The 60,948-nt window shown below is 39.9% G+C and overlaps 1 protein-coding gene and 1 pseudogene across 2 annotated transcripts; both read left to right on the forward strand.

The window, feature by feature from the left end:
* The first annotated feature begins 25,673 nt into the window (after positions 1-25,673).
* Positions 25,674-59,626, forward strand: CCDC197 (coiled-coil domain containing 197). Of its 2 annotated transcripts, none has more exons than XM_021000246.1 (8): positions 25,674-25,731; positions 30,896-31,207; positions 33,908-34,056; positions 37,633-37,715; positions 47,356-47,528; positions 50,940-51,050; positions 57,217-57,324; positions 59,204-59,626. In XM_021000246.1, exons 1-8 carry the CDS (start codon positions 25,702-25,704, stop codon positions 59,462-59,464), a joined length of 1,227 nt encoding a protein of 408 aa, XP_020855905.1. In that variant the 5' UTR covers positions 25,674-25,701; the 3' UTR covers positions 59,465-59,626. The 2 variants fall into 2 exon arrangements, with proteins under 2 accessions (XP_020855905.1, XP_020855909.1); XM_021000250.1 differs by lacking the exon at positions 25,674-25,731 and adding an exon at positions 27,359-27,451.
* LOC110217733 (ubiquitin-conjugating enzyme E2 A pseudogene) lies at positions 43,926-44,452 on the forward strand (annotated as a pseudogene).
* Positions 59,627-60,948: the final 1,322 nt, after the last annotated feature.

The raw sequence follows: 60,948 nt of genomic DNA on the forward strand, positions 1-60,948 counted from the left end.
AAATGATATGGAGAAGGAAATGGCAAACCATTAGAGTATCTTTACCAAGAAAATCCCAAATGGGGTTACAAAGAGTAAGACACAACTGAAAAACAAAACAGAATACAGTTTGATAGTCTCTGCAGGTTGACAGAGAAAAATCTCAAGGTTAACACACCAAAAACTGATGTTGTTAAACTTCTGAGCTTTAGGATTAATATTATAGATATTATAGACAACAAAGAGAATGGCCTTCAATTATCAAAGAAGAACAGTATGTTGTTGTTTTTTCAAATGGGGAGAAAAGGAGAAGTGGTTGAAATCTATAATTTCATTCTTAGGACAACTGGACAAAAGAGAAAGGAAGCTTCTGGCTTCAAGAACCCCTACTTTGTATGGGTGACACCAAGAAAAGAAAGAAAAACCGCGTACGTATAAAGCCAATGAATGGAAAAACAGATTTCAGAATAGCCTAGAAGGGGAAATGAATGAGGAAGGGAGAGCAGTAAAGTAGCATTTCTCAGAAAGGGGTACCACAAATGAGTTTTACTCAAGTTAAGAGAATAGATGAGGATAAGGTAGGGAGGAGGCTGGGGAAATGATGAAACATATTTTTATCTGGGCTTGTAAAAGGAAGGCTTAAAAAAAAAGAAAATCAAAGAGAGACCAATTAATAAAGTAAACTTAAGGAACCTAGGTTAAGGTGGAGTAATAGTGCTGATTGGGGTAGAGTCTCTAAGAGGAGAATGGGATCCAGTCAGTTTGCCCAGTTAGTTGTTTACAAACAACAAAATGAATTGTAGGGACCAAGTGCTAACTTAAAGGAAGAAAAAAGAGAAAAAATAATTCATAAATGTAACATGGTTGCTCTGGTCTCGTTCACTAAGGGCCAGGCCTATTACAATTTTCCCATCTATAGGGCTCTCCAGTACCCTCAAGGACTTGGAAAGTCTCTCTGCTATTGGCTTGAGCCTCCACCAACTGTGTTCCCTCCATTTTGGGGGGCCCAATGACTAGCACCCCAGGCCCATGTAACTACTTAACATTAGATTAGCTTTTACAAAGGGGCATTTTATTTCAAACATGTAGCAAAAACAAACATGCAAACATTCCCCCCTCAACACTTTGGGGGCACAATTCTCCCTGATTTAGCCTTAGTCCCACTAAGTTCAAGTCCAAAGTCATCAATGCTTGTGAGTTCACAGACCCACCCCTGCGCTTCTCAAGGCTTTGCTGCTGAGCTGGCTGCAACGTCTAGGCCGGCTATCCTAAGGCTCCATGGTGCCCGCTCTACTCCCTGAACTCATAATAGAAAAGAACAATGAAAAAGGTCAAAGCTTCAGGCCTATTTCTCAGGACCACATGGTCTCTAAAAGAATGGGGAATGGGGGATGGGAAGGAGGTAGCCCTTAGGCCCACCATCCCTTTTCTAAATGGCGTACCTGGCTGTGACGAAGGCATCTTCACCCAAAGATGTGAATGAAGGAGAAAGATCCAACTGTACTTACTTTAAAGATGCAGACAGTTCTGGCCACACAGCCAATGGAAAAGGGCTATTCCTAACCTCACAGAAGGCCTAGTGTCTTCAGTGTGGGTAGTGTGGGCAATGCCATCGTAGGATTTAGGCATGAGTCAACCCCCCATTAGAGAAATAGAGGAACACAGATGGCACATTCATTATTCATGTTTGGACTGTGCTAATAAAATAATAAAATAAAAATGACACTAATTAACTTACAGATTAGTACTTTACTAATCAAGTCACCAAGTTACTTTGAGGAACTAGACAAAATAATGACAAAATTTGTTTAGAGGAATAAATAGTATAGAGTATAAAGGAAAATACTGAAAAAAAGAGGCATGAAGGGGTCCGAACATTACCAGGGCAGCTAAGTGGTGAAGCAGATAGAGCATCAGGCCTGAAGTCAAGAAAACCTGAGCTCAAATCTGGCCTCAGACACGTGTTAGTTGGGTGACCCTAGACAAATCACTTAACTCAGTTTCCTCATCTATAAAATGAGCTAGAAAAGAACATGACAAACCACTCCAGCGTCTTTGCCAAGAAGACCCCAAATGGAATCATGAAGAGTCAGACATGGCTGAAATGACTAAACACAACCAAAACTAAGGGTCATGCTTTAAATGGCTTACCAAGATTACTTGGAAATTTTTCCTTTAAAATTGTGTGTTATTGACCTGAGTTCAAATACAGCCTCAGACACTTGACACTTACTAGATGTGTGACCCTAGGCAAGTCACTTAACCCCATTGCCTAGCCAAAACAAAACCATGTGTTATTCTACTCGTCGTTATTGAATGTCTTATAATGCGTATCCAGTCTGAGTCACTGCCATAGGAGGAAATTACTAGGCAGTGATGCTATACCTGTGTGGAGTTAGACAAGCCAATTAACCTAGTGGGCTTTCATTTCCTGATCTGTAAAATGGATCTGATGACCTTTCAGGTTGCTCCCAGCTCTAGAGGTATGGTCCTGTGGTTGTGAAAGAAAGAACGCTATCAAGAAGCTCACCTTGGACTACTGGTAATGAGCAACCTTGTTCTTGGAGAATAAAGGATGCAACAACCATGATTTCCTCCTCTCAGTAAAGATGTGGGAAAGATTATGGGTGTGGCCTGTCAAATACTGGTGCCTCGGCATTGTTTGATTTTCATTATCTATTTTTCATTGTTATAAGGGAGGATTCAACCTTAGATTAGAGATGGGGAGAGCGGAATATATAGTGAACTGATTGGCGTAAAAAACATCTTTCAGTTCGCCGTCCACTAAAGTATAACCTGCTCTAAGTATAGTCAGCTGGAGACAGCTGGGTGGTACAGTGGAGAGAGTGCTGGCCTGGAGTCAGGAAGACCTGAGTGCAAATTCAGCCTCAGATATTTCCCAGCTGTGTGACCCTGGACAAGTTATTTAACCTCTGCTTGCTTTAATCCATTGGAGAAGGAAATGGCAAACCACTCCAATATCTTTAAAAAAAAAAACAACCAAAAACCCATAGACATTATGGTCCACTGGATCACAAAAAGTCAGACACAACTGAACAACAACAACACAGGCAGCTAGGTGCCCCAGTGGACAGAGCACTGGACCTGAGGTCAGGAAGATCTGAGTTCAAATCCATCCACAAGACACTTACTAGTCATTTTACCTTTGCCTCAGTTTCATCATCTGTAAAATGGGGATAATAGTAACATCTACCTCCCAGGACAGGATAAAATGAAATAATATTTGTAAAGTGCTTTGTCAGTCTTAAAGAGCTATATAAATGCCAGGGAGAGGGTGAGGGAGGGAGAGGGGTGGGAAGCCAATCAAAGCCTAATACATCCTAAAGGTATTTGCATTGTCAAAGGGGACTTCTGAAGTCATAAAATTCTCTAAGACCTGAAGTATAATGGCAGCTAGGTGGCACAGTGGATAGAGTGCTGGGATGGAGTCAGGAAGACTAATTTTCCTGAGTTCAAATCTGACTTCAGGCGTAAGTGTCATGTCTAGCTGGGTGACCCCTAGGCAAGTCACTTAATCCTGCTTGCCTCAGCTTCCTCATCTGTCAAATGAGCTGGAGAAGGAAGTGGTAAACTGCTCCAGTATCTTTGCCAAGAAAATCCCAAGTGGGTTCACAAAGAGTCAGACACGACTCAAACAAATGAACAACAACAGGTCACAAAGTGGCTAGAACACTGGGCCTGGAGTCAGGAAGACCTGAGTTCAAATCCAGCCCCAGACACTAGCTACGTGACCCTGGGTAAATCACTTAACCTCTGTTCACCTGTTTCCTCAACTGTCAAATGAGGATAATTACAGCACCTACCTCTCAGAGTTGTCACGGGGATCAAATGAGGTATTTATAAAGCCCTTAGCATGGTGCCCAGCATGTGCCTAATAAACACATCTCCCCTCTTTTACCTCCCTACCTATAATGGTGGAATGATAGGGGGGAAGAAAACCAGAGCTAGAGTCAGAAGATAGGAGTTTGAATCACAGCTGTTAGGCCTGTGGTACTTTGGGAAAGTCACTCAACCCCTCCGTGCTACTGCAAAATGAGAGGATTGAACTAAGTGTCCTTAGCTCTCTAAGAAACCTAAGTTCTCTCATAATTCCTTAGTCTAAGGTTCCTTCCCCAGGCAGAAGATGCAGCAGTTAAGAAAAGAGATCATCCTGGATGCAGACCAGAATGTTCCATGTCAATGACCCAAGCTCAGATTTCACAACCCCACAAAGTTGGCATCACTGATATAAATGGAGATCAAGGTCAACAGTGGACCTTGGAATGAATGCCTAATGTGACATGGTAGCATTGTATAAGAGCAGATCATTGGCACAGTGGATAGAGCGCCAGGACTGGAGTCAGGAAGACTCATCTTCCCGAGTTCAAATCTGGCCTCAGACACTAGACAAGTCACTTAACCCTGTTTGCCTCAGTTTCCTCATCTGTAAAATGAGAAGGGAATGGCAAACCACTCTAGTTCTCTGCCAAAAAAAAAAAAACCAAACAGGGTCACAACTGAAGAAGATTCAACAATAACAACTTTCTGATTCCTAATCTAGCACTACAAAAACAAGAGCTAACATTTATATGGTACTTAACAACATGGCAGTCACCATGCAAAATGCTTTACAATTATTATTTCATTTGATCCCCTCAAAAGCCCCAGGAGATTGATACTATTGTTATCCCCATTTGACAGATGTGGAAACTGAGGCACATAGAAGTTAAGTGACTTGCACAAGGTCGCACAGCGAGTAAGCATCTGAGGCTGGATTTGAACTCAGATCTTTCTGTCTCCAGGCCTGGCACTCTGCCCACTGCTGCCTAGATGCCTCTATCTCAGGGTTTTGACTAGATCAGGGGTGAGGAACCTGTGGTCTTGAGGTCACATGTGGCCCTCAAGTGCGGCCCTTTGACTGAATCCAAACTTCACAGAGCAAGTCCCCTTAATGAAAGAATTTGTCCTGTAAAACTTGGACTCAGGTTCCCCACCCCTGGACTAGATGAATTTAAAGGTCCCTTCTGTCCCTCAGTCTATAATCCTAATGCTCTGTTGTTCTTAACATTCTATATTAGAAGTTAGTTCTTAACATTTTTGTGTGTCATGGACCCCTTTGGCAGTCTGATGAATCCCTTGACCCCTTCCTTAACTTAATGTTTGCTGCCCACAGTCATAATTGCAAGAAATGCTCAATGTCAGGTAGAGGTTACTGCAAATCAAGAAGTCTTTTTTTCTCATTGAAGTTCACGGATGCCTGAAATCTATCTATGGACTTTTTGGGTGTCTCTGGACCTCAGGTTGAGAACCCCTACTCCATATCGTCCAATGTGGCAAACCTTTATTGATATCATCTGCTGAATTCCAGGTCCTTTCACCTCCTTTCCTCAAGGAGTTCAGAGCCCAACTTCACAGACTTTCCCTGCAAACCAAACCCTGCCCACACATTCATGGACTTCCGCTATGCCCATTAATTTCTTTCCAATGACCTGATCCGACAGTTTTTTAGTTCATCAAGCAAAGTAACTCCCATGACCTACAACTAATTTACTCTGACTCATCTACCCCAGGGATGGTTATTCTTAAACTATCACCCATAACTCTGCCATTTAGAGCATTCTGAATTCTGAAACTCTGCTTTCTGACCATTATCTCCTGTACTTCTATCACTCCCTCTGTCTCACTCCTAAACCTACATCTTTGTCCTCATCCTCACCCTCAGTCCCTCAGTCCTTTGGCATTTTCCCCCTGGACCATTATTTCCTGCTCTGGCCTCACAGTCTTTTCATCTGTGTCCACCCTGTACTTCAACTATATACTTACACCTACACTCTTGACTCATTGGCTCCCTTATCTTTTTTTTTTCAATCATTTTTCAGTCGTGTCTGACTCTTCATGACCCCATTTGGGGTTTTCTTGGCAGAGACACTGGAGTGGTTTGCCATTTCCTTCTCCAGTTCATTTGACAGATGAGGAAACTAAGACCAACAGGGTTAAGTGACTTGCCCAGAGTTACACAACTAGTAAGTATCTGACGGAGGATTTAATCTCAGGTTTTCCTGACTCCAGTCCCAGAACTCTATCCGCTGCACCATCTAGTTGTCTTTTAAAATGCCTAGATGATCACTAAGGTCCCTTTGGTTTCAAATTTCTGTAAGTACATGAGTCTTTAAAAATAATTCACAACACCCAGTATTGTCCACAGTACTTGACCTCAACGCTCTGAGAATCCCTAGACTAGTATCTAGAATTAGCCACTGTGTCAAAACTGTTTGGCGCACACCCAGCCCAGAGGGCAAACTGAGAGTGGGCCCCTTACACTTTAGGTCTGTGTCCCTTGGCATGTCCCCTCCTTAGACAGTGACGCTTTCTCCAGGGCATAGTTAGGCCTCACGCTGATAAAGTGTCCTGTAGTCTTCAGGGTGATGACAGATGTGGGTGACACTCAGAAAAATATACTCAGCCCCGGGCTTATATCTTATCATTCCTGGGGAGACAGTGCTATAAGTAGAGGCCCCAGAATAGGATTTGGGCCGAGGATATTGGGATACTCAGGCCTGGTCTTTGGTTGGTTTTCCAGCCTGAGTGGTGACTTTCTCCTCCTTACCAGTAATAAAGAAGAATGAAGGGAGATAAGAAAGGATAGCAAAAAGCAGTCAAAAAAAGAGAGATCTGAAGTCAAGAGATGTACATTGAAGTCCTGATTCTTCTACTGCTTAGGTAACTCTGAGCAGGTCATAAGAATTAGAGCTTGGAGAGAACATGTAGTCCAACCTCTTGACTTTATAGAAAAAGGAGACTACAGCAGACTGACTTGTCTAAGGTCTTATAGGAAGTAAGTGGCAGAGCTGGAATTTGAACCCAGTTCTTCTGCTTCCATATTGAATGTTTCTTCTACTATTTTTTTTTAAGGCAAAAAGGGTTAAGTGACTTGCACAGGCTCACACAGCTAGGAAGCATCTGAAGTCATATTTGAACTCAAGACTCCAGGAGCTGACTCCATTGCACCACCTAGGGGCTCCCACCTTCCACTATTAATAGCTAGCATTTACATAGTGCTTTAAGGTTCACAAAACACTTTACATTTACATTTGATCCTCACAATAACCCTGGGGTGTAGGTGCTACTATTGGCTCCCCTTTTACAGATAAGGAAATGGAGGCCGAGAGAGGTTAGGTGACTTGACCAGGATCACACAGCTAGTAAAGTATTGGAGGCAGAATTTGAACTCAGGCCTTTCTAAATCCAGGACCTAATCCACTATGCCACTAGCTGTCTAATATGGCCTCAGTTTCCTCTTCCCTCACATGAATCGTTTGAAGTAAATGGTCTTTAAGGTCCCACAAAGCTCTAGATAGAAGATCTCCACTTGCCATTGGGACGTGATTATCTTAACTCAACAGCAGAGGATAAGCAAGAACCATGTGGCTACCAGCTCCCAAGCTTAGCGAAGGAACAACTGTGGGAGGTTGGGATTCCTACAAGGACGTACGAAGGCCTGATGAGAACTCAAGAGATTTAAAGTTGCTTTCTCATGTAACAGTTCCAACAGTGCCACAATTTTGGGCTAGGACGTGCAAGGGAGTGAGCTGCTAGTCCTAGGCAGAGGAAAAGGAGCAAACTCAAGTCCCAAATCCCACCTGGAACAAACTGTTCTTTTCTAGCTTTTTCCTGTAACCTTGAAAATGCTGGCTGGCACCACACTCCTTCCAAACCTCTTGGGAAAAGACTCCATTTTCCAGCATCCCTGCCCCCATAGAGGCCCCTCTTCCCTTCTTAGACCCAAGCCAGAAATGAGTTTCATAAGAACTTACCAGCAATTTAAGTGAAGGGGTAAACATGAAAATTATAGATTGCTTCAGAAACAGAAAGGGACAGAACCCAGTGAAAACTGTTCTAGCTGACTTTGCAGCCCAGTGTAAGCTTATGTGAGGAGAAGTTGCATCATATAGAAAGAGCACTACACAGTTTTAGAAGCCCTGATTCTACCGTTTGATAGCTATGTGATCTTGAGTAAACATCCTTTCACTTTTCTGAGACCTTAACAAAATTGTGCTTTGAGAAATTGTCTCAAGAGGCTTCCAGCCTTCCTGTCTTCATTTTCTTTTCTTTTCTTTTCTTTTTTTTTTTTTTGCTTCATTCCCCTCAAGCTTTCATGGTCTCCTTTACCCCATTTCCCCATCCATACCAGCATGCCAACATGTTTTCAGAAAAGGCTTGGTATCATTAATATTGACACTACTTGTTTCTCTGAGAGCATTTATGGAGCCAAAAACTAGGAATTTTTGTACTTAGGGTAAGTATTACAAACTATACCCTGGAAACTAGCAGCAAGAAACATAAGGGCAGTAGGCTAGGTCAGGAAATCACCCAAATGCAAGCCTTAGAAACTACAAGACACCTTGCAAGGACGCTACCCAGAAGTCCCTGGGATTGTGGCAGGTGACAAACTCACTGCGGTCCAATACCTAGTAGTTTCCTATTTTTACTGATTATTTTTTATAAGTAGGTGCTAAGCTCTATTGTTTCTACACTGTGAAAATATTGGTTAGTTGTTGTTCTGCATTTTGGAAGAGGACCAAAATGACATCACTATGTTGCAGTCAAGGTACAGTGTGTCTGACTGACTGATCAGACCAGCACAAGCTCAGAAGGATCTACCACGGATCACGCACAAATAGCTTATATGAACATTTGGAGTGGAGATGTCTCTAAATCTTTTCACGTTTCACATTACGCACCTCACACCACAGGTATTAGTCTTTCCCGAACACCCTACACCCCAGATAAAACATTACAAGTACTCTGAAACCCTGTCAATTTGATGGTCTTACCCTAGTTACAGTACTGGCTATGTGAACAAAGAGGATAATATTTTCACTATCTATTTCATGATGTTGGTGTTTACAGAACCATAATTATGTAGATTTAGAGCCTTGGAGGTCATATAGTTCAACCTCCTCATTTCACAGATGAGAAAACTCAGTCTAGAGAGATTAAGCACTAAGGATTTAAATCCTGATTCTCTGACACTGAGGTCAGTAAACTTTATACTATACCACCTTGCAAAAAAGCTCTTTTTAAACCTTAAAGCACTATAGAAATGAGAGTTGTTATTAGTGCTATTTACATTTTAAGCCTCAACTCTGCGGAATGAAAAGTTTTATCACCTGGTAAAGGGATTTCAAGGAGGATCTAGGAAAGGTATTTGGATAGGAAGAGGGGAACAGAGAAAGAGGGGAAAAGTAAATCTGCTTGATGTTCACAGAATCATAACTTTGGTTATTCACTCTGTCCCCATATGGTAGGGCTAGCTTCCCTTTGGGAAGGGCAAGGACAAGGACAAGTTAAAAACAGAGCTGCTTTTTTGCCATAAAACTGGCTAGAAATACTGTTTTGCACGATTTCCCTGTTTATTCTCTATCCCAGTCATATGACTGTCTCATTACAGCTCAGATCTTGGGGTGAGACTCAGGATTGGTTTTCCTATTACCTTGGTATCAAGAAAAGAAAACTTCTTCCCCAGGATTTACTTGGCAACATGGTGGAATGGGAGGGAAAAAAAGAAAGGTCAGTCAACTGGCATTTATTAAATGCCTACTGTGTGCCAGGCATCATGCCAAGTGCTAGAGATACAAAGAAAGGCAAAAAAAAAGAAAGATAACCAAGAGACCTAGGTTCCATTCTGGAAATTGTTGCTCCCCCTTGAACAGTTATCTTCTCTGGGCCTCAGTTTCCTCACCTGCAAAAGGAGAGAATTAGAACAAACTACCTCAGGGCAGCTAAGTGGCACAATGGATAGAGCACCAGCCCCGGATTCAGGAGGACCTGAGCTCAAATGTGACCTCAGACACATAACACTTACTAGCTGTGTGACCCTGGGCAAGTCACTTAACCCCACTGCCTAGCCAAAAAAAAAGAACAAATTACCTCTTGGTTCCTCCCAGTTCTGCATTCTAATCTATATTTACTCCACATGGGTCTCTTATTTTGTCAGAGTGGGCACTCTCTCTGCGGATATAAATCCCATCTCTTCTATTTCTTTCAAAAGCTGCTGAAGCCAAAGAAACATCATTACCTGTAGCCACGCTTCTGATAACCTTTTCCACACTTAGCTAGACTGCTCCTAAAACACATACAATTGGCTTCCAGGATTGTCCTTAGAGCCTTCCCAGCACATTGGGACCTTCCAGAATTTATTAGTATAGCTCTCAAGATCCGGGGTCATCTCCATGGCATGATGGGGTATCAGAAGAGAACTGTGACAGAGGTGCATTGTATGTCTTTTATTTTGGAGGGGGGAGGGACACAGCAAGGGTCCAGACCTGGGATTTCATTGGTGTAGAGAATTCCAGGTATGGAGACCCCTTTCCCCATGCACTGCCACATATTGATTAGAACATTCTTATAGAACTGCCTAGGTCAGGACATTGAGAGGTTAAGTGACTTGTTCCCACAAATAATATGTGTCAAAGCCAGGACTTGAATACTTTGGTGTTCATAGGGTAGTCATTTTACTGCTGTAGGGAAGTCCTTGGTGAGGAAACTCCTTCTCCAGTGCATGTCAGCGCCTTCTCTGAAACTAATAATCTCAGCGAGTAGCCTAGAGCAGAAGAGCAAAGGCACAGCCTGCAGGCTGCATGAAGCCCAAAGCAGGCTCACCACATTCCTAAGTGCAACCTGAACCAAATTAAAATGTAACTGGGAAATATTTAACCAAATAAATAAATAAAACACAGATAATGTTAATATGTGGTTTTCTAAGCTAATACACAACCCACAAGACTCTTTATGTAGTTTCATGGCCCCTGTGTCTACTTGAGTTTGACATCATGGGCCTAGAGAACTGAGAGGTTAATTGATACACCTAGAGTCACACAGCAGATATGTGTCAAAAGTCAGACTACAACCTAGGTGTTCCTGACTCTGAGGCCAGCTCTCTATCTATTATAGCATGCAGTCTCTCTTTCATTGAACATAGTAGGTGCTTAATATGGTTGTTCATTTTTTAAATCTAATCCAATCCTACAAATATTTATAAATACTACAGCAATATTTTTCTCTCTTCCCAAACCTATGCTGGGCTCTTGGCTCCTCCCAACAGTAAATCTGCCCATTCTGTGAACCTACTGCCTTTTTCCTGCCATGTTAGTGTACCATGCAGGCATAAGACTGGTGATTGTTTATTGTGAGAAAGAATGCATGCGGACTCAGGAGGGATGAAGTTAAAAGCTGGGTTTATCATGCAGTTGCAACTATGGGTGTCCTATGGAGGAGGACGCATTGTACCAAAGTAGGAGTTAACTATTCATCTCTGATCCCGGCCGCAAAGTCCCTCCTCTGTTTCCACATTGGCCACTTACTCCAGAGTGTACAACTTTCCCATATGCCTATTGCACATCTACTCCTTGACATGTTATTTCTCCTTCTTCATACATTCCATGTTCAGAAAATGGTGTCTTAGCCCCTCCTGCAGGTGAAGCTAATATTGATAAACCTATTAAGCATGTGCACTCTAAGCAAAGCTTAACCTTTGTCCTACTTACTAACGTCTATCAGCAAAACAGGATAAGACCGGCTTTATCCTATTTTACCTAGTTACTTTTAGCAATTGTTTCAATTTTATGGAATCTTTTGTTCTGATTAACTGACTTCTATCAGCAAAACAAGAGACCTACTCTATCCTGTTTTATTTAGTTACTTCTTAGCTGTTTGTTCCAAATTTATGGGAACAAACATATTCTTTATATCTCTCATTTCTGTTGCTGCATTGAGTGCAGTTGGCCAGCCAAATAATTATCATTGCCCTCTCCTCCCTACCCACTTTTTCTCTAGGGACTTAACCAGCCATACTCAGTTATAAAAATTAGCTTTTTTTTTTTTAGCCTAGAGGCAATATAGGGACCCTCTGGGTCCACCTGGTCCTCTACTGCTTTATGGAGTTTATAAAATGAAAAGTTAGCATTACAGCCATTATAGCTCAGCACCTGCACTTAGTAAAACTACTAATATTTTAGGCAGAGATTTGGCTCTCTGTCATAATTTGAATTTATGTTTCCGTCTAAGTAACCTCTTCATGTTTGAAGTAAAAATTCAGGTTACCGTAAACATTGAGGTAAAGAAACAAATAATGGGTGTTTCAGTGTTTGTTAAAGGATAGGCAATGGGAGAGAAATCTAAGGGAGGGGAAGGATTTTTCTTAGGACTTCTTCTAGTCCTTGAAGAAGTGGGTAAAATTGAAAGCTTTAGCCTGAGTCTTCTGTTCCTAGATTCCTGTAGAGGCCTATGGTCCTCCTGAATTTTTCCCTTCTCTATTGTACATCCACCTTACTCTTTCTTTCCTCTCTTACCTTTGCTGCCAGTTCTTTCGATCTTAGCCCTTCATGTCTCCTTTCTGCCTCTCAATCTGTCTCTCAGACATTATGTATGTGGGAGGTGGGGGTGGAGTGTGTGTGTGTGTGTGTGTGTGTGTGTGTGTGTGTGTGTGTGTGTGTGTGTGTGAGAGAGAGAGAGAGAGAGAGAGCATGCACATTCAACTTTTTAAGAACTCCGAAGTGTAAACTTTGGAACTCAAAAATTTAAATAAATGTTAAAATTTGTCTTTATACATAATTAGAAAAATTATAATATTATTAAAAAAGAACTCCAGAGTGTGATTCAATTCTGCCTTCTACCTAAAAAAAAAAAATCTTGATTGTCCCGAATCACTCTCAAGGCTGAGAAAGAAATGCTTGCCCTTTTGAACCACAAATACAAAGATGCCAATCTGTTCTCAAATCCCTATGACACAAGGCACTAGTATCTTTAACATATTTTTTAAAGCACTGGCATTTTTTTAAGTGTTTACTTTATCAAAGGCACTATGATAGGTGCTAGAGGTACAAAGACAAAAGAAAATTAGTCCTTGTCTTCAAAGAGTTCATATGTAATTAGAGGTAGGTATGGAAGATTCAACTAGGTGGCATAATGGACTCAAGGCCTGGAATCAAGGAAACTCATCTTCCTGAGTTCAGGCCTGGCACTCTATCCATTGTACCACCTACCTGCCTTAAAGATGCTGGACTGGTTTGCCATTTCATTCTCCAGTGGATTAAAGCAAACAGAGGTTAAGTGACTTGCCCAGGGTCATACACCTAGTAAGAAGAAGACCTGAATTCAAATCCTGCCTGAGACTGTTACTAGCTGTGTGACCGTGGGCAAGTCACTTAACCCTGTTTGCCTCAGTTTCCTCATCTGTCAAATGAGCTGGAGAACGAAATGGCAAATCACTCCAGTATCTTTGCCAAGAAAACCCCAAATGGGGTCACAGAGTCATTGAAATGACTGAACAACAAAAATGGAGGGTTCAATGTGGGAAAAAAATAAATGTATACACTAAGATATAAGAGTAGGTTAATATTAGACCTTTTCATGAGGGTAGATCTTGCTATAGATAGGGCAGGCAGGAATCAGGGCCATAGTGCAGAAAGAAAAGTGCTAAAGACAAACTCCTTTCGTTTTTCTCTCTGGAAGGAGGTTTCTACTCCATTAACCATGTGCTGGTTAGCTAAATTGTCAATGCTCTGAACCATTGAGCAGCCTGGAAGATTCTGAAGCTAAGTGGGCCTTGTCCAAATGGCATGCCTGAGGCCCTGGTCTCTGAGTCCCATCTTACCCCAGGGAAACAGAGACTCTTTTTGTCAGGCTAAGTATCCAGCCTTCAGTATTGACTGGAGTTTTCTAAATAACTACACCCAGGAAGAGGAAAGAATGGGAGGAAGGGAGAGCAGACACTTACAGCTTCCCAATTTTCCAATGTTATGTGAAGAGAGCAGAAAAATAAGACCCAGAAATTACCATTTCTCCTTTGAAAGTTTTGCTGATAGGGTTTTATTTTATATCATATCTTTTTTATGTTATATCTATATTTTATAGCTTGTATCTTTATTTTAAATCTTCATTTCTGAATATATCTCCCCCTTGCCTTACCCAACCCAAATCAAGCCATCCCTTGTACCAAAGATTTGAAGAAAAAAAAAAACAGTTGAACAGAATTATCCAACACGCAGAGCCTAACAATATAGGCCAAGTTCCACATCTGCACTTTCCAGCTTTCCAAAGAAGATGCTTTTCCTCATCTCTTTTCCAGGGCCACGTTTAGTCAGTATCTTTACACTGAGTTCAGTTTCCTTTACGCTTTGTAGTCATTGTGTATAGGGTTTTCCTCATTTTGCTTAATTTATTCTGCATCTGTTCATAAGTCTTTCCATGCTTCTCCGAGCTGTCCGCATTTATGGCATTTGAGAGCCCAGGAATACTCCACTATATTCATGGATCACAATTAACTTAGCCATTCACCAATCAATTTGTCCCATCTCCTTAATTGTCCCTTCTTCTTGCCTTTCACACAGACCAGCTCAGTGAGTTATCTATGTACTAAGTAAAGCGCATTAGGCTAAGAATAAAATCCTTACAGAAAGCAAATACTTTTCCACTGCCTTCCTCTTTTATGTGACTATTTTGGATCATGTTCTCAGTAGAGACTATGGCTTTGCTAGAGCTGAGTTTCTGAAGTTTCTTATACAATGTAAGACATCTCAAGAAGACTTTTCGTCTAACTCCCTGACAGTAAGCAGCATAATGTAGTGGAAAGACCACAAGGCCAATAAGTATACCTGCTTCTAATTCTGGCTCTTCCACTGGTTCTGCACTTTGGAGTAAGTCTCTTCCCCTCCCCTACGCTTCAGTTTCCTCATTTGTGATCAGGCTAAGAAATTGGGCTCCCTGGTCTCTCACTCCCACCTCTAAAAGTATGTGTCCTAAAATGCCCTCTGGCCCCATGTTTCTATAGGCAGGTTAGGTGTTGTCATGCCCATATTTCAGCTTGTCAGAAGTGACATGAGCAGTTGTTGCTCATTCTTCGTTCTTGAAGAGACCCAATGACATCAGGAAGGTGATGTCATGACTTGCCAGCGAATTGGATTTAAGTGAGGCAGAGCTGCACAAAGTCATCAGCCTCACTCTCTCCTCCAGAGTCATCCAACTCCAGTGGCAAGACAGAAGTCAAAACGACTGGCAAGCAACGGCCCAGCTACCTGACTACTTAATCATGGCAGGAAGGTCTAGGACCAGGTCACCGCTCAAGGCAGAGTGTACTTTATGCTATCCCATGCTCCGTTTCATGAACAGTCGGCTTGACCACAGTCTGAGTGTTTTATCTCTTTCATCCCATTGCATCCATCCAGGTTGGCTTGAGGAACTTGACCTCTAAGAGGTAAATGGTCACAGCCAAATGACAGGGTCACCATGGACTATTTTAGGAGGATTGATTGGGAAGAGAGGACAAGAAAAGGCCTGTTTTTAATCTTCAGTACAGGGCCCCAAGTATCAGGAATAGAATATAAGCAACGGCTTATATTAGGTCAAGAACTGTCTTTTTATCCTGAGTTCTTAGCATAATTGCTAGAAAATAGTGAGCACTTGATGTTTGATGAATGAATGAATGAATGAATGAATGAATGAATGAATGAATGGTACCCAAACCCTCTTAGGCCTTAGAGAGTATTGCTTCATCTCCCCCAACATACCTCTAACTATAGCACTTGCCAGAGCCCTCTTGAACATTCTATATTTATTTGTGAAGTAAGAATCATCGTGTACTAGTGAGAAAAGCATTAGACTCTGGGTCAGAAGACCTGAGTCCAAGCTCTAGTTCTCATACTAACTTACTATGTGACTGTGGCCCAGTCACTAATCTATGCCTTATTTTCCTCATCTGAAAAATGGAAATAATAATATTTGTACCATTTGTCTCAGAAGTGAGGAAAGGACCTTGTAAGCTATAAAAGCCCTTCTATGAGCTTCTATTAGTTATTATTTTTCTTCTAACCTCCTACTCCAATGTCCCACCAAGGCCTGGAAATGAATATGAGTGTTCAAGATGCTATGCCAACAGAACTCAAGCTCTAGTAAGTGTGGTACTGTGGGAGGAAAAGCACTGTCTCTGGAGTCAAAGAATCTGGGTTCAAACACTGCCTCTGATGTTTACTGCCTGTGTAACCTTGGGTCAGTCACTTAATCTCCTAGGGTTTCATTTTCCTTATCTGAAAAATGAGAGGATTTAACTAGATGGCCTCTTTCAATTTTAGATCCACAGTTCTAAATTTATTTTGAAATTGCAAATGTATTTGATTTCTAGGTGCTCTGTTTTAGGAAAGCTACTGATAAACTGAAGAACATCCAGAGGAAGGTAGCCCGGGTGGCAAAGGTCAGGTGAAATAATTAGGAATGTTGAATCTAAAGAAGAGAAGACTTAAATGGGGCAATGATAGCTCTTATCAAATATCTGAGGGTCTGTTATATGGCACAGAGGTCAGACTCATTCTGCTTAATTCCAGAAAGCAGAACTAAGATTATTTGGAAGTTACAGAAAGGTAAATTTGTCCTAGAGAGAAGGAAAAATTCCTAATGTTGATTTACCCAAAGGTGAAATGTGCTATGACAGAAAGTAGTTTCCCCTCCCAAAAGGCCTTCTATCAAAGACTAGATGACCACTTGTTGAGGATACTGGGGAGAGGATTCTCATTCAAGCAAGGCTTCAATTAGATGACCAGGGAGATGCTTTCCAATTCTGAAATTTTACCTTTCTAAGTATTGGTCCAGCAAAAGGTTGTATGTCTGTCATACAAGTATCTGCCTATGGAGAGCTTCATCATCCAACTTTGACTACCAGGTGATAACATTTTTGACCATAGCAACCCATTCAACTATCTACAAAGGAGTGTAGGGCTGAGGATTTCTGTCCATGGAGGAAGTGTCTACTTCAATGCAAGCAAAGATTTTTTAAAGTTCTGAAATATTACTCTGGGAGCCCTCTGGTATTTCCCTCCCAATTTAATTCAATTTAACAAACATCTATTAAGCACCTTATATTGTTCCTTTTTTAAGGCATTTTGAAACAGAACATCTGCCTTCATGGAGTTTACATTCAAATGAGACCAAATGAGATAATACACAAAAGTACTTTGTGAACATTAAAACATTATGTGTAGGATGTGTGCATGTTGTGGGTGCTATGTTTTGCCCATATGAATCCACATAGATATGGCTATGGCCATCTATGGCTAGATATGGCTTTCTGGGAGACAAGAATAGATATCTGTAAGGTTTCCTCCCCACATCCTTCTCCAAGGGAGACTTTGATTCCTGCCAGGAGGGGAAGCAGGAGGATGGGGCCAGAGGCTGGCCACTCTGCTCTCCTCAGAGAGGGGGAGTACCAGGGTAGAATTATATGAATCTGCTTCCTTAAATATTGTTAGTTAGAAATATTTTAGGGGTGCAAACTGGGCTTCTTGTCACTGTCCCTTAATAGAGAAGAGGGCTCCAAGTTATATATCCAAGGTTTGGTTCCCTTCCCACTTGATGCCAGTTTTACACAGAGCAAATAATCACATTTATCCAAACAGATAGCAGAGAGAAATCAAAGAAATATACATATGAGAATATATACCAGAAAATAAATACCCAAGGGAATGAGTTCTCCCACTAGGAGCAAGATAACTCAGCTCAACCAAGAATGTCTCATATCTCACCCATGGGGAAATTTTCCAAGGTCATTAGTGTAATCGAATGGAGATAGGGACATGATTAAGGTCACTGACTCCTCTTTGTGTCACCTTCTTTCTAGAGTCTCTCTCTCTCCATTCAGGGACCTGAAGAGAGATTAGAACCATGTGTATTCTCTCACGAATCTGGAACCCAGAGGACCAGAATCTCTCTTCTCTTCCAAGCTCTCACCAACTCCGCTCTCACCCAGTCATGGAACTTATCTCCACCAGTAAGGAAAGTCTTATGCAAATGACCTTTGAGCCATGGGTTACACATATAAATGCTAGATATTACATTCAATGTGAGAGAAGACAGAGAGATGGAGAGAAAGAGGCAGAGACAGAGAACACTAACAAAGAGTGGGGAGGGGAGAGATCAGAAAAGGTGGTGACATCTGAGCTCAACCTTAAGAGAAGCTATGGAATCTAACAGGCAGAGAGGAATAAAGCATTCATTCCAAGCATGGAAGAACAGCCTGTGCAAAGGAGCAGGAAAGGGAGATGGCATTCTGAGTCCCAAGAAGAGTCAATAGGCCAGTTTGATTGAAACACCGATTGTGTGAAAGAGAGTGACATGAAATATCGGGAAAGAAGGGAGGGAGCCAGATTATAGTGAATTTAAATTGACAAGCCAGGGAGTTTGGATTTTATCTTATAAATAATTGAAAAGTTTCTGAAGATTTCTGAGCAGGATTAAAACAATTATTAGAAGCTATTTGGCCCAACTACATACCAATAAATCTGCCAGTCTAAGTGAAATGGATGAATATTCACAAAAATATAAATTGCCCAGATTAGCAGAAGAGGGGATAGAATACTTAAATAAACTTGTATTAGAAAAAGTAATTGAACAAGCCATCAATGAATTCTGTAAGAAAAAATCCCCAGGGCCAGATGGATTCACAAGTGAATTCTACCAAATATTTAAAGAACATTGAATTCTAATACTATATAAACTATTTGGAAAAAAAGGAGCAAAGAAGGAATCCTACCAAATTCCTTTTATGACACAAATATAGTGTTGTTACCTAAACCAGGAAGAGCAAAAATAGAGAAAGAAAATTGTAGACCAATTTCCCTAATGAATGTGTATGCAAAAATCTTAAATAAAATGCTAGTAAGGAGATTACAGCAATACATCACAAGGATCATACATTATAACCAGGTGGGACTTATATCAGAAATGCAGGGCTGGTTCAATATTAGAAAAACTATCAGCATAATTGACATAGCAATAAGAAAACCAACTGAAATCATATGATTATCTCAATAGGTGCTGGAAAAGCTTTTGACACAATACAGCACTCATTTCTATTTAAAAAACACTAGGCATAAGAATAAATGGAGCTTTCTTTAAAACAATAAGTAGTATCTATCAGCAAACATTATATGTAATAGCAATAAGCTAGAAGCCTTCCCAGTAAGATCAGGGGTGAAGCAAGGATGTCCATTATCTCCACTATTTTTCAATATTGTACTCGAAAAGCTAGCTTACAGCAATAAGAGAAGAAAAAGAAATTGAAGGTATTAGAATAGGCAATGAGGAAACAAAACTATCACTCTTTGCAGATGATATGATGTATACTTAGGGAATCCTAGAGAATCAATTAAAAAACTAGTCGAAATAATTAACATTAGCAAAGTTGCAAGGTAAAAAATAAAGTCATATAAATCATCAGCATTTCTATATATATATATATATAGGAATATATATACTAACAAATATATGTACTATATATACTATATGTGCTATATATACTATATGTACTATATATACACTATAACAAATATATAAAAATAATATATATATACTAATAAAATCCAGCAGCAAGAGATAGAAAGAGAAATTCCATTTACAATAACCAAATAGACAATATAAAATACTTACGGGTCTACCTGCCAACATAAACCCAGAAACTATATGAACACAATTAGAAAACACTTTTCACAAAAATAAAGTCAGATCTAAACAAGTGGAAAAATATCAATTGCTCACATGTAGACTGAGCCAATATAATAAAAATGGCAACTCTACCTGAAATAATTTACTTATTCAGTGCCATACAATAAAAATATCAAAAAAAATTATTACATGGAAGTAGAAAAATAATAAAATTCATCTGGAAGGACAAGAGGTTAAGAATATCAAGGGAATTAATTTTTTAAAATGTAAAGGAAGGAAGCCTAAACATACCGTGTCTCAAACTGTATTATAAAGAGGTAATCAACAAAACAATCTGGTACTGGCTAAGAGACACAGTGGTGGATCAGTGGAGAAGATTAAGTACACAAAACACAGTAGTAAACGACCATAGTAATCTAGTATTTGTTTAACCCAAAGACCCAAGCTTTTGGGACAAGAGCTAGCAAAAACTGCTAAGAAAACTGAAAAACAGTATGGCAGAAACTAGGTATAGACCAATATCTTACACAATATACCAGATAAGGTCAAAATGAGTAAATGATTTAGACATAAAGAGTGACACCATAAACCAATTAGGATAGCAAGGAATAGTTTACCTGTCAGATCTATGGAGAAGGGAAGAATTCATAACCAAATAAAAGATAGAGAACATTACACGATATAAAATGTATAATTTTGATTATATTAAATTTGTACAAAAATATTTATGGTAGCTCTTTTGTGGTGGCAAAAAACCTAGAAATTGAGGAGATGTCCATCAATTGGGGAATGGCTGAACAAATTGTTGTATATGATTGGAATAGAATACTATTGTGCTATAAGAAATGACAAGCAGGATGATTTCAGAAAAACCTGGAAAGACTTACATGAACTGATGCAATGTAAAGTGAGCAGAACCAGCAGAACATTGTATATGGTAACAGCAATATTGTACGATGACCAATTGCAAATAACTTATTCTCAACAATACAATGAAAGACAGTTCCAAAGGACTCATGATGAAAAATGCTATCCTCCTCCAGAAAAAGAACTGATGGAGTCTGAATACAGATCAAAGCATACTATCTTTCACTTCCTTCATTTTTTCTGTTCAAATTTTCTTCCACAAAATGACTACTATGGAAATGTGTTTTACATGATTGTATGTGTATAACCTATATCAGATTGCTTACTAGCTCAGGGAGAAGGGAAGGGAGAAAAGGAGGGAGAGGGTTTAGAACTCAAATTTTAAAAAAAAGAATGTTAAAAATTGTTTTATTATTGCAATTGGGAAAAAATAAAATATTTTTTTAAAAAAAGATTTCCAAGCAAGAAAGTGATACATTGACCCTTTAATTTATCAGAATCTGGATACTTGAGAAATAGAACCTCATTTTCCTTCTTCTTTTATCTCCCATTCCACCATGACATACACATAGGTGTGTTACAGAGAATTGTCTTTGAACTTGGAGCTGGAAGAGAGAATACTATGTTGAACAAGACCAGAGACAGACACTATGACACCAGGTCATTTATTTGTTGGCATTAGAACAGTCTCTGGTTAGATTTTACCTTTTTCCATAAATCCTATCCCAAAGCTACCTGGATCCTGAGACAAAGGAAGATATAGTCACCTCTCAATTATCCACTCAAATGAAAAATAATAACAGGTCCCATTTCTGTAGTACTTTGAGGTTTACAAAGCACTGTCCTCATTACAATCTTGTGAGTTAAGTAGTACTAATACTATTATCCCCTTTTACAAATAAGGAAACAGAAGCTCAGAGAGGTTAAGTGACTTGACCAACATCACACAGCTAATAAATACAGGGTATCCCAAATGTTCCAGTGCAGTTTGAAGCTATTGAAGCTTAAAACTGTATTAGAGCCAGGATTCACCCAGGTCTCCTGATGCCGAATCGAGTGCTTTGACACTTATGCAATGCTGTCATATTGAAGTTGCCAGATGGTGGCATAATCTTCAACATTTAAGCATCCGCTAAGCACCTACAGAATATATGATCCCCCACACAACTTCAATCTCCTTCTCTACCCCCAAACCAATTTAGTTTAGTATTCCCCAACCATCTCATATGAACCGATTAAGGATGGTAGACAGGTATATGAATAATTCCAAAGAGCAATTCGTCCATAAAATATCCTGGGGAAGAGCATAAAAGAGATCGATTTACTACAAATGATCCTCAGACCAGATAACTGTCATCCAAAGAAATTAGGAGTTGACTCATATTTTAGCTAAGTTTGTGTCCTCGTCAAGATAGCTATAAAAATAAACCAGTTGAACTTAGACATATCCTCCTACTCCAAATAGAAAACTGAACCAATTTCCAGGGAATGAATAGGTAATCATAGAATATTAGAGCTGGAAGGAACTTTATAACTTATATAGACTTCTACAGGTGGAAGGAATATAGTGTTAAAACATACAGCATAAAATATTAGGCCCAGGAGAAACCTAAGGACCTGAAATGTTTGAGCTAGAAGGGAACAAATGTTGACATGATGATTGACTTTGAAAACCCAAGAGAATTAACAAAATGAGTTTATCAATAACTTCATTAAAATAGCAGGATACTCAGTCATGAAAAAAGCTTTTTTTCTTTCTTTACTTTTTTTTTTTTTAAGATTGGGTCTCCCTATTTCACCCAAGCTGGAAATAGAAGAATGACTGCTGGGACTAACCCCACTGCTGATTGGTGTAGAGGCTTTGACCTGCTTTATTTCTCCTCTGGGTTTAGTCACCCTTTCTTAGGTAGCTTAGTAGCCCCTCTCCTCCTGGGATCTTAGCATACTGGTCCCCAGTTTAGTGTGTACATCCAATTGGCTTTAGCCTTTCTGCAGGATGAATTCCTGAACTCGAGTAATCCACCTGTATCAGTTTCCCCTGTAGTAGGGATTACAGGTATGTACCATCAAGCTCAATAAACATTTTTAAAAGGGCTTACTATGTGTCAAACACTTTGCTAAGTACTAGGGATACAAAAAGAAAGGAAAAACAGTCCCTACCCTCAAGAAGGTAACATTCTAATGTGGGAGACAACATGTAAATAACTGGGTATGTGCAAGATAGAGGATAGTCTCAGAGAAGACACTAGTATCTAGAGAGACTAGGAAAGGCTTCCTGAAAAGGTAGTATTTGAGCTGTCATGAAGGAAGTAAAAAAAAAATAATAATAAAGTCGTTAGCATTTCTATACAATTGTTTAGTCATTTTCCAGTTATGTCCAACTTTTCATAACCCCATTTGGGGTTTTCTTGCCAAAGATACTGGAGTGGTTTGCCGTTTCCTTCTCCAGCTCATCTTACAGATGAAGAAAATGAGGCAAACAGGATTTAGTCACTCGCTTAGGGTCACACAGCTAGTAAGTACCTGAGGCCAGATTTGAACTCAAGAAAATGAGTCTTCCTGACTCTAGGACTCATGTTCCACTCACCATACCACATAGCTGCCCTGCTTGATACAGTTACAAATACAAAAACCAAGAGGAAATGATAATATGAGAAATTCCATCAAAACAATTATAAAATACACAATATGTGTGAGAGTTAATTTACAAAACACACTCAAGATTCATATAAATACTGCTACAAATTACTTGACAAAAACAAAAGATTTAAATAATTGGATAGAATCCATGGTTGTACTATATCAATATAATAAAACTGATACTAGCAAAATTAATTTGTAGACTTAGTGCTATACCCAACTACCAAAGGATGCTTTATAGAATTTAACAAAATAATAACAAATTTATTTGGATGAACTAAAACCTAAAACTAAAGGAAAATAAGGAAAAAAGTAGGAATGAAGGGACCATAATGTTATTAGACTTCAAGCTATAAGTTTAAAACAAAAAAACATTTTAGGGCATATACCCCTAAGAAGTCAAAGACAGAAAGAAAGATCCTACATTTACCAAAGTATTGTGGTAGCAAATAGCTGGAAACCAAGTAGGCGCCCATCACTGAGGGAATATTTGAACAAACTTGGCAAATGAATGCATTGAAATATTACTATGCAGTAAGAATTTTTTTCCATTGCAAAGGAGTAGGGGAGTGAATCATATTTCTTCTTTGTGATTATGCTTGTTTACTATAAGCTTGCAATATTCACTTTCAATTATTTTGTAGTTGTTCTTTCCACTTAACAATGTTGTAGTCATTGTGGACATTGTTTCCTGGGCTCTTCATACTTCACTCTCCATAAGTTTATGTAAGTAGTTCCATCCTTTTCTGTATTTGTCATTTCTTACAACACAGAAATATTTAATTACGTTCATGTACCACAATTTGTTTAGCCATTCCCCAATGGGCATCTACTTTGTTTACAAGTCTTTGCTACCACAAAAAGTGCTGCTATTAAATATTTTGGTTTCGACGAGGACTTTCCTTTTTATCAATGATCACTTGGGATATATCTCTAGTAGTAGAATCTCTGGGTCAAAGGGCAAGGATATATTTGTCTCATTTGCATAATTCCAATTTGCTTTCCAAAATGACTGTACTAATACATAGCTCCACAAACAACACACTAGGTTATCTATCTTCCCACAACCCTCCAACACTGACCATTCTCATCTTTTGTCACCTTTGTCAATTTGTCTGATTTTCATTTCTCTCAATGATTTGGAGCATACTTTCTCATATACTCGTTAATATTTTGCAACTCTTTTTTTTTGAGAACTGTTTGTCCATATTCTTTGATGACTTATCTACTGGGGAATGGTTTTTGGTTATGGATATATATGTATGTATACATATATATGTATATGTGGGTGTGTATATAAAACATTTATATATACATACATGTATATGCACATACATATAAACACATATGTATTCACATACATATGTACATTTGTTAGTCATCTGTCTTGGATGCCAAACTCTTATCTGAGAAACTAGATGAAATTTTCTTTCCCCATTTTATTCTCTTCTTATCCTATTTGTTTGTGTAAAGCTTTTCAATCTCATATAATCAAAATTATCTGCTTTATCTGTTAATATAACTTATTTTTTAAAAAGATAAATATGAGGAACTCAGAAAGACATGAGAAAATTTGTATGAACTGATTGAGAGTGAAATAAGCAAAACCAAAAGAATAACACACAATAATGCAGAGAAGTAAATTTAAAAAAACTAGTCTCTTAGAAAGAAGAAGAAGAAGAAGGAGGAGAAGGAGGAGGAGGAGGAGGAGGAGGAGAAGAAGAAATATATATTTTCTTCAGCAGAGTTGTATTACTATGAGGATGAAAATGTACAGATTATCAAACATAGTCACTGTATTGATTGATTCTGCTCAACTGTTTTTCTCTGTTACAAAGGATGATTCCATTTTAGGGGTTAGGAGAGCTATCAAAAAATGATTATGATCTAAAATAAAAAGCTATCAACAAACCTAACTTTTAAAAAAAAAGTATCTAGCTGACTCTCTATATTTTAAATATAAATTAAACAGACCAAGGTTAAACAATTTTGTCCAAGGTCACAGAGCTGGTAAGGGACAATGCTAGTACTTGAAAACAAGTTTCCTAAGCACCAGTGTGATTTCTGCCACCACACCACACACTGCCTCAGGGGGAAAGGACTCTCAGGTGGAGTCTGCTCTCTACCATCACCTCTCGGCCAGCTGAACATGTCACAGTGGTCATCCTTCTCAAGTGATGTTATTAGGTGAGTCTACTAGGGCTTAGATTACACAGACCCTGGTCTCATGTAATGAGATCTTTAGTCTCTTGGAGAATAGTGTTCTCATAGCACCAACATCAGAAACAGCTTTTTTTGAGGGTGGAAATTATCTTTCAGAGCCCCTGAAATCACACCTATTTGTGAAATCAGCCCCGGAAAAAAGAGTCACAGACGCTTTTAAAACCATGTTCCTTGAGGAAAAGCATGCCAGAATTCTTGGTAGGTCCTTAAGCTGTGTCCTTCAAAAGCTGCATTTGCTATTGGAAATCAAGTAGGGACAGGACTGGCAAATAGACTACACAGATCAAGCGCCCCCCCCCCATAGTTTCTCCTGCCTTTCCCCTCTTCCTACACAAAAGAGTAACAAAAGAAAACTAGCAGCAGAGGTTGAAGTTTCAGGTGAGGAGAGCAGGATTTGGATGGAGCTGGCTCTCAGTAGCATCACAAACAGTGTATTGACAATGTGATGTTGCTACCATTATGAAGTCATGATTTCAACACCTGCAGGTGTCATATCTTCCCAGTATGGAAAGAAATCGACCAGGCCTCCTTCAAGTAAGTGCCCATCACATCCTCCCTCTCCAATATACATACACTCAACCTGACAATTTTTTTCACCAACGTCCCATTACAATATCCACTGAACCAGTCACTCCATCTTAATTGGTTTTTCCCATGCAAAATAGCTAACATATTTTGGGTATATGATATGTCAAGTGGAAGGAAACAGTGGGTGGAGGATAAGGAAATCTAGCTTCTGGCCTCTGCTATTAACTAGGAGTACATATGACCTTAAGAAAGTCACATCCCTTCTCTAGGTCCCAATTTCCGCCTTTGAGAATGAGAGAGTTGGACTAGGTCACCTTGAAAGTTTCTTCTAGTTCTTGCATTCTAGGTTCTAAAGACTGCTAGATTTGGAGTCAAAGGACTTTGAACAAGTCACTTCTCTGGGCCTCAGTTTCCTCAACTGACAAATAAGAGAGTTGGGATAAATGACCTTTAAGGTCCCTTCCAGCTCTGAGAACAATAATCTAGTTAGTCCTAACATTCTGTGTTCTAACTTTAATGTCTCCTCTAGCTCTTTCTTTCTACAAACCCCCTTCTAGCTCTAAATTTAAATACATTGAAAGGAAGTTTCTAGATTTTTAAAATTGCAGCCTTCTGTACAGAAATACCTCCACATATTCTCAGCTATCATCATTCATTGTGTATATGCTCACTGTATACTAAGCACCAGGAAGGATAGAGAGCAGAAACAATGGTCTAATGCCAGTACATAGCACCTTGGAATGGGCCAAGAAAATCCTACATCCCTTAGCTCTATCTCTACACATTCCCCACCTGGGCCAATTCATCTCCATGTACCTCTCTCCCCACGGGTAAAATGGGGCAGTGATGTTTCCTATTGATTTAATTTAATTCCATAAACATTTATTAAGCACCTCCTACATGCTTGGTACTGGGATGATAAAATAATGAAAAAAGATGAAGCCCCTAACCCCCAACAATATCACCAAGGTCATCAGGGAGGTAGGAACTGTAAAAGGCCTCTTTTCTAACCCTTTCCCACATCATTTCTTACTTCCCTGTTGCTATCAAACATAAAAGATTCATCTAGGAAGCAAAATTTACCAGGGAGGCAGAATTTGCACACCAAAATTCTACTTACAACTTTTAGATGGATTTTTTCTGCAAATTTCCCTGAGACTATCGAAGCCCAAACTCCTTCTGCCCTAACAATACCAATCTTTCAGAGCCACTCCTGCTTATATCCCCCCAAAAAAAACCTCTTTTCCCCTCCTACCTGTGATTCTCCTCCATGTCAGCCTTCTCTCTCCCTTGTCCTTGTTCTCTTCAGCCCTACTTTTGCTGTGTCCTCTTGAACCCTGGCTCTTTGGTAACCAATTCTCCTTCATCCTTGATCTCTTCCTCCATAACACTTCTGCTTCCTGGGAGTAGCTCTGAAACTCGGCTTTTTTCTCAAATATTCCCCATTCCTTTACCAACCACCCAGTGCTGGTTCCTACGCAGCCCAACTCACAGAGCCTAAAAGAAGAGATGGTATGCTCCCTGTTCTCCACTGGTTCTCTGAATCCTTCTTTGGCCATTGTCACTCAACAATCTCTCCATTGACTTCATGCCATCTGATTAGATCATCCTGTCTCAGTCATTGTCACTGCCTTGTCACCTCTAGGACACTCTGCTATCTTCCTCAGTGATTTCAGCATCTGTACTATACTTTTCCTCTCTACCCCAACTACTGTCATCTTCCAACGTTTGTACCATTTCAATACTTTAAATATTTACAATCATAATAATTTAACTAATTAATATATTTTAATTTATAAGCAGTAGTTTATATATTGTTATATTATCATGATACATTATTATGTAAGAATAGATTATGAATTTATGATGTATGTAATTGGTAATTAATAAATAACTTAAATAATTTAAATACTTATCATATTTACCAAGTACTTACCATATTCTCTAATACCATGGTCTCTCAGTTCCTCCATCTCTTCAACTCCATGATTTCCATCTCCACTCTACCTCAGTCACCCACAGGAATAATCATGTGAAACTTAGCCCTCATTGTCATCTCAGCTGCTCATTTCCAAGATCCTGAAGTCTAAAACGTTCTTCTTTGATCATGATATCCTTACTCTCCCACCACCTCGTTCTTCCTGAACTTATTCTGTGTCCTCACTGTGCCCTTTATTCTCTCTTTCTTTCCCTATTCTCTTGAAAAGATCTCAGTTTCCCCAAGACAGAAAGAGCACACCAAGGGAAGTATGTTTTTACAAGTCTCTAGGGTCTGGGTGTCAACGAACATTCTAGGGGCCAGCTTCCTTGCATGTCTGCAACTCTGGGGAGACCTCCAGATCACCATTCAATAGCACACACTTGACTTTCTCAACTTCCTCCCTCCTACTTCTCTAGTAAAGCTCAGCAGTCTTTCAGCCAATCAGGAGTCTTGCCCCCTTTCTCACATATAGAATAAAGTATCACAGGTCTGTCCTTCCAGAAAACCACCCTAGGCCTAGACAGAAGCGAGATTATACTGCAGACCAACATCTCTATCCTATATTCACTCCTTTCCCTATATAGTCATGACTCTTCATCAATCATTTCAACAAGGTAACACCTTCCGATTTCAAATCTCTTGCCACTCTGTCTTTTTGTCCTTCTTACTTACATAATTTCTATTCCTGGGTCAACCCTCCACATGCTTTCTTTATTTCTAATCTGAAGCCTCTGAACATTCATGAAAAAAAGTCTTAAAACTGTGCTGATTGGGTCCATTAAATTCATGCTATCTAACTTTAAATTATTATCTGGCAGGCTCCTTGTTACATCACACCATCCACAGCATCTGTTCTAAATCCTCTCTCTGTCTCTCTCTGTCTCTTTCTCTCTCCTACTCTCCTCCCCTCCCCTCCCCTCCCCTCCTTTTCTCTTCTCTCTTTCTCTCTCTCCATCTCCCTCTCTGTCTCTCTCTCTCCCTTCTCCCCTCTCTCTGTCTCTCTCTGTCTCTCTCTCTGTCTCTCTCTGTCTCTCTCTCTCTCTCTCTCTTCTCTCTCTCTCTCTCTCTCTCTCTCCTCTCTCCCTGCCCCAAAGGACCTTGGTTCCTACCTTACTGAGAAAATAAAGTTAATCCATGGAGACCTTCCTCATCTCAATCCCAAGCCTCAAAATCTTTCTAAATCTTCCCATATTCTTTTCTGTTATATTGTACAGAGAAGAATGTGCTGAATCTGTAATCAGGAAGACCTGAGTTCAAACCCAGTCTCAGGCACTTCCTAGCTGTGTGACCTTGGGCAAATCACTTAACCTCTGTCTGCCTCAGTTTCCTTATCTGAAAAAATGGGGATAAAACTCTTGCTCATTGCTTCTTGTAATAATCCTTATGTAATGGAAAACGGCCCGCTGCCATCAGAGCCTATCCTGCCTGTTCCCAGCAATGTGCCCTCATTGGCCTGTACCCTGTTAGGCTTATCTTCCTTCAAGGCTCAGCTCAGATGTGACCTTCTCTGTGAAGCCTTCCCTGAAGCCTTTAGTTGTTAATGCTCTCTCCCTCCTCAAACTACCTTGAATTTAAAGACTTATCTATATACATACATGTATCTCCTCTCCTCTTCTCCTCCCCCCCCCCGCCCCGGAGAATTTAAGCGGTCCAATGGAAGAAACAGCTTCATTTTTACCTTTGCTTCCTCAGCAGTGGCTTAGTAAATAGAGTGCTGGGCCTGGAGTCAAGAAATCATGAGCTCAAATCTGGCCTCAGACACTAACCATATGAGCTTGAGCAAGTCACTGTCTGCCTCAGTTTCCTCAGCTGTAAAATAGGGATAATAATAGCACCTATTTCACAAGGGTATCGAGAGGAGTAAATGAGATATATTTGTAAAGCACTTATCACAGTGCCTAGCACATAGTAGGTGTTTACTAAATAAAATGCTTATTTCCTTCCTTCCTTCCAGAGACTAAAAATATTGTTAAGCACTGTTGTTTGCTTTGTTTGGACCTGTGATTTCACCAATACAGGGAACTCCCAGTGTAGAAACTCTCCACAAAAAAAGCAGGTCAGCAAATCATCTGTAGAATGCGGCCTAGGTCATTGAGCAGTTAGATGATTTGCCTTTGGTCACACAGCTAGCTAGTGTGGAGTGGCAGCTCTTTTTGTGTGTGGGACAAATGAGATGGTACTAGGCCCCAGGCAACTCTCAAATTCTATGATTCCATGTTAGAAGCAGGACTTGAACCCAGTCTTTCCTGACTTTAAACCTGACCCCTGACCCACCAAACCATCTGCTTCTCACCTCACATACAGTAGGCACTTTTAATACATGTTGGGGGGGGGGGTTTATTTAACTTAAATTTATCTAGCTGAATGCTAGAATGGAAATAGAAACCCCTTGATTCCCTCAGAATCATTCTTGTCTCCCTTTTCTAGAGAAGATAATAAAGACTTCATGCATTTCCCCAGCACTAACGAGGTCAAGTGTATTTGTTTATTACCTATTCCTCATTTTCCCAAGGACTCTAGGTTTTATTTGGGGACACTCTTCCCATGGAAGCACTTATCACTGTTCAATGAGCCATATAGGCCTTCTTCAGCTGGAAGGGGGATGTTAGTAGTTCTATTTCATACAGAGCCTCAAAAGTTTAGTTTTCCTGCCCAGATAATCTATTTTGGGACAAGAAGTGTTTGATCTTTTATAATTGTACAATTAGGGAGACAGAAGAGGGAAAAAAAGTTCACTTAATATGCATCTTCTCCCATGAGTGGTGCTCTATGAATTTGAAACAAAGCCTTGGACAGATGATACCAAGCTGGAAACTTCAAGTACACCCAGGCATGGGGACCTGAGGCTCAACCTAGCTAAATATTGGGGAAATTCATCACCAAAGTGCTGGCCACAAGTGATGAATTTGTTCAATCACAGCAACTCTTAGCTGCACTTTGAATTTGAAAAGACAATTTGAGACAATACATGAATATCAAAATGGCATAGAGGAAATAAACAAAGAATGTTTCATCAAATACCAAAATACTGAATAGTGCCGGTCCTTTTTCTTTAAGCTAAATTTGACTTGTATAAAATTCCTAACCACACTTAGCATAAAACAAATGACATGGAAAATGATGAAGATAAGATTAGGTGGTCTCTAAGTTCCTTTCCAGGTTTAACATTCTATGATGATGTGATTGCAGGATTCCTACCAGATGCATGCAGCCAGTGCCAGGCAAGAGAAACATGAGAACACTAACATCCCTAGTGAAAATAGCACTACCGAGAACAAATATGAAAACACCCCCGTCCAGGTGTATGAGAATCATTGGACCAGGAGCCCTCAGAATAGATTGAGCACGCTACAAAATCCTCTGGTCCTCAATGCCCAGAATCCGACTGATGATGAAGTAGTCCGAATGAATAAGAAGCTGGAAGAAAAGAGACAAGAGTGGAAAAAACGGATGGAGATAGTGGCAAAAGGAAAGACTGAGCTGTTAAAAGGACAAAAATATGTAAGTAAGACCCTTCGCCCCAGAATGACACAGACTCTATAGGAACAGCCACCTGCCTTCTTCCTAGTAATCCTCACCTCTCCCATGGGAGTTTACAAAAGACAGGAAGAGCTAGCTCCGGTTTGCTTAAGTTTTTATTTGTCTGTGGGGGGTTTTTTTTGGGGGGGTGGGGACAATGGGGGTTAAGTGACTTGCACAGGGTCACACAGCTAGTAAGTGTTATGCGTCTGAGGGCAGATTTGAATTCAGGTCCTTCTGAATCCAGGGCCAGTGCTCTATCCACTGTGCCACCTAGCTGCCCCCTTGCTGAGTTTTATTGTTCCAGTGTCAACCCCTGCATACTCCCAACGCATCAGCTTAGGACAAATACAGGCAGTGTCCAAATTCCAAATGACTTGTAAAGTATGAAACCCAATTCTTAAAAAATACTGACTACGCACTTGTGTCTTCAGCATGTAGTTGACTTTTTCTAATATTGCTCTATATCAAGGGTTCTTAACCTAGGGTCTGTGAACTTTAAAAAAAATTATAATTGCATTTGAACGTAATTGATTTCCTTTGTAATCCTATGTTATTTTATTTTATTCATTTAAACATTTTGCTAAAAAGAGTTCATAGGTTGCACCAGACTACCAGAAGAGTCCATGATACAAAAGGTTAGGAACTTTGTTCTAGAGGCGAATGCTAATTAAAAATTACCCATGAATACTACTGTGCTATAAGAAATGATGAGCTTAGGAGCAGCTAGGTGGTGCAGTGAATAGAGCACCAGCCCTGGATTCAGGAGGACCTGAGTTCAAATCCGGCCTCAGACACGTAACACTTAGTAGCTGTGTGACCCTGGGCAAGTCACTTAACCCCATTGCCTAGCCAAAAAAAAAAAAAGAGAGAGAGAAAGAAATGATGAGCTCAATAATTTTAGGAAAAACAAGGAAAGACTTGCACAAAATAATGAAGAGCAAAATGAGCAGAACTAAGAGAACATTGTATACAGTAGCAACAATATTGTTTTAAGAACTTTGGGGCAGCTAGGTGGCACAGTGGATGGAGAGCTGGCCCTGAAGTCAGGAGGACCTGAGTTCAGATCCAGCCTCAGACCAAACATTTGGCACTTACTAGCTGTGTGACCCTGGGCTAGTCACTTAACCCCAATTGCCTAAAAAAAAAAAACAACCTTTGAGCAAATAAGTTATTTTGTCTATTATAAATACTCAAAGTAACTATAAAGGACATATGAAGAAAGAGACTATCTACATCCAGAAAAAGAACTGATAAATAGGAGTATGCATAGAATAATTATACACACACACACACACACACACACACCCCTATTTATGTCTAATTTATGTCTAGGGCAAGGGAGGGTAGGAACTGTCTTTTGCCTTTTTTTTATCCCCAACACTTAGCACAATGCCTGATGTGTAGTAGACACTTAATAAATGTTTATTGATTGACTTAGCTACTGTGATCAAGACAAATGATCCAAGACAATTTCAAAATAAAAGACACTGCCTACGTCCAGAGAGAAAACTGAGAAACTTTGAACACAGAGTGAAACATATATACTTTTTTCACTTTCCTCACTTTTACTGTTTTATTTTGCTTGTGTTTTCTTTTGCAATACAGCCAATATGGACTTATATGTTACTTTATTTCACATGCATAATCGATATAAAATTGCTGCCTTCTCAAAGAGGAGGGAGAGTTGGGAAAGAGAGAAGGAATCTGGAATTCAAAATTTTTAAAAATGAGTGTTAAAAAATTTTTTACATGTAATTGGGAGAAATAATTTTTAAAAGACTGTGATATAAAAACAACAGGCATTAATTAAACTTAAAACACAAGTATGAAATAAATATCAAACCTTTGATACTGAAGGAAAAAAAAGTAGTAATAGGAGGGTAGGGTTTTAGAACTAGATCTGTGATTTCATGAGTGTATGGAGCTCCCAGATGAGAAAGCTCCATCCACCAATGCAGGTTGGCACTGTCTTTGCAACTTATAGTCTTAGAGTTGCCCAGAGTCTCACAGTAATAATGATAGTAATGATGATAATAATAATAATAGAAGTTTCTATTATGATTTGCAAAGCACTTTATGTACATTATCCTTTTAGGTCATTTCACAGTAACCCTGTGAGTTTGGGAGGGGAAGTATCCCTATTTTACAGTTGAGAACATAGTTCTAGAAAGGTAAAATAACTTGGTACAGTGGGAAAACCACTGACTTTTGGAAGCAGAGAACCTTGGTTCAAATCTTGCTTCTGTAACTTTGTTCATGTGTGACCTTAGGTGAATGTGTATCCATCAGTCTGGATCTCAGTGTCCTCATAAGTAAAATGATGTTGGACTCAATCATCTCTGAGGTAACTTCCAGCTGTAACTTTATAATCCTATGACTTGCCTGAGGCCACCTAGTAAATGGCGAAGTTAGATCCTGAACCCAGATTTTCCGACTTCAGCTGTAGCGCTCTAATGTGCCTTTCTCATTGACTTCAATGCAGGATGATTCATTTAAAGCCTTAACCCACTTCTCCAACTCTACCGCCATGCCAAGTACAGGCACATATCAGGAAGAGGTAGCATTCTCCTCTGGACCAACTTAGAATGGGTCTTTGATAACTCACATTAGTACTGCATCTCTTTGCCTTTGAGAATGGCAGCGTTGTTTTTCTAAAGTATGTCTCCTTTTGGGTTCCAGAGAAATCAACTCATGAATAAGCTTTTGAAGGAGAGCAAAGTCAAAAAGCAGCAGGCCCTGGAAAAGTGGGCGGCAGATGTAAAAACGAACAAAATCAAACAGGAAGAGATAGAATATCTGACCCAAGAACTTAGAGACCTCCGTGACAGGTTTGTGTTCAAGGAGGGCTACAGTGACTTCTCTCCTGTCTTATAGCGCTATTAAGTGTGAGGAGTCTTGTAGATTCCCTCTCTTTCCTTTAAGATACAGCTCAAACCTTACCATCTGCATGAAGCCTTTCTGTGATCACCCCCACACCCCAATATCTTTCCTCTCAAACTCTCCAATATTTAACTAATTGGTATATGTCTGTTTTTATTTGCCTCATATTTACTCTACATCTACTAACCCAAATCCTTGCTGTCTTCCCCCATTAGAACATAAATTCCTTTCAGGTAGGGGCAGTTTCATTATTCTTTGTACTTGTATATCCAGGGTCTAGAATAAGGCCTGGCACATAGTAGATGCCAAAAAATCTTTGACTGATTGATTGAAAAGGCCTCTCAATAGCTCCTCTCTCAGTGGGGATTTTTTTTTTAGGCAATTGGGGGTAAGTGACTCATCCAGGGTCACACAGCTAATAAGTGTCAAGTGTTTGGTCTGAGGTCACATTTGAACTCAGGTCCTGTGCTTTATCCACTGCACCACCTAGCTCACCCTCTCAGTGGGGATTATTGCAAAGCTAAGATTATTGCAACATTACCTTCATTTGCAATCCTGATCCTCTTCCTGACTCAGAATAACTTACTCAGTCTCCTTTTCCACCAGATAGATGGTCCAGCAAGTTTGGGGTTTTATTATTTTGGTCTGCACCTGTGATTTGTTTTCTGTGGAAAAAGCTCCCTCCACACATGGAGAAAAGAAACCTAAAAGTCCTAGAGACTTGCCTAGGAGCACTCCACAGTTAAGTGACGTTTACAGGGCCACAACAACTATTATATCTCAAAGGCAGGATTTGAACTCAGGTTGCCCTGATTCTGAGGCCATACTTCTATCTACCACATTGTGCTTCTCTTCATCCATAGCTCTTGGTCTTCTAAGCATCTGATAGAAATATGGGGGGCAATTATGCTTTACTTCTACACCCATCTCCTACCATGCTGATGAGGCATCCCCAGCAACCCCCACTCAGGTCAGCCCTGGCCTTATTGCTTTACGAAAGGCAAAGGTGGGTGTCCTTACCAAGTTTCCACTGCAGAAACAATATAGAAAGAGCTAAAGAGATAGGAAGTTAGGAGCACAGAAGCAAAATTAAAACTATACATACATATATGTACATACATGTAAACTTCTAAGGAGGAGGAAGGGATTCTGGGAATATGGCAGAGTAGGTCAGAAAATTCTAAGCTCTCCAGATTTCCTCCACAAACAAAACAAAATAGCACCTCAGAGTGACTATAAAGCCAATGCAAAAAAAGCAGGGGTAGCAATCATGATATCAGACAAAGTCAAAGCTAAAATAGACTTAATTAAAAGAAATAAACAGAAAAAACTATATTATGATAAAAGATACCATAGATAATAAAGCAATAGCAATATTAAATGTATATGCACCAAATACCATACATGGCATCTAAATTTTTAAAAGAAAAGTTAAATGAATTACAGGTGGAACTGGATATTAGTACAATAATAATAGGGAACTTTAATTTTCCTTTCTGAGAATTAGACAAATTTAACCAAAAATAAATAATAAGGAAATTAAGGAAGTAAATAGTATTTTAGATAAGCTAGATATGATAGATATCTAGAGAGAATTGAATGGAAATAGAAAGGAATACACCTTTTTCTCAGTGGTACATGATATATTTACAAAGAATGACCATATATTAGGACACAAAAATGTTATAGCTAAAAGCAGAAAAACAGAATTATTAAATGCTTCCTTTACAGACCTTAATGCAATAAAAATTATAGTTAATAAGGGACCATGGAAGCCCAGGTAAAACCCAATAGGAGAATGAACAACCTCATCTTAAAGACTGTATGGGTTAATGAACAAATAATAGAAATAATCAACAATTTCATTAAAGAAAATGAAACAACATATCAAAACCTTTGGGATGCAGCAAAAGCAGTAATCAGATGAAAATGTATATCTCTAAGTGTTATATCGATAAAAAAGAGAAAAAGCAAATCAATAAACTGGGTATGCAACTAAAAAAAAACTAGAAAATTACAATGCATATGTCCTTTGTGTGCTTTCTGTCCATTTATATGGCTGTCCACAAAGGATCCACCTAGATAGATAGACAGATAGATAGATAGGTAATACTTTGGCAAAATGAGGATTATAATAACTTTAGTACCTCGTGGAAACAGTTGCACATAGGTCACAGATTTAGAGCTGGAAAAGTCCTTAGAGACTACTGAGTCCAAATCCCTCATTTTGTAGATGAGGAAACTGAGGCACAGAAAAGTTACATAGGTCTTTTCAAGGGCAACATAGGTGTGGCAGCAGCTATCGTCACCAAATCAATAAGATTGAACTTGACAAATACTCAATCAACAAGTATTGATTAAGCACCTATGTAATGGGCACTATGCTAGGGACCAGAGATAGGAAGATAAAATTATACAGACCCTGTCTACAAGGAGCTTACATTCTCTTTTTGGCATAGTCACTTGATCAGAACCTATTGGGGACCTCAGTCAAAAATAATCCAGATGAATGGTTGTAGTTTCTGGCAACATCTAAATGTTTTGAGCACTTATCATTAATAGTGGTGTATAGTGTACACTACTATTATTTGTAATAACTGACATTAAGGTTTGCAAAGAACTTCAAATATTTTATCTCATTTCATCTTTATAACAGCCTGGCTTAATCAACTGGACATTGAATTTAAGAGTAAAAAAGATCTGAGTTCAAATCCTGCCTCAGACACTTACTAGCTGTATGATCTTGAGCAAGTCATTTAATCTCTCTCTGTCATCTGTAAAATCCTGTCATCTGTAAAATGGAGATAACAATACCACATACCTCACAGGGTTGTTGGAAAGATCAAATGAGATAATATAGGCAAATTATTTTACAAACTTTAAAATACTATTTAATTGGTAGCTATTATTATTATTAATCTCCTATAGATAGGAGTATATTGAGTCTCTGCTGGTTTGTGGATTTTCAATGCTTCAGTCTATACCAATACTATGCTTGGAATGAACTGGTGTTTGATTTCCCTACAAAGATATATTAGCGTGATATCCCTTCAGGTAGACATTACATTCTCATTGACTTACTTTTGTGCCAAAAAAATTACTTAATCATTCATTCCCTTCTCAGATAAAAGCTCTTGTTGTTGAAGAGCTCAGTAGAGGTCTTTAGGGTATGACTAGACAGGTATTTGTTGGAAATGCATTGTCTTCCCCCACTAAAGCATAAGCTCTTTGAGGGTAAGAACTGTCTTGTTGGCTTGTTTGTATATTCCCAGCATTGAACACAGTGCCAGGCACACAGTAATCATTAATAAATGTTTTTTCTATCCATCCATCTCTCTATCTATCTGCAATCACATTAGAATATGAACTTTAAGGTCCCATTCAACTTCAGGATTCTAAGAGTCTTGGAGTTGCTGTCTTTTGCCTCGTTTTGTATCTTTAGCATTTAGCACAGTGCCTGGCTTATAGTAGATCCTTAATAAAAGTTTACTGACTGACAGCTGATCTTGGACCTATTACTGCAGGAAGCAGAAGATGAAGAAAAAGATGGAGAAGTACAGGCCCTTTGAAGACTTCCTGGTGAAAGTCCTTGACAAACTGCCAAATTGTAAGCTGTTGCACCCTATAATTCACAAGCTTTTTTTTTTTTAACCTCAGACTTACATTTTGCTGCTTAGGTCACTCAGACAGTAATAGACCCTAGAATTAGAGGCCAGAGAATTCACTGTTGAGAAGGAATATTAGCAAAAATAATCATAATAAAAGGAGCTTGTATTTATTTGGCCAATGCATAAGGCTACAAAACATTTCACTCGTGTTATATTATTTTGTACAGCTGCCCTGAGAGGAAATATAAATATAAGCCTTCATTTTACAGATGATAACAATAATTTTGTTGTTGTTCAGTCATTCAGTCCTGTCTGACTCTTTGTGACCCCATTTGCTGTTTTCTTGGTAGAGATATTGGAATGATTTGCCATTTCCTTCTCTAGCTCATTTTATAGACGAGGAACTGAGGCAAACAGGGTGAAGTGACTTGCCCAGGGTCGCACAGCTAGAAAGTGTCTGAGGCTGGATTTGAACTCAGGAAGATGAGTCTTCTTGACTTCAGGCCCAGCACTCTATCCACTGCACTACCTAACTGCCTGATAACAATAATAGCTAACATCTAAATATTACTTTACATATATATCTCACAACAACCCTGAGAGGTTGGTACTATAATTATCTCTATTTTGCAGATGAGAAAACTGAGGCAGAGAGAAGTTACATGACTAGTCCACAATTACATTTTTTTAATTAATTTGTTTTGAATTATCAACAATCACTACAATTACATATTAATACATCTCTGAAGTAGGAATTGAACTGAGGTCTTCCTGAAACCAAGGCCAGCACTCTATCTGCACCATTTGTCACCTAGCTGCCTAGATGAGAAAACTACAGTTCACAGTGTTATAATCAGGAGAGTTGCGCTGAGGGAGAAGGAAAACAGCAATTACCTTAACCCTAATCAACCAATTAATCAATAGTCAACTGAACAACAAAGATTTACTAGATTCTCATTACGTGCTGAGGCAGCTAGGTGGTGTAGTGGGTAGAGTTCTGGGCCAGGTCTAGAGTCATGACGGCTCATCTTCCTGAGTTCAAATCTGACCTTAGATACTTACTAGTTGTGTGATCTTGGACAAGTCACTTAAGCCTGTTTGCCTCAGTTTCTTCATCTGTAAAATGAGTAGGAGAAGGAAATGGCAAACCACTCCAGTATCTCAGCCAAGAAAATCCCAAATGGGGTCATGAAGAGTGGAACACAACTGAAATGACTGAACAATATCAAGTGACACTCAGGTACATTGTGGGCCACATGTTTGATACCTCTGATCTATCTACAAGGGTAGATTGGAAATTCCAATTGGAATTTCTATTGGAAATATCTAATAGCTAGATGGCAATGTGGGTCTGGAGCTCAGGAGGGAGACCATATATATACATATGAGAAATATTTGCCAAGACATAATAATCGAATTTATGGGAGCAGACAAGATTACTGAGACAGAAGGTATAAAAAGAGGAGAAAAGAGCATCTGGGACAGGGCATTGGGGAACACCTACAATTAAGAGATGAAACATGAACAACAGATGATCCAGCTAAGGAGATTGAGAAGGAGCAGTCAAACAAGTAGAAGAACAAAGAACGGTGTCACGAAAACCCAAAGAGGAAAAAGTATCTAGGAAGAAGAAGCAGTCTGGAGTGTAAAATGTTGGAGAGAGGGTCAAGAATGGATCAGATTTGACTTTGGAGAAGGCAGTGGCAATTGAATGAGTCAGAAATAAAATTTCAAGGGGGCTGAGAAGTAACAGGAGACCTAGTGAAGGCACATTTTTCTATGAGTTTGTTAGTGTAAAGAAGAAATGAAAGCACCGGTTTCTCTGCCACCATAATGAGGAGCACCCAGGTGTCTTGGACAGAGTTTCTCAAACTGGCCTTTATACCATGTTGATAGAGCTGATTTCACTGGAAGAAGAGAGTATAGCCATGCCTCTTTGCAGCAAAGCCTTGCGGCACTGAGAATCCGGTTACCTGGCTGGCTTTCTCTGTCTGCCTATGCTGGATGTCACCTCTGGGAAAGTCTTGTGGATTGGAGCATACTTCCGGGAAGCTACCTAAAGTTCTAGGTACAGAGTACATCAAAGGACTGGACTAAGATGACTACATGTCAAAAGGTCAGTGAAAGCTGGGTCCTTGAAGATTCCTTCTATGGGTTTCCCTTTTCCCAGTTGCAAGATGTGCTTGCACTAGCCATTGTCAGAATCTAGCTCTACCAAGAAAATCCCAAGTGGGGTCAGTCACAGAGAACCGGGCCCAACTGAAAGGACTGAACAAACAAAAACAAAAACGATAAAAAAGTGGTCAGTGCCTTGGTAAATTTCAATACCTAGGCAGGTTCTAATTCTTAGGTAGTACTAGCTCATAGAGTATTCAGAGATGACGAGTGGACACACATACAATTGCTCATTTCATTCATGACTTAAAAAAAAACTACTCAAGGATTTGTAAATGTTTCTATCCATGCCTTTTTTTGTAAATTAAAAAGATTACGTCAACTCTGTGCACATTGCTGTTTATATCACAGAGAATAAAATCTTCTAATGCACCCTTAAAAAAAGTGGTCAGCAGTCAGAGGATCCTAGTATAGAGTAAGAAGGCACCTTAGAGAGTATCCACTCTAATCCTCTCATTTTACAAATGAAGAAACTGAGGGCCAGATATCTCAAACTCAACATGTACACAACTGAACTCAATGTCTTTGCCTCTGAACCCACTTCGTTTTCTGAACTTCTCTGTTTCTGTCCAGGAGGTCATCCTAACTGCCCTCTCCCTAACTATGAGTGTACCCCAGGTGTGCAACCACAGTGTTTTCCTCAACTCCTCACTCTCACATATCCCCTCAGTCATCAAACCTTTTTTGTTCCACAACATCTCTTCTCCACTCACACTCATCCTCGTCACCTCTCATCCGGATTATTGTAATAACCCAACTCAAGACTCTTCCCCTCTTCAATCCGGCTTTAACAAAGCCACCAAACTGATTTTCCTAAAATACAACTCTGACTGTGTAAGTCCTCTGCTCAGTTTTAGCAAGGTCCCAAATAGTGTAATTAATGAATCTCATGAAGTAGTCATTATTAGAATTTGTATGGCTTATTTCCATTGGACTGGAACAAATAACTATATTTTACATAATGATAAGGGGTAGCTAGGCGGCATAGTGGATAGAGTGCTGGACCTGGAGTCAGGAAGACCTGAGTTCAGTCCACCCTCAGACACTTAATAGCTGTGTGATCCTGAGCAAGTCGCTTAACCCTATTGGCCTCAGTTTCCTCATCTGTAAAATGAGCTGGAGAAGGAAATGGTAAACCATTCCAGTATCTTTGCCAAGAAAACCTCAATTGGGTCCAACAAAGAATCAGACACTACTGAAATGACTGAACAATAAAAACAATATAATTATAACCTCAAATAGTTCAAATTCTAATACAGGCAACCAGTGCATGAGATTCATTATTCACATTAATCAGGACATAACTGTAAGCTCCAGTGACTTCCTATTACCCTCAGGGTCAAATATAAACTACTATGTCATTTAACAACCTGGCCCAAACCTATCTTTCCAAACTTATAGCACATTACTACCCTATACATTAGACATCTAGGTGGCTAAAGCACTAAACCAGGAGTCAGGAAGACCTGAGTTCCAATTCAGCCTTAGATACTTACTAGTTGTGTGACCCTGAGCAAATCACTTTACCTCTGCCTGCCTCAGTTTCCTCAACCATAAAATGGGGGTAATCATAGCACCTACCTCCAAGGGTGGTTGTAAGGCTCAAATGAGATGATATTTGCAAAGTGCTTAGTACAGTACCTGGCACATAGTAAGCTTTTAATAAACACTTCCGTCCTTCATTTCCTCATTTGGTATTTAACATCTAGACCTCGACTCATCTTTCTAGACTTTCTAGTATATTACTACCCCACACACTGGAATCCAGGCAAACTGGCCTTGTTTCTATTGCTCATACATAGCACTCTATCGTCCACCTCCATACTTTGGTATTAGCCATCCGTCATCCCTGGAATGTACTTTTTCCTCACCTCCATCTCTCAGAATTCTTCGTTTACTACTACAAGGCTTAGTTCAAGTATCATCCATACGAGGCTTTTATTAAGCTTCCCAGCTGTTATTGTCTTCCTTTCAAAATCACCTTGTACCGTGTGTGTGTGTGTATGTGCGTGTGTACGTGTGTATGTATGTATATACAACATATACATATGCAGATGTATCGCTGTTGTGTCATTTTCAGTCATATCCAATTCGGTGATTCATTTAAGGTTTTCTTGGCAAAAATACTCCAGCTCATTTGACAGATGAAGAAACTGAGGCAAACAGGGTTAAATGATTTGCTAGTCACATCGTGTCAGATTTGAACTCAGGTCTTCCTAACTCCTGGCCAGGCACTCTGTCCATTGCACCACCTATATTTAGCGTGTGGGACAAAATCAAGAGACACTGATACAAAACAGGGGCACAGATGACTAGTTCCATAACTTATTAGTATAATAGAAAGGAAATAAACTAATAATTAGTAACCAGAAAGATTGGACTCCAAAGAGGTCAGAAAGAATGGGCAGAGGAGGCTGATTTGTGAGGCGAACATTTGTGGGGTTGAACTGGATTGAACTGAAAGCACCCTTTCAAGCCATACCAGTGCCCCCAATTTATTCTTAGCTCACAACACCAGGACTACTGCTGGAAATTGCTAGTGATAACAATTCAGATTTCTACAATGCTTAAAGTTTACAAAGCAGTCCCCAGGACAGCCTTGTGAGCTAGGTAGTACAAATGTCATTTCCATTTCCAAATGAGGAATTGAGGTTCCAAGAAGTTAAATAACTTATTCAGGGTCACTGAGTGTTGGAGTCAAAATCTGAACTCAGTTCTCAAGTCTAGACTCTTTCTACCGTGCCATCTATTTCAGGAACCTCAAGAATTCTGTTTCATAGAGCTTTACAGAGCTGCATAACAGTAAAAAGTGTTGGACAAAAGGGAGGAAGGGAGGAAGAAGGGAAGGAGGAAAAGAAGAAAGGAGGGAGGGAGGAAAGGGAGGAAGGCAGGAAGGAGAGAGAGAACGGAAAGATAAAAAGAAGGAGGGCGCAGCGGATAGAGCACTGGCCCTGGATTCAGGAGGACCTGAGCTCAAATCCGGCCTCAGACACATAACACTTACTAGCTGTGTGACCCTGGGCAAGTCACTTAACCCCATTGCCACCATAAAATAAAAACAAAGAAAAGAAGGGGGAAAAAAGGAGGGAGAGAGGGAGGGAGAGAGGAAGAAATACAATCAGTACTATCAGCATGCTACAGGGTAATTCACTGACCAGAGAAGCTTTTGAATTGTACCTATATGTACATAGGAAAAAGATGGATAATAAATACTTAAAGTTATTGAACATCTCCTACTTACATAACGCTTTGCAGTTTACAATTTGCCTTCCTCACAACATCCGTTTGAGGCAGATAGTATGCATTATCCTCTCCGTTTTATAGATGGGGAAACTGAGCCTGCGAGGGAGGAAGTAACATGTTCAAAGTACCAATAAGTGGCAAGGCGGGGAGCAGAACCGGGGTCTTCTGACGCAAGTTCAGTGTTCTTTCCAAGAGATCACTCTCCCTCTTGGGATTGCTGCTGAAATCAAGAGGTGACGTACGTTAAAGTTCCCTGTAATCAGAAGGCATTTAAATGTCAGCTACTACTGTTGCTGTGCCAGTGATAGGCACCCTGAGAGAAAGTTAATGAAAAGTTGAATGGAATCTCTGCCACCTGGTGGTATTGGCATATAACTGTGAGATTCACAGTCTTCACTAAATGGCAATCTTTTCATGAAGGAGGCAGAAAACAATCTCTAGGAACGAAAATGGTAAAAGCCCATCAGTTGAGTCGGGGTCCAAGTAGGCTGTGTCCCTATCCAGTCCTTCCCCTCTCTCTCTTCTCTTCTTCCTTCTCCCCCTTCCCTTCTTCCCTCTCCCCCTCCTCCTCCCATCCTTCCTCTCCCCCCTTCTTCCTCCTTCTTCTCTCCTCCTCCCCTTCCTTCTCCTCTTCCTCTTCCTCCCTCTCTACTTCTCCTCTTCCCTTTCCCCCTCCTCCCCCTCTTCCCCTCCCCTTCCCCTCCCATCCTCCCTCTCCCATCTTTCCCCTTCCCTCTCTCTCCTCCTGTCTATGCGCCACTCCTGAGCGCACAGCAGTCCACAACCTGTCCACCCTGACCCAGCAGTGACTCATGCGGGACTTCAAGAGACTCCAAAAGACCCCCCCCCACCAGGGTCAATGGAGCCCCATGGGAGAATAACATTATGGCGTGGCGCAGGGTCATTTTCGAGCCGAGGGGACCTGTTTGAAGATGCTGCCTTTAAACCAACAATGGAATTCACAGAAGACTATCCAAACAAGCCATCTTCAGTAAGATTTGTTTCCAAAACGTTTCATCCAAATGTCTATGCAGATGGCAGTATATGCCTGGACATACTTCAAAAGCGTTGGAGTCCAACCTGTGATGTCTCCTCCATTCCGACCTCCACACAGTATTTCTTGGATGAACCCAATTCCAAGAGTCCAGTAAACAACTAGGCTGCTCAGCTATACCAGGGGAACAAGAGAGAATATGAAAAGCGAGTTTCAGCAATAGAACAGAGCTGGCATGATTGTTGACCCAGGACTATACAGACGAACAGTCTAGACATAAGGAAAAAATTTTGTCTGTCACCTGCATTCTTTTCCCATTAGCATCATTACGTTTATTTTGTTGAGAACAAAACACCTGTGATGCTGTTGCCACCTTTCCTTTCAGAAGCTTTCTTTCCTCCTTCCCCTACAAACGTCAGAAAACATCTACCACAAAGTCAAATGTGTTGTAATTGTTGTTTGTCTTTCATTCTCAAAGAGGACCATAGCATCAGGAAGGTAATGCCACGAATTGTAAGTGAATTGGATTTAAGGGAAGGAGGGCTGTGCAAGGTCACCGGACTCACTTTCTCCTCCAGAGCCATCTAGGTCCAATGGCAAGATATAAATCAGGACAATTAAAGACAGCCCCCTATATTGTACTTGGGTTATTTGTAAAAGAATTACTAATATTGAATTCCTTTTTTACGGCACTTCATCTCCAATTTTAGGGTAGTATTAGTATATTGAATGTACTTTCCACTAAACTTTTAAAATTATAATGGTTATACACAAGGATACTTACTTATGCATAGCTTGATAACATGTTTCCATGAACATTTGAAACAAACTGGACTGATTAAACTGAGGATTTAGTGCTAGCAGTTCTTGAGAGTATATGAATTTGAAGCTCTTAGTACTTGAAGAATTTTTTCCACTTAGAATGGAAAACTTGATTCCACACAAAGTAATCCATTTATAAAATTAATCTGGGCTATTCTTGGGAGATGATAAGTTAGTGACAGGATGGAAAATGTTCTCAAATAGGAGCATTGTTTAAAAAAGAAAAGCAAACCATACCCACCCACATTTTCAGGTATCAACTAGAGCTATAATACGGTCCAGTAACAAGATATGACATTGAAGGGAAGATCTGTTGATTTTTGAGGTAGGGAGGTAGACAAACTCCCACTTTGGTTTTTATGTTGGTGAAAATGAGAGATCCATTCTTGGTTTTTAAGGAACAAAGCTGTCCCTATAGTTTTCTCCATCTTTCTTCATAGTTTAAATTACCCAGAAACCAAAGTACCTCTTGCCAAAAAAACATCTTGCTTCTTCACCTTACCCCAATCCTCAGCTACATACTAGCAGTAAGTACACTCAGATTCCCCACAGGCCCCCTCTTTTAGATTCAAAGTCCAGACACCCTTCAATCTAAGGCTGTTTGGACTTTTTGAAAACTGATACGTTTATTATGATAGTGTGAGAAACAGCTTACAAATGTTCTATTTATGTCTATGGTCATCTTTGGCATCTCAGTCCGTTCAAGTAATTTTGCACAAGTAGCCCATGCAAAAAATGCATTTTTCCCAGAAATTGTAAATTAAAAGTAATCTTAAATTTTTTTGAAAGCCTATCAGTTTCCAGATAATCCCTAGGAATGTCTTTAGGGTCAGAGTCCAAGGTGAAGAATATTTCTGTCCTGTATAGCTAGGAACATTTAACTTTGAAAAGGAAATAAAACATCATAATATTCTGACCAAGAGGCTAAAAGTGTGGTGCTTATAATCGCAAAGAAGGAGTCCCAGGAAGATTTTAATCAGAGAAGAAGTCTTCTACTCGAACTCTTCCCAAAATAATGAGAGAATTGTAAAAGGAGACTAAAGGGAGAAGCTTGTAAAACCATAGAACATAGAATGTCATAGCTGGGACAATAAAAATAATAACATCAACAATTCACAGAGACGTCCTAGAGATCACCCAGTTCAATCACCTTACTATCGAATTGACAAAGCTGAAGCCTAGTGAGGTCAAAACCAACCAGCAGCAGAGCTAGAACTGAACCTAGGTCTCATGATTCCTAGACCAATAATAATCATAATCACATCTCGTACTTATACTATATGTCTACTATATGCCAGGCAGAGGCTGCTAAGTAGAGCAGTGGATAGAGTGCTGGGCTTGGAATCAAAAAGACCCATCTTCCTGAGTTCAAATCTGGCCTCAGACACTTACTATCTGTGTGACCCTGGGCAAGCCACTTAACCCTGTTTGCCTCAGTTTCCTCATCTGTAAAATGATCAGGAGAAGGAAATGGCAAATCACTCCAGTATCTTTGCCAAGAAAACCCCAAATGGGGGTCGCAAAGAGTTGGACATGACTGAAAAATGATTGAAAAAAAAGATAAGGCAATCAGGGACGATGGAAACAGGTCAGGTCTGCTGGGACCTGATGAAAAAGGGCACCAAAATCAGTGAAGTATGGTAGGTTTTTTAAAGGGTTCTCATCTGGGTCAAGTAGGACTAGACATTTAGGGATCTGAGTGGTAAATCCAGACATGGTGTGCAGATCAAGATCATATTGTTGTCATTATTATTCAGTCCTTACCATTATGTCTGACTCTGTGACCCCATTCGGGGTTTTCCTGGCAAAGATACTGGAGTGGTTTGCCATTTCCTTCTCTAGCTCATTTTACAGATGAGGAAACTGAGGCAAACAGGATTGAGTGACTTGCTCAGGGTCACCTAGCGAGTAAGTGTCTGAAGCTGGATTGGAACTCAGGAAGACAAGTCTTTCTGATTCTAGACCTGGCTCCACTGAGCCACCTAGCTGCTCCTAGGTTATTAATTCATGAGAGGGAAGGGGAGGGTGAAACCGTTGGGGAATTGGAGGCTAGTTGATACTCAAGGCAAGTTAAATGACTGGCCCAATAGGAAATAATCCAAACTAGGATTTGAGCTCTGGGCTTCTAATTCCTTTCCCAGTGTTCTTTCTATTCTTGGGAAACCAGGAGAAGTTTCAGAATTGGGATGGCATTCCAGGGTCTTGAAAGATGGGTTGGAGGTACACAGACAGAGAAGGAAAGGAGGAAACTTGGGCATGTCAGGCAGAAGGAACTGACTGAGACAAGCCACAATGGCAAGTAAACATGAAGCCTTTTTATGGAACTAGAATAGCCCTTGCATTTCTTTCGCCATAAAAATGATTCCTCTATCTGATAGCACCTTTGATTCTTGGTCCCAATGCAGGCTTTAGAAGCTGGGATTTGAACTCTTCCATAAAGAAAATCATGGACCACTATGAGATGCTTTCCAACACCAACAAGAGATTAATAAAGCAAGTGTCCAGCCTCTCAGATGCCCGCAAGAAAGCCCAGAAAAATCTTGAAGCTTTGCAGCTGAAACACGCCAACAGCACACTTGTAATGCCATCCTGACATGACAGGCAGGGCCCCTGGGCATATTATTTCCAATGAGTTGGGGTATTTAGAAGGCAACCCAGTACCTGCCCTCCCTTGCCCCTACCCCTACTGACCATGAGCAGATGTGAGGTATCAAGTGCAGTGTGCTTCGAATTCCTTGTCTGAAAGTGTTCATAGTTTCCTAGACCTAGAATTAGAAGGTAATTCCCTGGGAAGTAGAACAGCTTATCAAGGCCAGGGTATCTAAAATAAAGGTGTGAACTCCAAAGGCTAGAAAAAAAGTCTGGGCTCCATCATGATAATTTCTTCCATCCTTTAGTAGGAACATGGAATTTAGAACTAGAGGGGGGATCTTTGGAAAAAGGGAACTAGAGGAATAGGGCTAGAAGGAACTTTATAGCATAGAATATGAGTTAGAATAGTGTCAGGGGATGTGCTAGAGCCATCTCAAACCAGCTGAAGAGCTGATTGTTAAATCTTCATTGTGAGCATTTACACTCAGAAAAAGGCAAATGCTACAAATCAGAGTGAGTTATTGTTTTGTTGATTGCCTAGACTTCAGAAAGTGATGGAGAAAATGTTAATAATTCAGATTAAACTGAAAAGTATAAGGTAAAAAGAAAAAAGCATGTCATGTGGCCAGTTGTTAAACATTTACCAGCACACTCCTGGAAAGAGTATTTTAAAAGTATTTAATTTAATCTCCTTATTTCAGAGATAAAGAAACAAAAGCCCACAGTGGTTATGCTAAGTGATCGTAGGGAAGCAAGCTCAAAACCTAAAGCATTAAGCTTAATAATAATAGCAGTAGTAGTAGTAGTAGCAGCAATGGTTCTCATTTGTATAGCCCTTAAAAGTTTGCAAAACACTTTGTACTTATTATATCTTGCATCAGGGAAGTGATTTCATTGGTACAGAGATTACAAGAGAGAAAACTCTACCAATGCAGAATGGCAGATTGCTCTTTAATTTATAATCTTAGGGAAGTTTCCCGGGGGTACTCAAAGACTGCATGACTTGACCAGGTTCACAAAGCTAGTATATGTGAAAGATTATTGGGGCAGCTGGGTGGCACAGTGGATGGAGCACCAGCCCCGAAGTCAGGAGGACCTGAGTTCAAATCCGGGCTCAGGCCAAACACTTGACACTTACTGGCTGTGTGACCCTGGGTAAGCCACTTAACCCCAATTGCCTTTTAAAAAAAATCATTAAATAGGATTTTTCTGGCTCTAAGGCCAGGTCTTTATCCACTATATCTAATGGCCTCTCCTCTCATGCAAGGTTAATAATAATTATTTTAATAATAGCATTTATATAGTGCTTTGTAGTTTGGAAAGTACTTTACATGTTATCTCATGTGGTCCTCAGAACAGCCCTGTGAGGTAAGTGCTGTTATTATCCCTATTTTACAGGTGAGGAAACTGAGGCAGATAGAGGTTAAGTGACTTGCCCAGGGTCACACAGCTAGCAAGCTTAATAATTCATTAAATCTCAGAGCCAAAAGCAACCTTAGAAAGCATCTAGGCCAGCTCCTTCATTTTACAAATGAGGGAACTAAGGACAAAAAGACAAAGTCATTTATCCAAAGGCATTAAGAGAATTAGTGGCAAGGACAGGACTTGAGCCCAAGGATTCCAGCTCCAAAAGGGGCCAGCAGAGGATGAGATGGACAGTTAATGTCATGCAATCAATGAACATGACCTTGGACAGACTGGGAGACAGTGGAGTTTGGAAGGGCCTGGAGTGCTATGGTCCATGGGGTCGTGAAGAGTCATGACCAAACAAAAAAATTCTGACTCCAAGTCTAGGCTCTTTCTGCAATCACATTCACACATCATTTTTATGCCAGCAGAGAGCATTTCAGTCCTAGAAGGAGGTGGGGGAGGGAAGGAGATATTTTAAGACTGGAGGAAGTTCTCCCATATTTCTTAAGTCCATTTATGGGACTGTCTACAACCTCCATGCATAGGGCCAAGCTTGTGGAGCAGACATGTGTTAAATGATGACCTTGGGCGGATAACCGACTGGGACCACTTCTATTTGTCATGCCTGTGTCTAGATATGAAGCCCTAGAAAGGTTGAGGAAACTTGCCCAATACATAGGCTGGCATTAAGAATAGAATAGAATAATGCTATTGAAAAAACATCTACTGAGCACCTGATACATGTGTTGCTATGCTAAAAGTTCTAAGAAAAACCCTATTCCAGGCCTTTCTTTCAGTATCAACTCTGCAATTTAGACTGTTGCCTGGGGCACTGAGAGGTTAAATAACTTACTTGGTGTCAAAAGCCAAAATGTGTCAGAAAAAGGACTGATTTCAACTCAGATCTTCCTAATTCCAAACTGGCTTTCTATCCACTAGGCCATGTTACTAATAGGACGGCTAAATCAGGCATAGATAGATAGATAGATAGATAGATAGATAACAAATAAATATGTGGATAGATAAACAAATGAATGAATGAATGAATAAACAGCTGAATAGATGAATTAATTAATATACAAATAGGTATAGATAGATAATGAATAGATGATGATATGATAGATAAATAGATGAATAAATATATATTTATATTTGATTTCTTTATATATAAATATATAATTGATTCAATGCATTTATATATTTATATAATATATTTTTATTATGTGTTGTATATAAATATAAATAGATTAATAAATAAATGAATAGATAAATTACTGAATTAATTAGTTAATAGATAAATAGGTAGACAGATAAGTGGATGAATAAATAGCTAGATAAATGAATAAACAGCTGAACAATTAATTAATTAATAATTACATAATATAATTATAATATAAAATAATATGATATATAATGGATATGTGATATAATAATTAATTAATAGCAATTAATTAAACAATTAATAGATAGATCGTAACTTTAGAGGGACATAAGCAAAGCAAAAGGCTAGGGAAGTATAGAAATCACATAGAGGGCAGATTAAATTTGTTCTGTGGTCCCGGAGGGCAAAATTAGGCCCGAAAGGAAGAAATTACAGAGAGGCAGAGCTGAGCCCAACACAAGCAAAATCTTCTACTTTGCAATTAGAACCTTTCTCATGTAGCCTAACTAAATATCTTCAGGCGAAGAGTAGGCCATTACTTGCAGCAGATTCGTAGAAGGGACTCCTGTTCAAATACAGGTTGGACTGAGTGATCTCTAAGGTCCCTTCCAGGCCTAGAGCTGTCTGATCCTGTGGTATCTGACTGGAGAGAATCAGGAAAGGCTTAATGGACATAAAAGTAATTGAGTTGGGCCTTAATATAAAACAGAAAAGGGAAGAAGGGATCCCTAGAGAAGGGAACTAAAGTTTTGGAGGGTTTTTTGGTAGATGCTAGCACCTTGTGGAACTTTTAGATGTGAACCCATTCTCATTTACATACCCTAGGTCCTGAATACTGAGCTCTCAACTTTGCAAAAGAAATTGGATGAGGTCAAGGAAAAAAACAGAGAGATGAAAATGAATGTACAGATAAAGAAAAGTATCTCAAAAGATGGTGTAAGTCTATGGGCTCTGTGGGTTACCCATAAAATAGACTGCATTTGTAAAGCACTTTTCTCAGAGCAACCCTCTATGAGGCACCTAGTGCAAATTTATTCCCATTTTATAGAAGAAGAAATTGAGACTCAAAGAAACAGCCCCACTTGTCCACAGTCACACAGCTAGGATTCATAGAATTCAAATCCTGGTCTCTTGTGTTGAGCCCTGGAATATTTTCCACTAAAACATTCTCCTTCCATATATTCCTCTAAAACCCCAATGAAACTGACATTGCAAGTTAAATAATAATAATCCTTACATTTGTCTAGTGCTTTTCACTTTTCACAGCAATTCCACATTCATTTTCATATTTTTATCCTCATAATAACTTTGTAAGGAAGGCAGAGAAAGGATCTATTATTCCCACTTTACCAATGAATAAACTGAGTCCAAGAGACACTAAGTAATTTGCTCAAAAATCACACAGTGAGGAAGGAGCAGAGCTAGGACTCCAACCCAGGTTTCCTAGTTCCTTAGCCAAGAGAAGTTCTTTTTAAAAAATTTTTAAACGTATTTTCTATTACATAGGGCAACTAAATGGTGTAGTAGGTAGAGCACAGGGCTGGGAGTCAGGAAGGTTCATCTTCCTAAATTCGAATATGACCTCAGACACTTACAAACTGTGTGACCCTGGGCAAGTCACTTAACTCTGCCTCAGTTTCCTCATCTGTAAAATGAGCTACAGAAGCAAATGGCAAACCACCCCAGTATCTTTGCCAAGAAAACCCCAAATAGGATCATAAAGAGTCAGACAGGACTGAAATGACTGAACAACAACAATATTTTATTAATATGAATTTGACAAACATGAACATTTTCTTATACAGAGAACAGAAGAAGAGGATTGTATATTACTCCAAGAAACTCTATTATATAGCACTTGGGGTTGTCGGGGATTTTTTTAAGTACATACGAAGTTTGTTCCAATATTACCCTACACGTCAGGGTCCCCTTCTGAATATCCTGCTATCTTCTGTGCATTTTTTTTAAGTTTTATTGATGTTTTTTTTTTCAATACTTCTCCACTCCTGCCTCGTAAACCCAAATTAAAAGCCTCCCTTTAAACAAATGTAGTAAGGTAAAGCAAACACATGCACTGGCTGTGTTTACAATGTGTGTCTCATTCTGCCCAGCATACCTATCATCAATCCTTCTGGAGTCATGATTGGCCATCAAGAAGACAATCGTCTTTCCTGACAACATCACACTCATTGATAAATCGTCCTCTTGATTCTGCTCATTTCACTCACTATACAAGTCCCCTTTGGTTTATCTGAACCTGTTCTTTTCATTATTTACAGTGTAATAACATTTCATTATGCTCGTGTACCATTATTTATTCAGTCATTCCAAATTTGATGGGCGCTCATATTGTTTCCAGTTTCTTTTTTTCTTGAACAAAAAATCTTATCATAAATATTTTCCCTCTTTATTTGATCTTTATAGTATAGGCCCAGTGATGTTATCACTGCATCAAAAGATATGCACAGTTTAATATTTTTTGAGTATTTCACCAAACTGCTTTTCAGAATGACTAATTCAGAGTGTCACAGATACTCTGTTAGCACATTTATCTTTCCACGGATTCTCTAACGATTGTCATTTTCCCTTTTTGTCATCTTTGCCAATCTGATGGGTATGAGGTGGAACCTCTGAGTTGTTATCATTTACATTTCTCTTATTATTAGGGATTTGGAGCATCTTTATATGGTTATTGATAGCTTGCTTTTCTTCTTTTGAGAACTAACTATCCATATCCTTTGGCCAATTATCTGTTGGTGAGTGACTGTAATTGTATCTTTGAATCACTATTAGACCATATTAGACCTTAATCACATACATTTGTATAAAATTTTTCTTCTGATTCCAACCATATTGATTTTATTTGTACAAAACTTTTTAAGTTTACGTGATCAGAACTGTCCATTTTATCCCCATGATCATCTGTTCACTACCCCCACTGGCTGCGTAATCACTTTCAGACATAGTTTTACTAAAAACTGCTTTGTTGGACATGCAGTCTCTGCCATATTGGTGCTCCCACTCCCATCCTGGGTTGTTATGGGGCTTCTTTTAATTTCCAGCTCTGACTTCATTTGAAGTTGTTGGCTATCTCTTCCTCATGAAAAGAATGAGCTCTGTGATGCACTTTTCCTTCAAAATCAGGTGTGTTTTTTATAACTCCTTTTTAAAAAGGTACCCTTCCCACAGCTGCAAGATCAGATACAACCCTAACGAAAAAAATATTTCTTGCCTTTTTTTTTTTCCTTTCTGAAAGCGCTGGTCTATTTCTAGGCTCTTGGCTAGAGGACATTTCACCTCCAGTGGGCGTTTCTTCATCCAGATACCCAGTTCATCTGGACAAAGAGCAGGGTCCTCATGCTAGCTAACATCCTCAGGCCTAGTCTTTTCTTTGGACTCAGTTTCCTGGTCAGAGACTTGAATGTCTGTCAGAGACTTCACTCCCCTTGGTAGTAACCATTCTCTGCATCTCCTGCTTTAAATCTCTGGAGCCAAGACTATCATAATCCCAGCCAGGGCTCTTCACTTCGGATTTCTTGAAATGTAGCTCTGAAAAGACAGGCTTCTAAAAGCCCATTGTGTTTTAAATGGAGCTACTTGACTCCGCCTTAAAACCCAAATCACTCTGGCTTTTGTAGAATGGCCGAAAATAGCCCCAACCCAAGCCTCTGTGGCTCACAGTTTAGGGTTTGATGACTTAGATTAAGCGTAAATAGCAGTTCTATTCTGGTTTGTCCAGAAACTTTGAAGGTGTTCCTCTCCTAGGTTGATATCTTGGTGATGGTAAATTAAACCATCTTTTGTCTCAACTCTTTCCTAGCCTTTAGTCATTAAATGGGCAAGGCCTCAGACATACTGAGACCTAGAAAAGACCTTAATTTAGAAGACCAAGGTCAACCCACTGCATTCCAGGCCATCACCAGTCATCTTGACCTTTGTCTTGCCACTGGACTTCAATGACTGGAGGAGAGAGTGAGGCCCATGATTTTGGGAAACCCTGTGTTGTACCAAGAAATCAGCGAGCAAGACCCAGATGTAATTTAAAATATGGATTTATTAGCGCGTGGCTGCAAGGGGTATGCACACCCAAATCAAGCAGCCCCGATCAGGAGTCAAGCTAGGGTTTATATGGAAAAGAGCATGGGAAAAAAATGCCAGGAACACTGATGAGGTAATCCAAAGGTGCAGGTGTCTGGGGGGGGGGCTATGGATGGGAAAGTACAGGGAATATACCAGTCAGGGAGGGAGATGGATCTTTGGAGTCTGGCAGGAGGAAGAGTCCTTGGGCTGGTCAAGGGCACCCTTCTCCCTCTGTCTTGATGAGAGAATGCTCTGCAACAAGGGAAAGCTTTCTCACAACATAGGAACTTACTGAGGAATTGGGAGGCTTCCAGAGACATGATCTGAGGGCTGGGGCCTGAGCAGCCCAGCTCTGTGTAGCTGTACCAGGGAGAGAGATAAGGGTTGTACTGAGGCCCATGCATGAATAACTGCTAGGCACAGTGTCCTTGGGCTGGGGAATGGTCACTGTCAGAGACAGTGTTTCTGAGACTAGGGAGAAATTGGGGCACAAATACAAGCACAAGCACCCAAGCACCCCATTATTACAGGTCAGGGATCACACAAACCAGACCAGGTGTCCTGGTCTCTGGTATAAACATAATTATCTAAAGCAATTATATTGCAAGCTTTCTTATCCATTTGCGTTGGAGGTATGGGCTGTGCTGAGCTATGCAAGAGTACATTTCACTATTGTTTAGATTTAGAAGGAAAGAGGTCTGGGGCAAGATTAAGCAGTAATTTCTGCTTTCCATGGCTTAAAGGGCCCTACTACCTAAATGGTAAAATAATGTTCTGCATTACACCTTCCCCACTCATGAGCAAGTCAGGACATCAATCTCATGATGTCATTGGTACTCTCAAGAAGGAAGGATCAATGGGGCAGGTAGGTGGCACAGTGCATAGAGCACCAGCCCTGAAGTCAGGAGGACCTGAGTTCAAATCCGGCCTCAGACCACACACTTGACACTTATTAGCTGTGTGACCCTGGACAAGTCACTTAACCCCAAATACCCAAAATAAAAAAAGAAAGAAGGATCAATAATAATGGCACCTCACCTAATAACTACCAAATAGCGCTGGGACTTGAGGTGCCCCGTTTTCCAACTCTAAACCTCTTCTATTTTGCCATGTAAGTGAACATGGAAAAGATTCACACACACACACACACAAAAAAAAAAAAAACAGCTGACGTAAAATGTTACTCATTGTCTCTTCTACTTGTTGATGAATTTGGTTCAGTTGTGTCCAACTCTCCATGACTCCATTTGGGGTTTTCTTGGCAAAGATACGAAAGTGGTTTGCCATTTCCTCCTCCAGTTCATTTTACAGTTGAAGAACTGAGGCAAATAGAGTTAAGTGTCTTGCCCAGGGTCACATAGCTAGTAAGTGTCTGCGGCCGAATTTGAACTCAGGTCCTCCTAACTCCAGGAGTAGAGCTCTATCTACTATGCCACTGCCAATCAAAAACCTAAAGGAATTTAATCTCAACCTTCCATGTAAAATGGGGTCGATAATACCCATAGAACTACCTTAGAGGAGTGGTTATGAGAATAGAATGAGAAAGCCATGTGTGTGAAGTGCTTTGTAAATACCCAAATACCATTCAGGGAGTCCCAAAAACCTTAATGCAGTTTTAAGTTTTAGTAGCTTAAAGCTGGAGACATCTTGTATAACTGTGCTATACCATAGTGAATTTGAAGGACAGTAGAGAGGAGGAGATCTGGCTGGCACCTGATTGTGGAAAGTGGCAAATGCCAAGATCAGATTCCATGGGCAATGGGGAGCCAGTGAGGGCTTGGGAGTCAAAGAGTGATGTTATCAGAGCAGTAAGTTTAGAAAGATTACTCAAGCCCTCTATCTCTACGATGCATGCCTGGCTTCTTAGTACATTAAAGTAGGAAGGAGCCTCAGAGATCATCTGGTCCAATCTTCTCATTTTACAAATGAGAAAAATGGGGCCAAAGTTAGGAACAGACTAACTCAACCACCACACAGTAAGAGGCAGAGCCAAGATTAGAACCCAGTACTGCTAACTCCAAATCCAGTGTTCTTTCTACTGCCTCCAGAAGAAGGTATGTGGCTCAGAGCAACATAGTCCTTCGTACAAATGGGTCTTCATTGTCCCAGAAAAATCCTTTTGAAGGTACCAAAGAAAAAAATCATGTTTTCTCCACCATTTCTGTAAATACTTGATGCTTTATCTTTCTGCTGTCATAAAAAGGCAGGAGCAGTGAAAAGACACAAAACTATGTGACTCTGGACAAATCAGTTCACCTCCCCAGGCTCAGTTTCCTCACATGTAAAATGGGGATAACAATACTTGTACTATCTAATCCATGGGGTTAATTGTAATTGATGGGGTATGGGCCCAAGTCAATACCTTTGCCCTTTGCACCAAAAAAGAATTTGGGTCCCATTTGTCTACTGGCCCCAGAAAACCCTTAAACTTCCTTTGACCTCACTCTAGTCTCAGATGGTTGCCTGAGGCTATACTCTACTCAACTGGCCTTTCCTTATCTCATATTCTTATTCTGATCTCTCTCTATCTCTCTAAGAAGCCTAGTCTTTGAGCCTAGTATAGACCCCATACAACCTCTTCCTTGTCTTCCCCACAACCTCCCAGACACTCCAAGTCACCCAGATCCTCTTTCCAGTCCCTCCTCCTAACACCCCAAAATTATGTGACTATATATAAGATTCATTTTGGCCCCCACTTAGACGCTGAGATTTCCTCATGCCCACTCCTCTTTACGGGCATCACTAATGTTCAGATTCCTTAAGAGTCTGGTCCATATGGCCCATCTCTAATAAAACTTTGTCTCTGGCTGAAAGAAGATTTGGGTTGAATTCATTCAAGCAGGGCCCTCTGTGCTGTGATTCCAGGGTCCTAGCACCCCAAGAATCTAGACCTCATCAGTGATAGAGTTTTATAATCTACAAAGTACTATAGAAAGGTGACTCTACTATGACCATTTGAACATACAATCTAGGAAAGCTACCCTTTGCACCCAGGTATTACATCTTCTTTTTCTCCCCACAGGACCAACATCTAGGGACAGCCATCACTAACCTGGCAGAGCAGTGCCAAATCCAACATTATGGTCCTTTAAAACAATTGGACTTATGCTGCAAACTGGAAATGATTCAGGTGAGTGAAATGAAATCTGCCTTTGGGCAAAGTAGCAGAGTAGAAAGAGTGGATTCTGGATTCAGAAGGTCTAGGTTTGAATCCCAGCTCTGACTGTGCAGCTGGATAACCAGGGACCAGCCACTTCACTCTGGACCTCAGTTTCCTCATTTGTAAAATTAGAAGTAGAAAGCTCTCATCAGTTTGTTTTGAGTAAAGTACAAGAGTGACAAATCTGAGACTTACATATAAAGGTGACCTTTGCAACTGTCTTCTGATTGTAACAACCCCACAAAGTTCCCAAGATATACCAACAGCTGCTTCCCCACCATCCATCAGTCACATGATGTAGCCCCTTGTTGACCCACATCCAATATGCAATAATGGGCACAGAAATCACATCTTATTTGTTATCTTTGTATTTCCTTAAGCATGTCAATAGGGCCTTGGACATATAATAGGTACCCCAAAAGGGGGGAAAAGTGGTAGATTGGAAAGAGCACAAGTTGTAGAGAAAGAAGACTTTAAATCTTTCCTCTGTCACATAATCCATGTGAAACCTAGGACGAGTCGATGAATCTCCCTAGGCCTCCCTTTTCCTCATTTGCAAAATGATGAGGATTAGACCAGATGGCCTCTACAATCCCTTCCAGCTCTAGAGTTAGGATGCTCTAATCACAACCACCCACGCTTCTCACAATCTCTGAGACCAAAGGGAAGAATCTGTGGAATCATCAAACATAGAACATCATAGCAAGAATGACATTAAGGGGGGGCAGCTAGTTGGCGCAGTGGATAGAGCTCCAGACTTGGAGTCAGGAGGACCTGAGTTCAAATCTGGCCTCAGACGCATAACACTCACTAGCTGTGTGACCCTGGGCAAGTAAGTCACTTAACCTCAATTGCCCAGAACTTTTATTTCAATAAATTTTCATCATAATTAGGAAAGAAGTTTTGCAAAAATACAACATGCAATTTATAAGAGGGAAGCAGTTCAGGGATTAAGGTCATGGATTCTGGAGGTCCTGTCCATCTATGGAGTGCTGATCCAGGTAGAAAGAAACTGGGTTTATTGGATATAACACAAAGAACTTGGTTTTGGAATTGAAGTAACTGAGTTTGAATCTCACTACTACTCGTGTGACCTCACTTCTGCCTCATTAGAACCCCTAATTTCCTTCAAGGTTCATCTCAAGGTGCTATCACCTATAGGAAACATTTCCCATTTATTAACTGGGAAATTATTATTTTTCCTTTCTCAAATTAACAGGTATACTTACCTGTGTTTAGTTCTATAGCAAGCACTCCCCATCACACATATACATTTAACAATCCCCACCCCTACCCCTTGCAGGAAGGGCCTGTTTTTTACTGTCTCTTTGAATACCCAATAATTGCATAATGAATTGAACAGAATTAAATTCTAAGTCAAAGCACTGAAGTGAAACTTAGAAGACACAGGTTCTACTCCTAGCCTTAGCACTTAAAATGTGTAAGTTTGTGACCTTGGGCAAAATCATTTTACCTCTCTGAGCCTCAGTTCCTCACCTGTAAAGCATCAGATCTAGACTAGACTTTTTCCTTAAGACACCCTTACAATTCTAATCTTATGTCCTATGTCCCAACTTTCTAAAGTCACTTTCAACACTAATGTGCCATGTTAACATGCCATATCTGTATTCTAAGGTCTCTGCCATCCCTAACATTCTGTGCTCTAAGATCTCTTACAGATCTAAAGTTTTCTATTTTATTTTCTAGTTCTAGATATTTTTTTAAGTTCTAAGGGAAAGGAAGAACAGTGAGCATAGGCTGGAGTAACTAAGGAAGGTTTCACAAAGGAAATCATACATGGATAAGATCCTATGAGAGAGATTTTTTTGTGTTTTTTTTTCACTCCCAGGAATTTATATTGGATAAAATGAAGACCAAAAAATTAGCTGAATCTCAAATGTTCTGGAATGGGGAACTCATAAAAAGTTACCCACAGAAGATTCAAGAACTGGGCAAAAGGAAGTCAGCAGACAGAATTTCATCTCGAGCTTCTCCTGGAGCCCCTATAAGCAAAATAACTGTTCCCCAGGTGGAAATTGCCGTTAGACTGCCCACACCACAAGCTCACTGCCTCAAGCCTCTGAACCTTCCCAAGAGCCAGGAGGTCTAAGAATGCTGTTTTTCCTTTCCTTGCTCACATAATTTAAGATGCATAGTATGTCCATACTCTTCTAAAGCTTGACACAAGTCAACAGGTTGGGATGCCTAAAGAAAGACTCTCAAAAGCTAAAAATAGTCAGCTTCCCTGGATAACAATAAATTGGGGAATCGGTCTTGGGTAAAAACATTTTCTGCTCCTGTGAAAAGAGTCAGACAAGCAGTATGGGATAGGAATGGAAAGGATTTGGGAGGCCTTGGTTTTAAACCAATCTACTTCCCCTAACTAGCAAATCATTTCATGTCAAACGAAGGAGTTAGATCTGATGGGCCCCTCAGGTTCCTTCTATCTCTAGAGCAGTGAGAAGTAACTTGCCCAGGCTTACACAACTAGTATGTTTCAGGGACACACTTGAACCCAAGTCTTGTTGGCTTAAAGCCAACTTTTTACCCATTATACCAACTCCCTTTATATCTCCTAAAGTGTCCAGAAAGGCATACTGCCTGCCTTCAAGACTGGCTCTCTATCCACCATGCCATACTAAAATATAAATTACAATACAAATATAAATACTTTGTTATATATTACATAATATATGTTGTATATATTACAATATAGTATATTATATATCATATATTACAATATAAAATATAACTATAAATTAGAATATAGATCCTTCCTATCAAGAATCTCCTCCGAGGGGCAGCTAGGTGGCAGAGGGGTAGCTAGGTGACGCAGTGGATAGAGCACTGGCCCTGAAGTCAGGAGGACCTGAGTTCAAATGCAGCCTCAGACCAAATACTTGACACTTACTAGCTGTGTGACCCTGGGCAAGTCACTTAACCCCAACTGCCTAACAAAATAAAGATAATTTTTTAAAAAATCTCCTCCCTTAGAAGGTTGCCTTTCAGGATTAATTAAGTTTGCAAAATAATTAGAAGAATGTTCTATCAATAGTCTATGAGTATTCTATGAGTAAATTAAAGCAGCCTACCTGAGCCAGAATGGTACGTGCCAGGGTGAAGGATTTTGATCAGATGCCCTTGTAAATCTGGCATGAGAGAACCTGGTCCTTCTTAGAGAAAGCTGGCCTTCTGCTAAGGAGCCCCCAGTAACAGGGTGCTGAGGAACTTCTCTCCTGCATATGGACAGCTGCCTCCCTCAGAGGTTTTTTGACAGATGTGTGGCTGATTGGGAATGTCAGATTGAGTCATAGGACCTCCCTTTTTCCATCCTTAGAAAGGGATAATAACCCAAGTTGCCTCATTCGTGGGGCAGGGCGGGGTTCTGGTAGTGGAGAGGGGGGAAGAAGGCCCAGAGAGAGGACTCACTTCAGTTCAGAGAGCAGGGCATCAAATTAACTCCCCCATCCCATTCTGATAGTGCCTGGACTGCTAATCTATCTCTTTCCACCTTTGTATTATATTTGTAATATTATTTCTAAGATATCCCTGAGGGGCAGCTGTGGTATTAAAAAAACACTGAGGAGCAGAAAA

This window comes from Phascolarctos cinereus, unplaced genomic scaffold (genome assembly GCF_003287225.1).
Source record: "Phascolarctos cinereus isolate Bilbo 61053 unplaced genomic scaffold, phaCin_HiC Scaffold_3;HRSCAF=262, whole genome shotgun sequence".
Taxonomy (NCBI): Eukaryota; Metazoa; Chordata; class Mammalia; order Diprotodontia; family Phascolarctidae; genus Phascolarctos; species Phascolarctos cinereus.

What these genes read in the sequence shown, in the direction of transcription:
- CCDC197 (XM_021000246.1), top strand. Translation starts at nt 25,702, where the DNA reads ATGGAAAGAAATCGACCAGGCCTCCTTCAA. An exon ending in TGTTAAAAGGACAAAAATAT is followed by an intron (nt 31,208 to 33,907) that starts GTAAGTAAGACC and finishes TTTGGGTTCCAG; the next exon opens with AGAAATCAACTCATGAATAA. An exon ending in AAAGTATCTCAAAAGATGGT is followed by an intron (nt 51,051 to 57,216) that starts GTAAGTCTATGG and finishes TTCTCCCCACAG; the next exon opens with GACCAACATCTAGGGACAGC.